This window comes from Bacillus rossius, chromosome 1 (assembly GCF_032445375.1).
Source record: "Bacillus rossius redtenbacheri isolate Brsri chromosome 1, Brsri_v3, whole genome shotgun sequence".
In the NCBI taxonomy this organism is placed as follows: Eukaryota; Metazoa; Arthropoda; class Insecta; order Phasmatodea; family Bacillidae; genus Bacillus; species Bacillus rossius.
In genome coordinates this window covers 286,447,225-286,513,453 of record NC_086330.1, presented here as the reverse complement: position 1 = coordinate 286,513,453, position 66,229 = coordinate 286,447,225, and the positions used below count along the sequence as shown (strand labels likewise).

General features: G+C 40.8%; 1 protein-coding gene across 1 annotated transcript; it reads left to right on the top strand.

Annotated features, from left to right (window-relative positions):
* The first annotated feature begins 6,257 nt into the window (after positions 1 to 6,257).
* LOC134527694 (aminomethyltransferase, mitochondrial) lies at positions 6,258 to 45,145 on the top strand. The gene is made up of 6 exons (XM_063360598.1): positions 6,258 to 6,331; positions 26,598 to 27,084; positions 29,327 to 29,655; positions 35,497 to 35,579; positions 38,785 to 38,944; positions 42,662 to 45,145. Exons 2-6 carry the CDS (start codon positions 26,632 to 26,634, stop codon positions 42,876 to 42,878), a joined length of 1,242 nt encoding a protein of 413 aa, XP_063216668.1. The 5' UTR covers positions 6,258 to 6,331; positions 26,598 to 26,631; the 3' UTR covers positions 42,879 to 45,145.
* Positions 45,146 to 66,229: the final 21,084 nt, after the last annotated feature.

The window sequence follows — 66,229 nt, the reverse complement described above, 5'->3', positions numbered from 1 at the left end:
CGATAACTGTCAAATACGTAATGTAAAAATATTTTTAAACAGCGAAAGTTATCCGTACGTTGACATGAACATGGATTTTGAAAGTGGAAGATTTCTTCTAGCATATCAAATGTATGCCAAGTTTCAGCAAGCTTACTACGGGCGGATACAGTCACCGATACTGAGTCCCGACAGTTTTAAGAACAAGGCACCGTTAATGGTGTTTGACGTTTCCAAACAGGATGATCGTATAAATTCAAACATAATCGACTGTAGGATCGAAATAACGAATAGCGGAAATATTCCGCCAAACACCTATGCTTTTTGTCTGATACTTCACGATCGGCTTGCATCGTACAATTGTCGAGACAAACTTGTGAAAATTCTGACATAAATACCGTTTCGTTTTCTATGATAATTTAGTTACGACCGAGCATTGCTAGCGACAAGATGTACTGCAACCTGCAAGGTTTCCAGAGCCAAAACGGATTCGTGCTCAAGGAAATTGACGTCACTCACGACGGCCGGACTCGAACACGCACTTTCCGACCTCCGTATCCGTGGAAACTACTAGACGAAAAAAGTAAACGGTCGAATGAATGGCTATGTAAATATTATCATGGACTAGAGTGGGACGAAGGAAAAATTCCGTACCACCAAGTGAAAAACACTATTGAAGATTTACTACTGCAAAACGAAATAATCTACGTCGTCGGACCTGAACAGAAGAAATGGCTACGAGAACTGTGTGACGTCGGAGCAGCTGAAATTGTGGATATACAGACCGACTACGGTTGTCCTTCCCTGCGCAAGCTTAGTGCAATATACGTCGTGCAGCTACGTGACAAGTTTGAACGTGTCTGTGCCTGTACAAACTCGCAGTTAATGCAGAAATGGCACACACAGTGTTAGTAGGAGCCTGCATATATATATAAATGGCGCACCTACGTACGTGCCTTCAGTTGTCGTTCGACCTGCAAGAAGATGTTTACGTTTCATCCTGCTAACGTGTACGTGAGCGCAAGACCTAGCTTCAGCAGTGTCGAGTACAGCTACTGGGATTCTGGGTATCTACGTACATATACAGAAACCTGTGATGGAGGCGCTCAGCATTGGCGGTTTGCGCACTTTCCTGTGTCCTACGAACCGACCCAGCAGCTGGTAGATTGTTGCGAACCTGGAAACTGTGCCGTCTATCACATGAGACCACACACAATCCTTCCTGCCAGCATCGCTGAGGTAGTCGCCTCGTCTGCACGTGCAACACCAAACATGGCCGTGTTGCAACCTGTTGCGGCCTGCGATGCTTCTACGCAGACGTCCAAACGGTGTGCGTCTCGTCGTCGCAGTTCAGGCAGTGAATCTGTCCCAACTAGCACTGAGCCAAAGCCCAGGCGTAGACGTGGTCACAGACGTCACCGACCATGTCTTGTCGGAGTTGTCGACATCGCAGAAGATGACCAGCTGGAAACCTGTGTTCCTGATCCCGTGGCCTGCGAACCAGTTGGAACCGGAGTCGACGAGTCAGTTCGTGCGGCATTAAAGACTTTGCTTGTGAAAATGCTTGATTCCTTAACCTAATGTGTATTTGTGTATGTTTTATAAATAAATGTGTAAAACTTGAACTCGTGTGTTTTTTATTTCTATAATTTTTAGGTACCTAATAAAAAAATAATTTTAAATACAGACATTATTTTGACTCATGTAGCATACCAGTAGACCGTGGGTATATAAGCCAGGTTCGGACGACTGGACCCGCAGTTCACCTCTGGCCGCGGTGCTGTATGGACGTGCTCTCTCCATTAAGTTTCGTGAGATTTAGTTATGTCGACCGGAATAGAAAGTTTACCGTTAGCAGCGGGGACCTCGATGGCAGCAACGATGATGGAGACGGAGATCCCGATACCATTAGCAGAGGAGACCATGGCAGCGGAGGGCTCAATGGCTGAGGTGACGACAGCTGTGAAGATCCCGATACCTTCTGCAGAGGAGACAACGATACGTGCTGTTCCACCATCAGCTGAAGTTTCACCATCTGCATTCCAGACATCAATTAATGAAGAGCATACATCGCATCAATGCAAATATTGTGGTGCATCATTTACTAGAACTTCAAATGCGCGCAGACATGAAAGAAGCAGCTGTCAGAATAATGCTCAAAGAATACTGTTTCAGTGCAATAAGTGCAAAAAACTAATTTCACGTCTTGATAGCTTACATCTACATTATAAAAAATGCTATCGAGAAAGTTAAGTGTGAGTATAATTCCACGGTGCATTCTACCACGAAAATGAAGCCAAAGGACGTAACGGACAATCGCCTGCTTCAAACAGTGTTTTCCAACACGAAGAAGAAAGATCCACGAAAGCGTAAAGCTAACGTCGGTGACATTGTGCGAATCTCCAAGCAGAAAGGTATCTTCGAGAAAGGTTTCACTGCAAACTGGAGTCCCGAACTTTTCCGTGTGACACATGTTCGTGAATCAGAGCCTAGGACCTACTACCTCGAAGATTTGGACCACAAACCTATCCATGGAGGCTTCTATGCCGAAGAGATTCAGCCTACGTTGTATCCCGATACGTACTTGGTGGAGAAGATTATAAAACGAAGAAATGGACGGTCCTACGTCAAGTGGTGGGGCTTTCCACCTCGCTTTAATTCGTGGGTGGCAGATGCAGACGTCGAGAAATCCACAAAACTTTAGTAATTTGTCTGTGTATTTTTTTGTACTTGTAGTAGTGTAGTATGTAATAAATTTTTTTTAAAAGAACTTGTGGTGTTTTTATTTTCTCAAACCTAACACTTTTTTAGTATTTTTTAAATTAAAGTTATTTTGTATCAACCAGGGATCGAACCAAGGACCTAAGTCGATCTAATCAATCAGTATATGGATTACAAATTTATTTAATGATTTCTGAACTATTTCCCGGATCTCTAGCATTAAAATTACACATTTCCAATATGGTGGTCTTGATGTCTGATAGGATGGTGGTCGTAGAGGATTTAGAGTCTCTTTACGAATGTTGAACATGGTTTATTTAAATTATTTTTTTTACATAAGATTAAACATTATTGCAACGATCGGGTATCGAACCGAGGACGGGAATCGATCGAATCAATATGTAAATTAATGAGTGATTTATTTAATGAATTTTGAAAGTTTTCCCGAATTTCTAGCTAAATAATTACGGATTTTCAAGATGGCGGCCAAATGACAAGATGGCGGGTGTCACAGTAATAAATTATAACTGCACTCTAGCGGATACGAATTAAACTAACATGTCATCGGCGCACTCTAGCCGACGATACAATGATGATGGCTTCCAGCATCGAAGACAAGATGGCGGCCATGACGTCATACTAGATGATGATAAAAAGTGGTGGGAGTCAGTCTGCCAGCACCCACCACGAGGGAAGGATCGGTCGTCATTTTTATTTTTTTGCATTCGTCGGGTTCGAACCGAGGACTCCGAGCTCCGTGTCGAAAAAGTATGCTTTTTAAATATTTTTATTAAATTTTTATTATTTGAATTTTTTTAATAAATTTTAATTTTTTTTATTAAAATCGGATAATAAAAAAGTTAAAGATGGCGACCGTAACGAAAATTGCAACGGTGACGACATAATCCAAGATGGTGGTCATGGTATCCTTATTCCTAGAAATGGCTTAACTGAGGCTTGAGTTAAGGATGCTTAAGCCAGTTTTAGGAATTTTCAGCCGCTGGGATTTTTAAGGACTAAAAACGGGAATTTTTCCCTCGAAACGAGAAATTTTTCCCTCGAAATGAGAAATTTTTAATTTGTGTAATTTTTTGAGATTTTTTGGCGGAACTTTTTTCCACAAAAATGGAAATTTTGGCGATTTTTGAGGAATTTTGGGCAAATTTTGCCCGATTTTGGCGGATTTTGGCGATTTTTGAGGATCAAATTCAAGGTCAAGGTCAAAGGTCAAGGTCACAACCATCCAAGATGGCCGCCGTGACGTCACAATCCAATATGGCGGAGCCGGCTCTCGGCTCCACCGCCTGAGGCCTGATCTCGGAACCCCTATTATATACTACTTTCGATCCTTCTTTGCTTGAGGGTTTATAATTGGTTGAGATTCGCCAAGATGAACATTAAGCCAAGGACTCTAGTTATAAGACACACTTCTAACCTAAAGGCCAATTCTTCTCACACTTTGGTTAACACGTCCGGAGTAATGGAAGCAATAGCCTCTTCATTTTTGTCTCTCAACTCTGGAAAATTATTAGGCAGGCACGCGACATAGACACGATCTTTTATAAAGCCCCAAAAGAAAATAATCGCATGGAGTTATGTCAGGTGAACGTGGAGGTCAGCGAAAAAGAGCTCTGTCGTCTCGACCATTACGACCAACCTAACGGTCAGGGAATTCGACGTTCAACCACTCTCGTGCAAAGAGTTCCCAATGGGAAGGGGTTGCATACTGTTGCCAAATAAAGTTTACAGGTTCGCTCTCTACTAATTGTTGAAATAGCCATTCGTTCGCACTGCAAGCGAGACAACAACAAAACAGTTTTCGCGCATGCGCTTATATAAAACTGTTTGAGTTACTCTTTAATTTTGACCTGGAACCAACAAAACTCTACAACGCTTACAGTTTATACTATTAAATTTTATAACTGTGGCATTCTTTTATGGACATGTGAGGTGAACGGCTCTGTCTAGCGCCGGACTAACACCACTCACTAACACGAGCTCCCCAGCCACAGGGAAATGGATACGCTGTTTCGACGCGACTCAGAGGTGGCTGAGTGAGAGCTGCAGTGGGAGGCTGAGACAATCCCTCTCAGCATCGTTGCCACCCGCTTCACTTAAACCCAGCCAGTAACCTGTGGTTGGCTCAGAGGAAGCTGGCCGAAGCTCGTACAACTTACACTAGCTCACCAGGCCAGCACCGGGGCTGTTTCGTCACTCACTGCGTCCGTACATCAACGGAGCGGGAACTTATCTGGACGTCCGCTAAGCGATCAGACACACCAATTTTTTGAAGTGAACCTTCTATGCTGAGAGTTACGAAAATTCCAATCGCATGAAGGGAATAGTTGGGTACGTGGTGGGGGCATCGGTAGAGGAGGAGAGTGCGTCAGCGGCGACGCCACTCCAACGCATGCGCTAGCGGTCGAATGGGACAACGTCAAAAGGGGGGGGGGGGGGATAGATATGTAGCGTAGCATGCGGCATCTAGAGACCGGAAAAATTCGCGAATTCATTTCGCGATAGGCTAAAATACAAATCGCTATACCCCAGTGCTGCCTCTGCTATTGGTTCACAACTCACCTGGATAACTCTGGGCCAATGAGTAACACCCAACCAAAGCTTTATCGAATCACAGGCTGCTACGCTGGAACGTCTCACAAGACAGCAGCCAATGAGTGGGTGGCATTTGACCGAGTGTAAGTAGAACTATGGAGTTCATCCTACAGGTCATTGAACCCGCGAATTTTTCCGGTCCCTATATGTATGCCAGTTGTAACAGCAGGAAAGAGAGATGGCAAGGGAGAGGTAGAAATGACGCAGCAGTGACGCTACTGAAATTCTCGTAACGCAGTTTTATTTTTATTTTCATATCATACCCGCATTCTTACTATTCTCAATTTGATCTCTTTTACAATAAATATACTAATAATTTACCTGTATCATACCTAATAAGCAGGAAGTTTTACTTCGGTCACGCGTGGACTCCACGCACACACTTTTTTCCCTAACCTAACTCATTCTAAGTTAACTGGATAGGAAGGGGTCCGGGTTAGGGAAGATTCTAAGTCCGTCTCGGACGTAGCATATACGCTCCAATCATGCAGGGTGTTATCCCTGCAGGAGAGGTGCCATGCATCATGCGCTAATAGGGGATTGTCTAGCCATGGCTGCGATTGGCGCCATGACTAGCTCCCCTCACTTCTTAACTCTAGACTAAAAACTATATATGTTGGGCTTAGGAAAGGTATTAGTGTGTGCCTATGCGCATGGCAACTCTGCGCTGTGCTCCCCCCCCCCCCCCCCCCCCCACCATCCTCCTCATCCCACCCGTGTGCCGGGTAGTGCCGAGTGTTCGCGTCCAGCGGTGCTGAATATGAACACACATTGTGCGGCACAAGACACGTCGTGGGGATTAGCCATGAATTATTCCATCAAGAAGCTGCGTGATACGAACACAGCACAGACGCGCGGGCCTCAAGGCAGCAGGATGAGGAGGGGTCAGGAGGGGGACGGAAGCAGGCCGGGCGGGGCGACCTTTGAGTCCGCGGGAGGTCAACTGGCCGGCGACTCGCTCGGCGGGCAGAGAGACAGCCGCAGAGACCCCCGAGACAGTCGGCCAGAGCAACGCCCGGTGAGTGTCTCTGCTGTATCTGGACCTTCTTTTATTTGTAATCGGAACAGAAATATTCATGTAAAATTACAGATGTTAGTAATTTTGTACATTTACATGAAAACAATAGTGTTCGCAGTAATAATGGGTTTGTATTCTTACCCGGACATTTATGCTTCGTGTTGGCCCACCACCTCAGATATTTAGAGTTATTTGAAAAACGTTCGATGATAACGTTTCAGTTTTAACTGCGCACATAAATAAGCATAATAAAACTAAATAAAAATTTATTATTGAATGCTTAATTGTATTTTCCATGGTTAAAAAAACATTACGCATGAATGAAACATCAATTAAAATATGAAATTAAGTGCAACTTTCATTAGGAAAAAAATGTATTTCTTATATGCCAAAGTGTATCCTACAAAGTTACAACAGCTTTCTTGTGGTATTACAAACAATTTCTTGGCAACTGGTTTCCAAAGGAATATTTTTAAAAATACAGAAAAAAAACTACTTCTATGTATGTACCACGTTCAGTACATGTAAAAAATTAAATACTCTTTGTTAATTACACAAATATTTATATAATACACACGCATAACCAAGCTAAATATGGGCATTTAAATCTATCTAAACTAGTAGCTCGTTTCTAAGATAGGTCTATCTTATGCACGTTAGTCCTGAAAGCTTCTTTCCGGAAAGTATGTAGTCCTTTTTTTTAAATTTATTTTCAATGAAGAAAGAACATCAGTTACACGGAGAGTGCGGTTTAGTTCCAGATAAATGGATATTCATAAGAACTAGCCGATTTCTGACTTCCTAGATTTTTGTTCCGATGTAAATATGGTTAATATGCACATGGAAAGAATTTAGGTTTCTGCTGAAGGTTTAAAAAAGTATTTTCTTAAAATGTTATGCTCCTGTATTTTCGTTTTATATTTATGGTATAAAAATTATATCACCATGAATAGTTGTTTATAAGTGGCTTTATGAACTCCATAAGTTTTATATAATGGTTTTGAGGGACTTAGAATACTATTTTTATTCTTAACGTGTAGTAGTAATCAGTTTTTAATTGATTCTTTGCATTAGGCCTTTGTCTTAAAATTATTCATATTTAGGACAGTATTCGTAAATCATAAAAATTTCGTTTTCCAAAACTTTATATCTGAGATTTTCAAGGGTTATGGGAAAACTTTTTATTATATTTATAAGTATTAATTTAGATAAAGTAATTTCAGATAAACGCAACAAAAAACTATTTATTCAAAACTATATAAGACACCATTTCATTCTTTCAACACATGCAAAGATCAAAATATAAATCTGTTTTAAGGTTCGCAAAATCATTCTATTACCCTTTGTAAATCATAAAAATGTTGATAAACTGTAATTTTACTATAGATATATTAATTTTAAATCACTGGGGGGGGGGGGGGGGGAATACAAAATAAAGATGCAAATAAATTAGGAAACTGACCACTTATTAAGTTTTAGAAGGTTATTTTAATATTCCAAGATCAATTCCGATAAATTTATGAAGGTATTCCCTAAGTTTACGATAGTTCAAGGATAAATTTAAATCAGTGTTCTTCGTAATGTTTTGGGGGAAAAATTGTCGGCATGCGTCCACTGTTGGCACATTTTATTGAATAACGCCTGTGATTCACCGGAAAATAACCACGTCACATTTAGGCATATTTCTTAAAACCATAATAGTGGGGAGAGGTTATGTTGTTCTGCAGACTTCAGCGACGCCAACACTTTCTATTTCAAGGCGCTCATTAGACAGTGATTGACAGCCATCGACAAGAGAAGCCATTCCCGTGTTTAGCCTGGTCGTTCAGGACGCGTTTGCTTCCTCAAAGACTTGATGTTACTCGTGTGGGACGTGTACTAGAGAGAATAACCATATTCCGGTGCTTTTTAACACACAATTAGCATTGAAATATTTTTTTTTTTTTTTGGAAAATACGTGTTCCTAATAAATATCTAATTATTTTCTTTCTGTAGTTTCGTTTAATTGATTATAATATGAACTTAATTAATGTTATTTATAACTACATTTATAGATGTTATTTCAACAATTTTAAGCTTGACTTAAATTTTAGCTGTAGCATGATATTAGATCATGACACCGTGTGTTTTACCTTACAATTTTCAATCAGTTGTTCGAAGACAGCAATTGTAAAACTTTCTTCCTCCCATTAAGTTATCATACCTTAATCTCTAAAAAAAAATATGATATTTGCAAGATTCTGGACCTTAATATTTTATTTTGTGACTGAGACAGGGTGTCTAAGAGCCAGTAAACATGCAAAGCCATCAGGAGGAAAATACGAAGAAAAAAAAGCGGGAAGCATCACAGAGGTTATCATGTTTACGTAAATATGCTTGGCAAAAAAAACTTAGTTCTACATCACTGTGAGCAACTGCTTCTTGGCTTTTAGCTTGTGACCGCGTCTGGGAAAATGGTGGTGTGCCCAAAGTTTCGGTATGCTGTGTGATAAACAATAGAAGGTCTGGTGTTCTAGCACAATAGTATAAATATTTATTTATTCATTTTAATTTACTATTCAGCTGAGGATGTCCCTTCATAAATACTGTGCCAGAACACCAGTTGTCCTTCGCCCTTGAAGATGGCTGCAACACGGTTTGTTGAAACTTTAGGCACATTATTTCGACGGACTTGGCCTCAGCCAAAACAACAAAAATAAAAGTGCACTGTTAAAATATTTTACCTTCAATTCATGAAGAACGCTGGTTACCAGTTATCCATGTATCTGCGTAAATGTATTGCTATCTACGCAAATTTACGGACACTGATTTCACTAACTTTTAACATGATTTCAAAAGATTATTTATTGGTATATAAATAAAACATCAAAAAACTTGTTACGTCTAAATGAAGAACATCTGTTTTGTACACGTGTGTGTTTTCCTTTGTTTAGAGCGAAACATACAACGGGGAAGTCAAAATAGGGCGCAGTTTTTTACGAAGATTCAGTTATCTGTAGTCATGAATATTTGTTCGTTCATTTGAGTTAAATTGTTGGTTGAAAAGTCCGTAAATGTACTCTAATTTCTGACAGTGTCGGTGGAGTCTCTGACCACGGAAGACCACGGGCTGATACCGTGATCAACCGACATGTTTGGCAGGGAAGCACGAGTAATTCGGTCAGTATCAACGCGTTCCCGTTCCCGCATAACGCGCACTGCGTAGCTTGGAAGCTGTTCCGTAACCTCGGCAAGGCGCACCAGTCCGCGCGGTGCGGCCAAGGCTGCTGCGCCGCCACTCCCGGAAGTGAACGGCACAATGTCTGCGGGGGAAATGGTTCCGCTGACGCCACTGTGATATGCAGGGCCGTCATTTCACGAGGGAAAAGAGGGGGGGGGAGGGGGGACAAATTCCCTGAGCACCGAGGAGGAATTCCGAAATAATTTTTCATTTTTTAGTGTCTACCCTTACACATTTTTTTTGGTTGTAAATTGAACAGAAATATTCATTTAACTTACAGATATTTGTAAATTTGTACATTAACATTAAAACAACTGTATCACTACAAAATAGTGTTCGCAGAAATACTGCGTACAGATTCTTACCCAGGCATCTGTGCTTGGTGTTGTCCCAGTTATTTGTAATGCGTTCCCTGAATAGCTTTCCAGTATGATCTGAGCACCTACTAAGCACAGTTAAAACAAATAAAGTCAAGTTGTTGAATTTTAGATTATATTTTCCATGGTTTAAACAAATTATTCTTGAATGAATTATTAATTAAAATATAAAATTATTCGCTAATTTTCGTAAAACAAATTCTCAAAAAAAATATTTTTCTCGAAAAACGTATTTCATACATGCAAAAATAACCATAGTAATTTGTTGTACAAAGATCAATAAATGTTTTAAAGTATTATAAACTCTTTCTTGGCATCTGATTTTCCAAAGGAACCTCTTGCAAAAGTACAGAATTTTTTTCCCGTGTATTATAGTAGGACCGAGGTTACCATTCTATTGTTAATAAAATTCATTGGAACTTTTCCAATTATGCCATTTTTTCCACATCACGTTAACAGTTATGACCACGGTAAACGTTAGTATTGAATTTTTTTGTAATTTTAACTGTGGAGTTTAAGAACTTGTACATTATGTAATAAGAAGCAGGTTCGACAGCATTATTTGTCACCGGGTCCTTAGTTACTATTGACGACTGACGATATGACATTGTTGGAAGGACAGTGAAATCTTGGTAGGTTTGCAGCTGATACACAGGCCGATTCGTGAGGGTCTGCTACCATTCACAGGGCTTGTTACTTGTATCATTTGGAGACAAGGCGTCCTTTGATTATATACTGTAGCGTCATACGTGACACGTGTTTATGCAGTTTTTTTGTAAACAATGCCCTTCATGTACTTAATCATGCTGTTCATTGTAAGGCATTTCCTTCTCAGCCAAACACCATCTTACACAATTATATGTGTTTTTTTTACTTAATCCATTTAAACTATGGGAATGATATTAAAAGATTGGATTATATTGAAACAAAAGAGTTTATTGAAAGGCAATTCACCCGCTTTAAGTACTTGAACTAATAACGTTATAATATTGTGTTTAATAAAACATTAATATTCTTTAAGGTGTTTGTTCATTTATGCTTTATTTTTATTTTCCGAGAATAAAACTTCATTAAAGCTGTTTTGGCCCATTAAAAACAAATCATTATTTAAATTTAAATATGTATGGCTGCTTTTTACATATATTTTACCAAATATGTGTTAAAATCATGTTTCAACATAAACTAAATCGTTTCCAGGACGCAGCCAATTGCTACGAAATCACTTTGCCATAAAATAACTAAGACTTTTAAAAAATCCAAGAAAATTTATAAAATATTAGAATTGAAGATATTTCAAGTTCTAGGAGTATTTATTTCGTTGAACAACAATACGACTGCGGTTACGTCATTCAAGGAATGAAATCCCATGAAAATTTGATGAGATTGGAAGCACAGTTGGGTTGTACGAAAGGGCCTTAACTGTGTTACGTTCCAATGAACCTCTGCCTCCATCGATTCCCCGATGAAAGACAAAGAAAGGTTAACAACATCGGCCTGACGAGATCTGTGTTTGAGTCGGCTATCTCCTGTTTTCTATTGACTCCCGAGTTCAGTCAACCCACGTCTTTGAAAACAACACGACATGATTAACTCACGTACTCTCCGTCGATTTCTTAACAGTCCTAGAGAAATAGTAAACTCACTGTCTCACGAAATAAAATAAAAGATTTAAACATTCCCTGCTACAACTACGTTCTCTCGTGTTAGCGGAAACACTTAATATCCGCTCTTTATCCTAAACGTCTTATCTACACTTCTTAGAAAGTCTTAAAGAAATATTTTCAACCGAATTTTTTGAAGTTTTATAATATAATTTACTCTTAATTTGAATAGTAACCAATTAAACAAAACGTAAGTTTAAGAACAAAATTATTTCTGCTTTGGCTGATGTTTATTGACTCCAGAACTACGATAATTACTTAATATATTCATTAAAAATGTTTTATTATAAGCCTAACTCTATCGTTATTACAGAAAGTCGTGTGAAAATTAAAATGTAGCTTGAATGTAATGCTACTTGTTTGAGTATAAATAAACTCCACATTCACGTGCAAAAGTCTCGGTAAGGATAAAAAAGGATCAGACAGGAAGTGGAGGTGTCTACTGTGCCACATTCAGTACAGCGCTAGCCAGAGGAACGCAGCCAAACGCGCTTCCAAAGAATTTGTGGAGGATTACCTTTTAATTTTCTACATTTCAAACAAATTTTTTACGGTTCGTTGAAAATGAGGTATTAATGAATGTTAAACGTTAGTTTACATGTTACAGTTTAGCTGCAGCCAGAGTCGAGATATGTCATAAGAATTTCAATTGCACATCAGGGAACCCCACTAGCTCACTTGGGCGTAACTAGGATGCCTACAAATACCTGACGAACCAATTTAAGGACTTTTTCAGGACCTTTAACTTAAATATATCTACAGGTACTTTTGTATCAAAGGGTGATATTTAACGTGTTGCAGGTTGTTTCAGTGGTCAGATCGCTTGCCTCCCGGCAGAATATTTCACGAGTGGTAAACGGGGCGGACGTCGCCGTGTGCCAATGGGTTTACCAGGGTTACTCCAGTTTCTCTCTCCCACCTTTCCCCCAAATTCTTTTCATCAGTGCTCCATTCACTTTGTTTTCATCTTTCTTTGCCTCTTATGACCTCGATGTCAACCGTACGGTCACGCTCGGTTCTCACAAGCTCAATAGGTGATTTCATTTTCTTTTCATAACTGTTATTTGAGGTGATATCCCCTTAAAGTTTATCATAACATGTCGCTTGCAATAATTGTTGATTCACGAATTAATAATAAATTACAGGCACTTGTGTGCATTTCTACCACTATTATATGATACTCATGTTAGTAGATTATGCCCTCAGCAAAATTGCTATGAAACACGAGGTGCAGGTGATCAGCTGATTACGGGTTGCTTTTTGAATGTTTCTATATTAATTTTATTTATGTGTTTTTGAGGTTTCGCTGTGAATTACAGTGTAAACTAGTAAATTACGTACGTTTATTAAAATGTTTTATATCAATCGTACCCATCGCAGTAATAATTAAAAGTAAATAAAGTGATCTAGTGTGATAAATTATAAAGAGGAAGGCTACCGGATAGTAAATAAGGAAAAGATGAAATAACACACACAGTATTTTTGTTTAAATGGAACAGATATATTCTAGTAAAATAACAAATATTTGAAAATTTGTACATTTACATGAAAACAACTTTATAACTACAAAATGGTGTTTTCAGTTAGTACAGACTTCAGACTCTTACCCGGGTATTAATACTTTGTGTTGTCCCAGTACCTCAAATAGTTAAAGTTATTTGTGAACCCTTCCCTGAATAACTTTCCAGTACTAACTGCACACGTTAGTAAGCATAATAAAACAGAACAAAGCTTAATAATTGACTTTTCTATTATACTTTACACAGTATAAAAATTATGCTTGAATGAAACACCAGTTAAAAAATAAAATTGTGCGCCAATTATTTAAACAAATAAATATTTTTTTTTTACTCAAATTACATCTTTGCCTCGTCCAGGGATAGAACCAAGGATAGAAATCGGTTTATTGAAGCAGTACATTATTAGGTGATTTTTGTATGCATTTTGAATTTTTCCCCGAAATTAAAGCCAAATAATTACAGAATAACAAGATGGCGGTTAATATGTAATCATCAGCATATTGGAGGTTGATATATAAAGAATCTAAACCGCTTTTAGGATTGTTCACCATATTTTATTAAATGGGTATCTTTTACCTAAAATTATGTATAATGCTTCGACCAGGGATTGAAATAAAAGGACTGAAATCAATCGAATTAATCAGCAAATAATTCGGTGATTTTTTTAATGATTTTGGAATTTTTCCGAATTTGCAGCTAAATAATTATTGATTTTTATTATGGTGGTCAATGCGTAATCAACCCTTTACTGGATGCCGGTAGATAAGGAATTTGAGCCTCTTTTGAGAATTTTTCATCACATTTCATTAAATGTTTTTTTCTCGTTAAAAAATATTTTTTTTTTCATCGAGCAGGGATTTAATATAATAGAAAACTCTAGACTCAATCATTATTTTAACAAAAGTATTTTTTAATGATTTTTCGAAAATTTGCCGATTTTCTAGATTAATAATTACACATTTTAAGGATGATGGACAAGATGGCCGACGTTTTTTACCAAAAAAATTATATATGAGTAACATTTTATGAATTATAAATTCATCCCAATTTTATAACTTAATAAATATTGATTTTCAAGATGTTGAAAAAAAACAAAATGGTGGTCATGTCATCATCCCTATCATAGGCAACGAGCTACGGACACTCCCGAACATGACGGAATCCTTACGACTGGTAGGCCACAACTGAGCAAGCCACCAAGCCATGGTCCTATAAGAAATAGTGTGCCACCAATTTGTATTTTTGGCACAATTCTAAATTCAATTTTTTGAAAAATAATTTTGGAAGTCATTTTTGCTGCTAACACTTAAACTTTTCCGCCTCCTGTACACTCCCATTTAATCTTTGTCAGGCTAGTTCCCCAATCCTTTCTCAGCGCTGTATTTGGTTTTTGCCAACCATTTAATGACCCAGCAGGCGCTCTCGTCTTATTCTCGCTTTGGCGCACGCCCGTCGCCTGTAATTCTCCTCCGAGCCGTGATCAAGATGGCTTATCTCGTTGTTCTCCCAGGGCACAGTTTTTCTTGGAGCTCTCCTGGCGCAAGCAGCCCAGAGACGCACCCACGAGTCGTTTTGCTCAAGCTACCAGCATGTCTCGGGCTTAATTTCCCACATAGCGCAGTTTCCACCCCACCCCCTCTTTCAAGCCTTTCCAGGGAACCAGGCCCAGTTCAATGGCCGGCCATCAACCCTGGCTGAATCCAAGGACGCCCATCGGTCTTCGAACATACTGCCTCTGTCCTCTCGTGGCAGAGTTGCGAGTTATTTCCCCTGGGTGTTTGAACGCTCGCTAAACGCCTGTCCCCTGGCACATCACGCGACAAGCAGTGCCCCATAATTCATTTCCAAGCCACCAGAGCGCTGCACTAGTCCCCTCCATAAGCTCCATGCTTTAGCATTCTTCTCGTGCGAGTCGATCTTTTCTTGTTTCGGACACCCCTCAGTAGGTCGCGCTGCCATCGGCCAGTACCACCAACTTCGAGTTATAGAAGTCAGTATTTCTCAACCACCCCCTCGGAAATATTCGGAAACTTTTGGTCCGGAAGTCGAAGTCTCCCTCCCCCCTTTTTCTTTTAATTGACTTCGCCTTTTTAATTACGAGTCGCTGCCACCCCAAAAACACTCCACGCCGCGACAGCAGACTGACAACTCCGAATCATCGGCGAGCAGCATATTGCAAGACTTCACTCCGGTAGTCGTGCAAATATGTAGTCAACTAGGCAGGGGATGTTCTCCCTATAACTCATTTTTAATCATGAATTAGTCAGTATGCCTGCCTGGTAGAGGTAGTTAAACTTTGCTCAATTTAATAATGATTTTAAATTCTGAAAACGTCCGCGTCAACCGCGGGTGTTCGCGAGCTTGGCACCCTGGCGGACCACTTGGTTGGCGCTGGAAGCCATCTCCCTGTCTGTTGAGTTGTCAACCTTTATTCCCCAACCATCACCGTTTTAGTGAGCATTTTCTGCCTATTTTACTAACTGGCTGTGAACCAGTTCTGATCATGTTCATTTCGGGCTTGTTCGCAAACAGGGCCCGAGAGCCGGATGTGGACTTGAACACACCCCCCTCGACTCCTTCGTCCGGGAAGCTGGACGACTAAGGTACCTCGGTATCATGTAACACGTAACCTTCGGCCAGTTAACGTCAAATCTCCAGTCCTCCAGAATTTTGTGATGTCTTCAGCGTGTCCAGCAGATAACTCCGTTAAAGAAACTGGAACATCCAAAAATATTTATTGCGTAACATTTGTAACTCTAAATACTAGGGATTGTTTATGTTAACTGATTGTTTTTGATTCCGTTCTAATCATGCCAAATGTAAACTTATTGGTAATCTTCTAATTCGAGCCCATACATTAAATGTTGTAATTTTAATATTTTTAAATATAATTTAATACGTTTAATATATTTGTCAACGAACTTGTAACGCCCCTCGTGCTCAAGTTTTATATTATTTTAAATTAATCAAAAAGTCCTTGGAAACTGCTGGGCAAAATATTAAGAAAATTTAAAGTTAATTACCAGAGGGGGCACGAGACGGTGAACAAGACAAAATTTACACTCCCTGCACACTAGTAACTTGGGAGTTCGTGGATCGTTACAATGAAGAAGGTAATTGATAAATAAATACACAACATCGGTAGCTTGGTCTACAGGTTTTCCTAGTTTATTATTAAGGAATTTTGTGTTCGCATTATTAAAACCTGACAATAAAAATCTTAGTAATTAACAAAGTTAAAGGGGGCGCCCCAGGATTATTTAAAACAATACATATTACACCTTAACAAAAAATTATTACATAATCAAAAATTTAAAAATTGCACCAAATTTGAATGTCCCAACAATTACATATATATATGAGTTTCCTCGATTTTACAGATTCTTGAGGATGACGTCCTTCAAGCACTGCTCGCTGGTATCTTTGTTTTATGAATTTAGTTCCTTCTATGCAAGTGAAAAAAAAAATATATCTCATATCACCCGGGTCTTTCCAGGATGACATCGGACTGCGGAAACATCTCTTCTAATGTGACCTGCAGTGGAGGTGCAGGACCACGAGCTGGGAGTAATTTGTCTCTCCAGCACTTCGACCCTGTCTGAAACCCTAATCAAATTCAAAACGAATTAGACTTGCTTCCAGACAGTCCTACACCGTCGGCGCAAAAGGCCAACAAACGGGAAGTGGGGGAAAAGGCTGCATTACTCACCAAACAGGGTGTAGAGTTCGGAGCTCACTAGGTGTCTCGCGCCGACATCAGGATGCCGCGGACCGAGAAGTCGCGGATGCGCGAACGAAACCAGAATTTTTTAGAATTAAATATGAATAGATAAAAATTTAACTATGCATGACTTTTCTAAAAACTACCTCTGCCTGGCTACTGTACAAACGGGATCACATCCCTTAAGCAAGCTGACTACATTCTCGTGCACACGAAAATCGCCGTTCCCGCGAAAAGCCTCTTAGCGCAGAGGACGCAGAGAAGACGTGGTCAGTAGCCGAGGTCAGAGGACTGAGTCCACGAGGGCAGACTAGGCTTCTAATTAAAACAGGCGCTAAAGCCCTGGGGAGGAGGGGGGGAGGTTCGGTTCTAAGCCGAAAATTTCCGAAGGAGTCCGAGGCGGGCGTGACAAGAACACGACATGCGCACTCTCTACCGGACCGAAACGAAGGCAACGAACAATCGACTTCTACAGGTCGCGGGAAGAAAGCATAGTGCCTTATGGCACCGCGACGCTGCTTTCTAGCGGCGTAAGGGGGAACTACTTGAGGCGGTGAGCTGACTTGCCACCAGGTGTCATGAGGGTGAGCTCTGCACGCTGGTGACCAGGCCCGCGGTTACTTTTTCCTCCGCTAGATGTTGGGGATGTGTCTGTCGGACCAGGAGAAGGTTTTTGAACTACGCCATCGTCCCGTCCGGTCACTGCTCCTAGCTTGATTTCTCAGAACTAAAGTGATGTGGAGAGATAGGGGGGGGGGGGGTACAGAAAACGCCACTCCGCTGGGAACACAGCTCCACTGGATCCCCATGCGTGACGAGACATGCTATTCTCAGCAGGTCTCTACAAGGTAGCAGCTTGCAGCCCAGGAGATGCTGTATGCAGTTTTGGTCATGAAGGGAATTAAAATTACAAACTCGGGACGTGACTGCAGGCGAGAGAAATTTCAACCGGGCTGACCATGTCCACATTAGACAGCAAAATATCAGATTGGCCCCCTGGGAAGGGGCTTCGGTCCACTGGCACAAAGTTTAAATCCGTGGCGTACACCGGCCTAACAAAAAGTAAATCACCCCCATTAACAACCAGATAAATTTAAAAAAAAAATAAGAAACCCCAAAAAATTTTAAAATTATAGAAAAAATTACAAAATGTGACGAAATGCCTAATTTCCGGCACATACTCCCCCGCTTGAATGCGGAGCATATAGGGAAAAAAAATAAAAAAACAACACTTACACTGCTCAGTAAAACTAGTACCAGGTTCGCCTGTATCCTACTACTTATATTATAACACCTTTGAGACGCGTCCGCCTCTCAGGCACAACATACCGATAACCCTTAAACAAACTTATTAACTAAGAGCTTATTAACTAAGTGGCCACTTAAAACTTATACAACGTAAAGCTAGCATTCTTATTTCTAGTACCATTGATTTTTAAGACCTCGAGGATTTCTGGCATGCCTAATATTAGAGAGTCCCCTATGTTAGGGGAAAGAAATTAAACACATCTACTTTAAGTCAGCCTGTGTTTTCTTTAGATGGGAGATGTGCGCTCTGGTCACGAATTCTCCTGAACTGGGGTCAGCTAGGCTAACCGTAACTGGCGTTAAAAATCGCTGTATTTGAAAGGGACCTCTCCAGCGGTACGCCAGCTTGGCGGAAAACTTATCCACTGCCTTGCTGAGTGGGTGTGCCTTACAAAGCACAAAATCGCCTACCCTGTAAGGGTTAGGAAATCGGTTTTCGTTGTATTTCTTTTTTCTGCTCTCATGAGCCAGATTGAGATTTTTACGAGCTCTTCTCCAAATCTCCCTGATGTCTCTCGGATCATCGGGCAATAGGTCATTCAAAGACCAAAGATTTGAAAGAGGGGTATTAGGTCGGTAAGTGAACATGAGTTCGAAAGGAGTACTTTTGTGTCCTTCATGATGTGCATAATTAAAGGCCATTCGCAGCCACACCAAATTCGAATCCCATTTACCCTGCTCCTGCGCATGGTAAGCTATTAGAGCAGACCGGAGATTGCGGTTGAATCTCTCAGCATGCGAGGGCTGTGGATAATAAGGCGAGGTTGTGACGTGCAGAATGCCATGTGAGAAGCACATGTTCTTAAAAATCCTAGCCGTGAACTGGGTTGCATTGTCTGAAACTACTATAGACGGGACTCCCGACGTCTTGAAGATCTGATTACGTAGCGCAGATACAGTGTTTTCTGCGGTGGCTTTTCGCATGGGAATGAGCCAGACAAATTTTGTGAAGGCGTCGATACACACCAGCAGCATAGTGTTTCCTGTCTTTGAGCGCGGGAAAGGCTCGACAAAGTCGATAAACATCTTTTGCATGGGGCGCTCGGCCACATCTGAAGTTAAATAACCGAAACGAGTGTTCTGCCCTGGCTTACTCAGCGCACAGATTTTGCATAGTTTCACCTGCTCGGTGATGTCCTTGTGCATGCCGTCCCACACAAAATGACGTCGGATAGCCTGAATGGTCTTATATATACCGAGGTGTGCGCCCACCGGCGAGGTGTGATAATAATGGAAAATCATATTATGCAGATTTTGTGGGAGCACAATTTTGTATGTTTTTGATTGGGGGGTGCGTTTTTGTAACAGCCCCTTAGATATCCTAAAGTATTTTGGCGCAGTTCCTGAACTAAAAAGGTTAATAATACTGGAAATGTGGAGATCAGCTTCCTGCTGGCTCTGTAAATCCTGAAATGCCAACGGAAACTCTGTCAATAGGGCTTGACATAAGAATGGTGTTCCTTCGGGCGGAGTCTGAGTTGGGTTTTCGAACATGCGAGACAGTGTGTCCGCTACTATATTCTGTGTGCCACGAATGTGTTGGATTTTGAACTTCAAAGAGGAAATTTTTGCAATCCATCGCCCGAGTTTCCCTAATTGTTTCGGGTGTGCCAAAAGCCAAGCTAATGCCTGATTATCTGTCTCCAACAGGAATTCCCTGTGTTCTATAAATTGTCGGAATTTGTCGATGCCAAATACCACGGCGAGGCATTCTAATTCGTAGATCGAGGAGGCTTTCCTCTCGGCGTGGGTAAGTGTCCGCGATGCAAACGCAATAGGCTGTCTGCAGCCTTCAACTTCCTGTAACAGTACTGCGCCAAAAGCCACACTGGACGCATCAGTCTGTAAAATGAAAGGTTTGGTGAAGTCTGCCATGCGGAGTACAGGCGGGGAAGAAATCGCCTGTTTCAGGAAATTAAAAGCTTTTTCTTGTTCCGGACCCCATGTAAAAGGTGTGTTTTTCTTACGCAACGTATTTAGTGGTGCTGCGTACTCAGCGAAATTAGGAATATATTTTGAGTAAAAATTTTCCATACCAATAAAACGTGAAATACCCTTAGGGTTTGTGGGAGGCGGAAAATCACGAATAGCTTGTGTACGTGAAGGATCAATGGTGACTCCCTTGCTAGAAACCAGGTGTCCTAGAAAAGACAGTTCTTGGACTGCAAACTTAACCTTTTTTGTGTTGACAGTTAACCCTGCTGTACGAAATCTACTTAGGACTTCCTCTAAATGTTTGATGTGTTCTTCAAATGTTTCTGAATATACGACGACATCGTCTAGATAGTTGTACACTGTTTTGAATTTTAGATCTCCTAGTATCTGATCCAGGAGTCGAGTTAGTACTTGGGCTCCCGTGGCATGTCCGAAAGGTACTACTGTGTATTGGTACAAGTTCCAAGGGACACAGAAGGCTGTGATGGGTTTTGAATCCGCAGTAAGGGGAATTTGGTGGTAAGCAGAATTTAGATCAAACACACTAAAATATTTGGCCTTACTGAACCAATGAAAAGCAGTGTTTAGGTCTGGCAAAGGTATGTTTTGTATGACTATTTTCTCATTAACTTTTCTGTAATCAATTACACATCGTTGTTGATCCTTGCCCTTAGGCCCCAGAAAAGCTGGGGAACTGTAGGCGGAGGTCGAGGGTTCGATTACCCCTTTGTCCAAAAGCTCCTGAACATGATTGCGCATCGTCTGCATCTTAGAGCCTAAAAATTGATAAGGGTGAGATCTCACTGGTATTTTATCCGCTAACTCAATTTGGTACTCGACTAAATTTGTGCGACCTAGTTTGCTAGTCAAGACATCTGGAAAACTACTGCATAATTTATCAATGGCGGCCCGCTGCTGTGTATTAAGGTGCTCGTGTGAAGTGGTGTTACCCTGATCCAAGATGGCTGCCGTTGGCTCGGTCGGAACCTAAACTATTTGCTCAGGGGTCCCACAAGGAATAGGATTACCCATGTTGAATTTGAAAACAAAATTCTTCGCCTGAAGATTAATGATTAGACCTGTCTTGGCAATGAAATCAGACCCGTAGATTAGGTCTGTGGCAAGTTGATCAGACACCAAAAATGGGAAATTGCATGAATATAAATAAATCTTCACCTTGATCACAACTGCTAACGTAATATTTAATGGCTGCTCTGAAGCTGTGAAACATTGTAACTTAGTGGTCTCAGTCCTTAGAATTAATTTGCTCTGTTTTAACTTGTTAAACAACTGCCCCGAAATTAGGCTGCGCGCTGATCCCGTATCAATTAGTCCCGGTACAGTGTGTTCGCCAATCGTTGTTACTGCATACGGAATTACTGTAGGAATATTGCCAAAAATTTGGTGGCACTTTCTCTTGCCCTTATTTGTAGGATCAACACACGTTTTACATGAGTACGTGTGCGTTGAATTACCATTTCCCTTATTTTTGTTATTTCTCCTGCTATTGTGCTTTCTTTGTTTATGTTTGTGACCTCGCTTTTTACTTTTATTCCTGAGCTCCTTGTTCTTATGATTATTGTTTTTATGTAATGATGTTTCTTGTGTACTGTCATTATTTTGCGCAGTTTGAACTTCCCACTTATAAGAAAAAATTTTAACACTTGAATTTTTCTGTGGCCCTGAATAAGGTTGTTCGGGCCACCGCGTTATGCGTTTTTTGGGGTGTCGCCATTTTGTTTGTCGTTTTTGTGGTAACACTGGGACAGGGAATGTCCGTTTCTTTTGCAGAAATTACAATGTGCATTTTGTTGATGTCTCCCTTGTGGCCTTGAAGAGAAAAATGTATTGCCCTGATGTTTCTGTGCTGCATTCTTATGTTGCGAATTACTGTGCTCCGTTCCCGCGCTGCTACCTTGTTGACTAGCGAATGTGGCTTGTTTATTTCGCTGAAAATCAGAGTATTCTATGTTTGTGGCGTGTACGCAAAGTTTATCTAGCTCAGCATAATTTTGGGGGCGTGCCTGGAACACTGAGCGCGAGCGCTCCGCTGGGTTCAAACCGTCTAGGATCGTACTCACGACCTCTCTCTCTGAAACCTTTAGCCTAAGTACCTGGTTGGCTTCCCGTATGTCAGCAACATAATTCGGCAAGGCTTCATTACGCTGCTGCAAGCAGTTAAACCACTCCAATCGGATGTTTGTGAGTAGCCTACTCGGTATACAAAAATTTAACACGTCTTCATGAAACTCGTCGAAAGTGAGGTCATTTTCAATTGCAGGCAAGATCCGCTCACTTTAGGGAGCTTGGGTGTTGGGTAAACAATTTCAAAAATTTGTTTGTCGGGAATCCCTCCCTTTTTCCGTAGCTTTAACAAGACTCGAAGGAAATCAATCAGTTTATGTGCGTCCCGACCCGACGCCTCTGGCAATTCCTTGAGTAGCCTTTCTACAGGATGGGTGATTTTTCCATAGAAACTGTAGCCAGTTTCTGGGGCTGTCGTGCTCCTCAATACTGAGTCGTGGGGCTGAGCCGCGGCTCCTGCCGGCTGAGGTGAAGGCTGGTGTGACACCGGGTGCGACTGAGTCTGTTCCCGAGTCGCACCCGAGGGGCTGATTTGTGGTGGAGTGAGCTGGGGCGTTGTGAGTGGCGGCTGCAGAATACCAGCACTCGGAAGTGGGGTGGTTTGCCATGAAGGAAACTGTGGCTGAAATTTAGCATAAGGGTTAAAATAGCCCTGAGCGGTCGGGTACGGGACAAACATGTTTGGTGGGTATGGTTGCGTCATGTGGTGTGCCAAGGTTGGTAATCCCTGTGAAAATGTCACGCTAGTGATGGGGTGGGTTGTCACGTGACCCGTTGTAATGTTTGTCGCCGCTGTCGTCAACTGCACAAGCGGCTCAGAATGAGTGGTAGATACGGGTATCGGTTGGTTTGGAAGCGACGTTAGTGGCTGTGAGTCAGGGGCTGCGTCTGGCGATCGGCTTGTTTCCCTCTCCTGTCTGTTTACCGTCGCCCGTACTCCTGATGGTCGCGTGTCGGGTTGCTTACCCCCAGGGACAAGTTAGTAGAGTCCCCTTCCGGGAAGGCGGGACAATCGATGCCTAAAGCCTGTGCCTCAGCCACATAATGCTGACTGCGTCGTGTGTCTTCCAAAAAGGCTGCTCTCGTCGCCAATTTTATGTGGAAACCTGCCGTCTGTTGCAAACATCGTTCTATCTCTTTTATATAAATTCCATGGAGAAGGTCTGCCGAAAGCTGTTTCAGGTTTTGCAAACGTCGGGTAACATGTTTTAGCCTGACTATATGTCGCTCGACATTGGGTAAATTTCCCTCCACATCTAGATAGCTTACGAAAGCCGATATATCATAAAACTTGGTGCAAGCAAGGTTGAATTCTTCAGTTACATCTAAATCCAAATTCGATACACTAGTGGGCACGCCATCATGAAGGGCGGCCCTGAGCCTCTTCCTGAGGACTTGGACATTGCCACTGGAGGGCAAATTGCGTAGCTGTAACTCATAGGTCAGCTCATCTGACAGCAATAACTCCGGCTTAAACATACTGCTCGGACGTAAATTACTGCTAATTAAAACAAAAATTTAACACACATGTACGATTCAAACGTACACCATAAATAATCCTCTCTTAACAACTATCTTAATTTTAAATACTTCATAAGGCTTCCTATATTAATATCAAATACCAACTAGCCCCAATGCGCGGGGAGTAAGTCACACTTTCAAGGTGGGGGGGTATGTGCCCAAACTTATTTGCGTATAAAGTTGCCGTACTACTCTGACAACTGCGCGAACTTCCCCTGTCAGTTTGGCTTGCCAACCTGTATACCTCAACAGGGGGACTGACCTGCCGCTCGCAAGGTCGTCTGCCACGACGGACAAGGGAGAGGGGTGGCGGTGGAGGAACAGGGCTGTGTCGTCGCCCTCAGATTACGGTCGTGTTGCTGGCTTGAACGGGGAGCTGGGGGGGGGGACACCAGCTGAGGCGAGAGATAAGACACGTCTCGCTGCCAGCACGCTAGCGGACCCGACGCCGCGACTTCTTGCGCCGCGCGCAGACTAAGTCCGCACGGCACTTTAAAACTCAATCATAACTTTAAAATAGAAAAGCAATATAACTACTGGGTGTACCAGATTGGCGATCAGTTTACAATGTTAAAAATACAAAATTGGTTTCACAAAAAATTAATTAATTTTTTTTTAATTAAATTTCTTTTATATTTTAGTTTAGGTATGCCTACTTTATTTAGGTATGCCTATAGACAAAACCACGCTCTGCTACCAATTGTAACGCCCCTCGTGCTCAAGTTTTATATTATTTTAAATTAATCAAAAAGTCCTTGGAAACTGCTGGGCAAAATATTAAGAAAATTTAAAGTTAATTACCAGAGGGGGCACGAGACGGTGAACAAGACAAAATTTACACTCCCTGCACACTAGTGACTTGGGAGTTCGTGGATCGTTACAATGAAGAAGGTAATTGATAAATAAATACACAACATCGGTAGCTTGGTCTAAAGGTTTTCCTAGTTTATTATTAAGGAATTTTGTGTTCACATTATTAAAACCTGACAATAAAAAGCTTAGTAATTAAAGGGGGCGCCCCAGGATTATTTAAAACAATACATATTACACCTTAACAAAAAATTATTACATAATCAAAAATTTAAAAATTGCACCAAATTTGAATGTCCCAACAATTACATATATATATGAGTTTCCTCGATTTTACAGATTCTTGAGGATGACGTCCTTCAAGCACTGCTCGCTGGTATCTTTGTAATATGAATTTAGTTCCTTCTATGCAAGTGAAAAAAAAATATATCTCATATCACCCGGGTCTTTCCAGGATGACATCGGACTGCGGAAACATCTCTTCTAACGTGACCCGCAGTGGAGGTGCAGGACCACGACCTGGGAGCAATTTGTCTCTCCAGCACTTCGACCCTGTCTGAAACCCTAATCAAATTCAAAACGAATTAGACTTGCTTCCAGACAGTCCTACACCGTCGGCGCAAAAGGCCAACAAACGGGAAGTGGGGGAAAAGGCCGCATTACTCACCAAACAGGGTGTAGAGTTCGGAGCTCACTAGGTGTCTCGCGCCGACATCAGGATGCCGCGGACCGAGAAGTCGCGGATGCGCGAACGAAACCAAAATTTTTTAGAATTAAATATGAATAGATAAAAATTTAACTACGCATGACTTTTCTAAAAACTACCTCTGCCTGGCTACTGTACAAACGGGATCACATCCCTTAAGCAAGCTGACTACATTCTCGTGCACACGAAAATCGCCGTTCCCGCGAAAAGCCTCTTAGCGCAGAGGACGCAGAGAAGACGTGGTCAGTAGCCTAAGTCAGAGGATTGAGTCCACGAGGGCGGACGAGGCTTCTAATTAAAACAGGCGCTAAAGCCCTCGGGAGGAGGGGGGGAGGTTCGGTTCTAAGCCGAAAATTTCCGAAGGAGTCCGAGGCGGGCGTGACAAGAACACGACATGCGCGCTCTCTACCGGACCGAAACGAAGGCAACGAACAATTGACTTCTACAGGTCGCGGGAAGAAAGCATAGTGCCTTATGGCACCGCGACGCTGCTTTCTAGCGGCGTAAGGGGGAACTACTTGAGGCGGTGAGCTGACTTGCCACCAGGTGTCATGAGGGTGAGCTCTGCACGCTGGTGACCAGGCCCGCGGTTACTTTTTCCTCCGCTAGATGTTGGGGATGTCTGTCGGACCAGGGAGAAGGTTTTTGAACTAGGCCATCGTCCCGTCCGGTCACTGCTCCAGCTTGATTTCTCAGAACTAAAGTGATGTGGAGAGATAGGGGGGGGGGGGGTACAGAAAACGCCACTCCGCTGGGAACACAGCTCCACTGGATCCCCATGCGTGACGAGACATGCTATTCTCAGCAGGTCTCTACAAGGTAGCAGCTTGCAGCCCAGGAGATGCTCTATGCAGTTTTGGTCATGCAGGGAATTAAAATTACAAAGTCGGGACGTGACTGCAGGCGAGAGAAATTTCAACCGGGCTGACCATGTCCACATTAGACAGCAAAATATCAGATTGGCCCCCTGGGAAGGGGCTTCGGTCCACTGGCACAAAGTTTAAATTCGTGGCGTACACCGGCCTAACAAAAAGTAAATCACCCCCATTAACAACCAGATAAATTAAAAAAAAAATAAGAAACCCCAAAAAAATTTAAAATTATAGAAAAAATTACAAAAGGTGACGAAATGCCTAATTTCCGGCACAAACTCATTGAATTTTATAATTTAATATACTTTGTCAATATGTATACGTAAATTAAGTTACTTTTTCAACCTGTTTGTGAAATGCATGTTTTCTTTATTGATATTAAAGTAATTAATGGTTTTATAAATGTTGAGGCAATTATGTTCAGACGAAATAACGCTTATTTAATTTACCTTTTCAAACTAAAATATCCACCAGTCTCCCAAAGTCATTTCAAGGGGACATGTGAAGCAAGACAGGGTGCACTGTTCCAGCTGGCCCTGGCGCGGAAGAGCGACTGACCCCGCGATGCTGCGCTGGCTGCGGCGAGCGAGCTCCCAGGCGGGCCCCGCGGCGAGCCGCCACGAGGAGCCGCGCCGGTCCTGCCTGCACGAATTCCACGTGGCGCGCGGCGGCCGCATGGTGCCCTTCGCCGGCTTCCTGCTGCCGCTGAGCTACGGCGCCGAGGGCGTGGCCGCCTCGCACCGCCACACGCGCGCGCACTGCTCCCTCTTCGACGTGTCGCACATGCTGCAGACCGAGGTGCGCGGCCGCCACCGCCTCGAGTTCCTGGAGAGCCTCTGCCCGGCCGACCTGCGCGCGCTGCCCGACAACCGCGCGGCGCTCAGCGTGTTCACGCACCCCATCACGGGCGGCATCCTGGACGACCTGGTGGTCACGCGCACCTCGCTGGGCTTCCTGCACGTCGTCACCAACGCCGGGCGGCGCGCGGCGGACCGCGAGCTGCTGGAGCGCCGGCAGGTGCGTGCCGCAACCGCCCCCGACACTGCCTTTGCATTCCATTCCAGTGTTACTGTGTTCGGATACACACCCGGGCTTTCGTGCTTCGTGTTGTCCCAGCACCAATAGCTAACATTATTTGTAAACTGTTCCCTGAAAAGCTAACCCATCATTAGCAGTACATAATATATATTTGCAGAATAAAACAAAATATACTCTTTTCCATGGTTTTAAGAAAATTAATTTGTATACAAAATATTGTGTTGTACAATTTTTGAAATTTCGTTCTTGTATTACAAACTATTTCCTGGCAACTGGTTTCCAAAAAGAATCTTTTGTAAAAGCACATACACACATACGCACACACACATATATATATATATTCTTTTTGGTGCTTAACCACATCTAATAAGATTTATTATTTTCACAGTCACTTACATGAGATGCAGTCATTTAAAACTTTTATCAACCAGTTCACTTTAACCAATGTTTTGGATGTTCACCAACATGGCGCAGACTAGCAGCTGGAAAAACAGTGACTGCTTTCGACAGGTCAACCTGTTCATCCTGACAGCACATTTATTCATACCCAGCAGAATGCAATGATTTTCTTTGAGCGGAATTATTTTTGTAGGGGCGCACGTATTCTATATCACCGAGTTTGTGCTTTAGGCGCCGATGTCTATGATTATTATGAAGCCTTATATTTGAGTCCAAAGACAAGTAATTCAGGTAGCAAATCAGAGGGTGCGACTGAATTGTTGCCCATTGGAAGGGCAGCCCTTCAGGATTTTTCTGAGAGTGGTTTATTTGTACAGAGAATGGAAGGGCAGCCCATCCAATTTCTGAAAACACGCTCCTTTAAGAGTTTAAATAATCCTGAAAACTTGCCCCTTGGATGGGCAGCCCATCAGGATTTTTCTAACATTAGTGTTTTTGAAAGGTTGTCTGAATTGTTGCCCCTTGGAAGGGCAGCCCATCAGGATTTTTCTGACAGTTGTGTTTTTGAAAGGTTGTCTGAATTGTTGCCCCTTGAAAGGGCAGCCCATCAGGATTTTTCTGACAGTGGTGTTTTTGAAAGCTTGTCTGAATTGTTGCCCCTTGGATGGGCAGCCCTTCAGGATTTTTCTGACAGTGGTTAGTTTGTAAAGTGACCTAACCTAACCTAACCTAAACTAACCTAAACTAACCTAAACTAACCTAACCTAACCTAACCACTGTCAGAAAAATCCTGAAGGGCTGCCCATCCAAGGGGCTACAATTCAGACAACCTTTCAAAAACACCAATGTCAGAAAAATCCTGATGGGCTGCCCATCCAAGGGGCAACAATTCAGAAAACCTTTCAAAAACACCACTGTCAGAAAAATCCTGATGGGCTGCCCATCCAAGGGGCAACAATTCAGACAACCTTTCAAAAACACTACTGTAAGAAAAATCCTGATGGGCTGCCCTTCCAAGGGGCAAGTTTTCATGATTATTTAAACACTTAAAGAAACATGTTTTCAGAAATTGGATGGGCTGCCCATCCAACGGGCAACAATTCAGCTCCCCCATTCAGAGGTGTAAGTTGCAGCTGATGTTAAGGTGATGATGGCAATGAGGGTTTATCATGTGTTTGTCATTACAATCTGCGCTACATCCAGTCCTGAACACGGAAAGGAAAGTTTTTTTAAAGGAAATAGTTATAGAACTAGACTTTGGCTCATCAGCCATGAAAACAGGCCACTAGACATAACTATCATTCTTCCTCCAGAGGGAGATTTAGGAAGACGTAATCTTGGTTTCTAAATTTTGTAGGTTATATCTTAGGTTTATCATATAGTATTGAAAATATACGTTGATGACTTAAGAGGCCACTCCAGTGTTTCAGGGGCACTACGCAACCCGCGTTCACCTCATAAGATTCAATGTTATTTTCATTTTGCTTATAACTAATTAACTAATATAGATTTCGAAATGATGCTTGCTTGATATGTAAGACAACGATGCTCTTATAAAAGCCCCTCTCTTCAAAAACGTGCATAAATTATGGTTTTATACTAATCTTTACTAATATGCATAAGTGTATTGTCTAGGTTTGAACCATAATTTATGCACGTTTTTGAAGAGAGGGGCTTTGATAAGAGCATCGTTGTCTTACATATCAAGCAAGCATCATTTCGAAATCTATATTAGTTAATAAGTTATAAGCAAAATGAAAATAGCATTGAATCTTATGAGGTTAACCCGGGTTGCTGTATGATGGAGAGACGGTGTGCGCAGGCGGAGTTCCGCGCCGGCGGCAAGGACGTGGAGCTGGTGTTCCTGGAGCCGGAGGAGCGCGCGCTGCTGGCCGTGCAGGGCCCCGACACGGAGCGCGCGCTGCGCCACCTGGTGGACGTGGACCTGCGCCAGCTGCGCTTCATGGGCAGCACGCTGGCGCGCCTGGGCGAGGGCCCGCGCTGCCGCCTCACGCGCTGCGGCTACACGGGCGAGGACGGCGTGGAGGTGTCCCTGGGCGCGGGGCGGGCCGCACACGTGCTGGAGGCGCTGCTCGAGTCCGACCCGGGGCGCGTGCGGCTGGCGGGCCTGGGCGCGCGCGACTCGCTCAGGTGCGGCCCTCTCACAGCACGCCACTTGCAACCTCAGCAATTACATGGGCGGTGTGGTGCCGAGTTGTTTTCAGGCCATATACGATACACTTGCACGAAGTAAAGGAAGGTTAATACGTCATACATTACAGAATAATGTAAACAAACCATGAGAAGTTTCAATTAAAATAATACTGAGGCCATTGCTTTAGTCCAGTGTAGGTTGGGGAAAATAGCTTAGAAATTACATATATTCTTCCAGAATGATTGTTTATGATTTTGAAGGTATTTTTTAAAACAATTGTTTTATTCTTCTAACTTATTTTTTTTAATTAGTACACTAAAAATTATTTTTCATCCATAGGTGTAGCCATTATAAAATTATATGTTATATTCACTAAAAAAAAATGTGCATTTGGCACTGTATAAAATTATGTGGAATTTTCCTTCGATCAAATACTATTATTTTAGATGTAATTTGTATGTACTAAATGGTAAAAAATATTTAATCTTTATTGGAATTTTATTTTGCAATTTCATAAAAATTGGTATTTCATTTGGTTATAATATGATTAATACATACCACGTTATTGCAATGTGACCAAATTATAGTCCCTCTTTGTTTTTATTATTGAGTTTTGACTGTGTACCGATTTAATGAAATACTGTCAAATTATTAACTTTTTTTAGCCAGAGGGTAAAGTAGCAGGATGCTAGCAATGAAAGTAGCCTAGTCCACGCGTAAAGGCCATGTAACATTTGATGAACCCGCCAACTTTCCTCCTAGTGCGTTAGCTCTCTTAAACTTCTAGCTCACGATATTTTTGGTGTTCCATTTTAATGGCATAATGACAGGTTAGCTTTAAAAATTGTATTGCAAGAAAATAAATGCATTATATCTTTGCTTTTTTCTGCAAAATTAACAGTAATTTTATTTACTATGGCATTGCAGACAGTGAATTTACTGTAACCATTCCTTCAGTTATTTATTTGTCAGAAACTATTCCCCTTCGTTCAATTAAGTTTATAATTTAAAATTCATAAATTTTAAATGTTCAATTTTCGGTAAAAGGTTACTTGTATTTACTAATTTATCGTGAAGATTTTATCTTCTTCAGTATAAATTTCAGCATTTCCATCATAGGTGATTATAAATTAAGTACATGAATAAATCCTGCTTATGAGTGGGGGTATATCTTCCCAGTAATGATAAGAAACCATGTAAGGTTGCGAGAAAACATCAAGCAAATTTATTTACACTAGCGCTTATTTGTGTACCTACGTAAATTTCACAGTTCCTGGTATCCAAATTGGGAGGTTCCTAATAGTCATTTTAAAATTAGAGACAATTTCTAAAAGAATAGAAAAGTTATGATCTACTTATACCAGTGTACATAACTTTAATCCACAACTATCTGGTCGTAATAAAAAAGTTTCTATCATCCTTAACATACAAGAGTTGGAAGTCAGAGCTGTAACGTTCTGCGACTAACTGCTATTCCAATTCCCCGGTCTGCCCTCGACGGCTACATAACATTTAACCTTAACATTCACTGAACACCGCCTGACCATTTACCGCGGCTCCGACCGCAACAAGGTATGGCCCCAACAAAATAAACAAGCAAGCACATTACTGGTAAATAAGTCGGAAGAGACAAAACGTTTAGGATGCGTGATGTAGTGAACATACTTTAAGGTCACTGGTAAAGTTGCTAAGCATTTAGTAGCAAAAATAAAATATAGATAAATGTGGTACAACAAGGCAATTATATTTATTTATTTGTACATTTATTAAGCGCGCCGACCAATAGACGTAGTCCGAAATAGGCCGGCGCTGTACAAATATAAAACAAATACAAACAACATAAATATGGATAAAAAGGAAAAACAAAGAAACAGAAAGAAAAAAAATTAAATACGCAGTGTAACGCGAATTTCAAAACAATAATACATAACAGTTTGAAAATACTACTAATAAAAAAATATATATACACAAAGGAATTCACTCTCAAATTCCCATTCAAGATACATGTACTCATAAAGTATAATCTATGGAAATTAATGATTTATATTACTACAAGTTTATTTGAATATTTTTAACATGCTATATTATTAAGTAATTAATACTCATTTTATGAGGATTCATAAAAGGATGAAACTATTTACTACAGTTATTATTACTAGTCACACAATGCATAAGCAATTTATATGGCCGTGGTGAGGTAAATATCGCATTATTTCTGTGACTGCAGGCTGGAACTTTCAGGGACTTAATTATGCTCTTTTATCTCTTTACAGTCATATCTTAAAAAAACTCTATGATAAATTTCACATCGAGGTCAGAACGTCTAGCTTTAAGAGAGTAAGTATTATATTTCTGTAACATACATTGATAATTAAACGGTGCATCTTTAGAACTATATCTTTCGAAGATTATTTTTAAAACTTTAATTGAATTTTTTCTAAACGTTTAGAGTCTGTTTCCATGGTAGAGTTCCAAACTACAGAACCATATTCTAATTTTGATCTTATGTGGGCATAATAAAGACACAATAGGGAATCACTGACGTGAGAATATTTAGTTATGGACATAATCTAGCCAGAGAACGGGATATTTAATAATTAGATTGTCTATAGTGATGAAAATGTGGTTTTGAATCCAAAAACATTCCAAGGTCACATATTTTGGTTATACGCTTTACGTCAATATCATTCAGTGAATAAGTATACAAAAATTTATTAGTTTTTTTTTGTAAATGTGATACAATTGGTTTTTTCATTGTTTAGCGACATGGCGTTAGTTTCACACCAGTTTTTTTTATAGAGTTGATGTCAATTTGCAGTTCTAAATGATTGCCATAATTTGAAATAGTTTTATATCGTTTAATATCATCAGCATACAATAAAACCTGGGATTAAGAATAAGCATCTACAATATCATTTATAAATACATTAAAAAGAAGATTTGACTAAGTTCCACCTTGAGGAACTTCAAAAACAAAACGATATTTGTTAGATAAGCAATAGCTTATTCTTACCATTAAAAATCTATCAGATAAATAATTTGAAAACCAGGCAATGAATATAGGATCTAGACCAAAAGATGTGAGTTTTTGATTAATTGATGAATGCTGACAAGTGTCAAATGCTTTGGAGAAATCAAAATATATTACATCAGATTGTTTTCTATTCATAAAATTGAACAGGTTCGTGGTAGTATTTCTACTAGTTAAGAAATTATGTGGTAGTGGTGTTAAAAGTTTTTTATATGAAACAAAGTATATTCACAAATATTTTTTTAACATTTTCGAAAAGGAGCATAAGATTGAGCTTGTTATATTTGCCTCCTTTTTTATGAATTGAAATTGCTGTATCAGTTTCAAATATATCAGGGAATATTCCGGTAAATAGGCTTATATTAACTAGAGGGTCATTACTCTTAACCACATGTTAAATATATATTCATAAGTAAACACAAGGTTAATAAAACTTGTGTGAGATGTAGTAAAATAGAACTGATGTAAGTTTAAAAACTTGGTGGATGCTAACGGGTATTGAGCTTTTATTTTGGTTTATTAATAGACAATGTCGTGAGCATGTCTATTAATAAAGTTAATTCACCCGAACATTGAAGTCTCCAAGTGTTATTTTATTCAAATGTTAAGATAATTTTTATTCCTGAAGAGGAAAATAGTTTTTAAAGATCATTGCGTTTATTTTAATGGGTAAATAAATATTGCCAATCAAAATTTTGTTTTCAATCGATAAAAAAATATCAACCCATATTGATTCGATTATATCAGTAATTAAATCATATCTCAGTGACGTTTCGGAAAGATTTTATTATTAATTGCGGTAAGGACTCCGCCACTTTTAGTTAAACCCGTGGCTCTTAAGTTGCTATCATTGCGATAAACTGTATAATTGTGAGTAAAACAATGTGAATTTAAGTAATGTTCATTTAACCAGGTTTCAGTAAGGCATATATTGGGATAGCTGTTTGCACATAAGTTGATTTAAAAAGTTAATGATTTAGTTCTCATACCACGAACATGCTGTTAGTAAGTTTTAAAATATATATATATTGCTTACACAGTAGATCTTATAAAATATGCGTGCGCGATAACTAAAACCATGATACATTCAATAGTGTTATTTGTTTATCTTTCAAAAATAAGCACACTAGAAAAGTATACTAACTATAATAAAATTACATTAGATTAAAATGTACAAATTATTTTATGAATTAAATATAGACTATATTTAAAAATTAACTATAGTTTATAAAATGTTTAATCACGTCCGTAGGTAGAGCGTAAATATATTAACTTTCGAAAACATTAAACATGTATAAAAAAGATGAGTTCTTTTAAAAAGGTTTGTAAGCGTTATTCATTTAAACAGTCCATCGCGACGCGGCAGGACGTCTTAAAAACTTCAAAGTTCAATGAACTTCGAAAAATTTAAAACGGACCACGCCCGTGCATTTATCGTGAAAACACACTAGCGGTTTCGGTCGATTTCCGGTGGCTTCCAACTCGCGTGACAGGAGAGCGAGCTCACATTTTCTTGTCAGTGTCGCGAAGTCCTGTTCGAAACAGCATTTGCGTGAGCAAAAGGCAAGTTGTATTAGGTGAAAATGACGCAAAAACCGCCCTTAAACACTTCAAGTAGTTTTCACTGTTTGCTTCCCTACAGCAGCCGGACATGGTGGTTCTGCGATCCCGCTGGCACATACTCGCGCCACATCACGGTCGCGGAAATCTTGCTCGCGTTAAAATTCTTGAAGCACTGTACTGTCACTTCAGCACGCATTGCCGCTTTCGGAGTCCGTCGCATGCCTCGCACGCATGATCGTAGTCGCGGTCGTATTACAGTTCAGTTCTAGTCTTCGCACCGAGTATGCGTCCAGCTCTGGCGCAGTGCAGTTCCCGGACATGCCTTTAACTGCTACCTGGCAGCCTGCCACCTCTCACTTCCCCTCTCACTGCACGCGCTGGGGTCATACGTCACTTTCGCTCTGCACAGTTTGCATGCACTAGCTACAGTACCCGGCACAGGGCGAAGGGAACTTTCATCGAAATAAGCTGTAGAGAGTACCTAATTGTATTCTTAGTTTGAACGTCAAATATCCTGAGAGATTTGTTGAATGGTACAGAAGTAGCTGCGCTGCAGCACCATCTAGTGGCAGGGTTGTAGCAAAATTAATATCGCGAAAATATTCTCCGTGTTCAAATACCTACGCATACCAATTTTCATGGCGATAGGTTGAACGGTGTATAATCTGATGCGCTGCAGCGCCATCTAGCGGTGATTTGCCAAAAAAAAACTTATCCATGAAAAAACACTGCTAAGTGCCAACTTTCATGGCGAACGGTCAAACGGTGTAGCAGTTTATCAACGTCATACATACCTACATCCTATTTTATACATGTAGATGAATAAGAATAAATATTAAAAATTTCTACGCTCACCCGAAAATTATATAAATATAACAAATTATCATTCAAAGTTACATAAAAAATTTAACTATAGAATTAAAGTATAATAAACGTCTCTTTCTCCGAACTTCCAGTTTATTCCAGAATTTTTTCAAAGTCATTGCCTACATGGTATATTAAGAGCCAAATTTAAAATAAGTTAATTAAATTAAATTACTAACTTATGTGAATAAACAAAATTAAAAATCTAATTAAATAAAACTTGCATAATTAAAATAATCAGAACATAAGTACGAATATTAGAATATTAATAAATAAATTACAGTGGCAGACCCATGCCACAGAGTGAAATGGCTGAAAAAAGTTCCTGTTTTCAAATGTAAGCTTATACTACAATAAAGTATTTTGTTTTATTTTTCAGGCTGGAAGCTGGGTTTTGTTTGTATGGCAGCGACATCGACCACACCACCACGCCCGTTGAGGCTGGATTATCCTGGCTCATCGGTAAGATCCACTGATCAACAACTATTAATTTTCTGTCAAAGATGTCCTATTCTTGTTACCACCTTGAATCATCCTATGAAATATAAAGTCTACCACATCAAGTTATATTTTACCACCAGACTATCCTTTAATCATCAATGCATTTCTTCTTCCTGTGTGGTTGGACAGTAAGAGACAAATTTAGATCCTTTTGTTTCAAAGAATAAGAAGGTGTTTTAAAAATTACGACAAACAAACAACAGTTTTTCCTATAGGCCTACATTAACATAATTAGGACAGTTGAGTGTGACCTGGTTGACTGTATGACTTCGATATGACCTGAACGACGATTAAATCACAAATTACCTAGAAATACAGAATAATTTTCAGTACAACATGGAGGTATAACATACGGTAAAATTGTAGAGCTTTACTTTATTAGTAGGTACCGGTTTATGTATCATATGTATATTATATAGGTTAGATAGGCAACATGATATTAAGAAAATGGTAGAGTCTCCAATGCCCTAAGGGTATCCCATGGTGGTAAGAAATTAGAGAGTGAATGTGTGCAACCTCTTGTAGCCCCGGGCCTATAGCTCAAGCACCGGGGGTCTACAAAAAACCTTCCACACTCCACTGTTACAGGAAAGCCAAAAAGTCAACGTCGCCCTTCCCTGTGGCGTGGGTGTAGGATCCAGTTACCATCAACAAGTAATAAGGTGGCATGGGAGACTATGGGACTCGACATCTAACAAAAACTCGTGTTTAATAAAAAATAACATTTACTTTTAAAAAAACATTACTTGCATACCTAATTTACGTAAATACTTTGAGCACCTTTTTCGTTACGAGCTCTATCAATGAACAAGCATATTACCATCCTCATACTTCTAGGTAATACTATACATGCAACTAGTAATAATATTATAATACATTTAAAAAATATATATATTAAGAAACTAACAGTCCACTAATGAGTCCATCTGACCAACGTAACATTACCGCAGCGCGCTACTGGATTATACTTACGGTACCATTAATTATCTCTCATCTGTCCCACGAAAAAGTTATTATTATTATCTTGAAGTTAATAAAAAGTAAATGAAAGTTAACCAAAGACGACAGTTTCTTCGCCGTGACTGAGTGCACACGAGTATCGTAGTACTAGGTCCGATTCAACTCTCAATATGTCTTGTAGCCGGGGAAACTCTCATGGTGGAGAATAATGCAGTTGTTGCCTTACTTTGCGCTGCGTCGTGCTGTCATGACGCTACCTCGGCGCTCGCCCGGGCCCGGGAACTCGCCGACGCTGCTCGCGTCGCGTGATGCCTCTCGCCATACCCTGGGGCTTCCACTAGCCCCGAAGACGATACGTGCTCGGCCGCTAATCTGCAAGGCCTCGCCGCCACTTCCCGATGTGCCCACTTCTGCGTCCAGACCAGCACTGTCCTCAGTCGCGCAAGCCGCACACTCACTCGTCGGCTCCTCACTCGGCAATCCTCGACTCCACCGAAAAACCCCGAAAGTGTCAGTCACACTGGTACCAACTTCACAAACTGTCCGTACGTCCAGACCGCACAAACACGGGAAAGTTCGAAAAAAAAAAAATAGATGTCACCTGCTACTAGAAATAAATAAATCTAAATTAATTAATCATAACAAATAAATACCGTTAACAAAACATAGGTTACCGGGTGACGCCGTTACCACCCCAGTGTTAACACTCTGCAATGTTAATAATTCACATCAAATAAAGAATTACCTCCTTCGCCCCTGCTAAATGGATAGAATCAGAATTTTGGTTAAAATAAACTTAAATGCTTATGGCTTTCTAATGTATTGTTAACAGGTATAATCCATGATAGTTTTTTTTTATTTCTTTTTAGCACGTTTTTTTCTAGCTTTTGAAAGTATATTTAACATTTATGCAGCTACCGTTTGTTTTCTACCCAATTGCTAGCCAAAGTAACTAGTACTTTGGAGCAGTATAACTGCACGGGGTCTCCAGCAGTATGACTGCACGGGGTCTCCAGCAATATGACTGCACGGGGTCCCCAGCAGTGTGAGTGCACGGGGTCTCCAGCAATATGACTGCACGGGGTCCCCAGCAGTATGACTGCACGGGGTCCCCAGCAGTGTGACTGCACGGGGTCCCCAGCAGTGTGACTGCACGGGGTCTCCAGCAATATGACTGCACGGGGTCCCCAGCAGTATGACTGCACGGGGTCCCCAGCAGTATAACTGCACGGGGTCCCCAGCAGTGTGACTGCACGGGGCCCCAGCAGTGTGACTGTACGGGATCCCCAGCAGTACAACTGCACGGGGTCCCAAGCAGTGTGACTGCACGGGGTCCCCAGCAGTGTGACTGCTAGGGGTCCCCCCAGCAGTATGACTGCACGGGGTCCCCAGCAGTATGACTGCACGGGGTCCCCAGCAGTGTGACTGTACGGGATCCCCAGCAGTACAACAGCACGGGGTCCCAAGCAGTGTGACTGCACGGGGTCCCCGGCAGTGTGACTGCACGGGGTCCCCCCAGCAGTATGACTGCACGGGGTCCCCAGCAGTATGACTGCACGGGGTCCCCAGCAGTGTGACTGTACGGGATCCCCAGCAGTACAACAGCACGGGGTCCCAAGCAGTGTGACTGCACGGGGTCCCCGGCAGTGTGACTGCACGGGGTCCCCCCAGCAGTATGACTGCACGGGGTCCCCAGCAGTATGACTGCACGGGGTCCCCAGCAGTATGACTGCACGGGGTCCCCAGCAGTGTGACTGCACGGGGTCTCCAGCAGTATGACTGCACGGGGTCCCCAGCAGTGTGACTGTACGGGATCCCCAGCAGTACAACAGCACGGGGTCCCAAGCAGTGTGACTGCACGGGGTCCCCGGCAGTGTGACTGCACGGGGTCCCCCCAGCAGTATGACTGCACGGGGTCCCCAGCAGTATGACTGCACGGGGTCCCCAGCAGTATGACTGCACGGGGTCCCCCCAGCAGTATGACTGCACGGGGTCCCCAGCAGTACAACTGCACGGGGTCCCCAGCAGTATGACTGCACGGGGTCCCCAGCAGTATGACTGCACGGGGTCCCCAGCAGTGTGACTGTACGGGATCCCCAGCAGTACAACTGCACGGGGTCCCAAGCAGTGTGACTGCACGGGGTCCCCAGCAGTACGACTGCACGGGGTCCCCAGCAGTACGACTGCACGGGGTGTGCGTGTGCAGCGAAGCGGCGGCGCGAGGCGGCCGACTTCCCCGGGGCCCAGGTGATCCTCAGGCAGCTGAAGGAAGGGCCCAGCCGCCGCAGAGTCGGCCTGAGGGCCTCCATGGGCCCGCCAGTCAGGGCCGGTGCCCGCATTCTCAACGAGGGCGACGAGGTCGTCGGGTACGTACACCACGCAACATCGGAGCTACACCTCCAGGCGAGCCACTTGTGGCTCAATTTCACATCCCACTTTGCATTTTTTTTTTAGGATTGTCTGCTAGTTCCACATACTGGAGAGAAAATATTTCATAATTGGCGCAATCGGAGTGAAATTTAATGCATAATTCAACCGTGCGTACACGTAAAGTGAACTTAGAGTGAGTAAACATTATGCAACTAGTGAAAATTTTAAAAGAATAAATATTCGCCTTATTTTTACAAATATCATATAAAGTATTGAATATCTGATCAATTTCTCATTATTTTATAATGCTTATAATAGTGAAACAAACATAGTAATTGTAAAAACACTCTTACATTAAAGATGTGCAAGTTCAAAAACCCAAGTTAAACGGCTTTCATCAATTTCGGAAATAGATATGTGTGGTGATTGTTTGTGAAACTGTCTAAACACTAACAACTTGTTGGCTTCTGGGCTGGGGCTTTGTCTGTAGAAATGATGCTGTGCCCGACGTTTCGTAAAGCCTTGTTTTTTTTCAATGGGATTAACAACGGAAGGCCTCGATCTCTGGCACAGCATATCTATATAGCCGTTCGTTCATATAAATAATTTTATATAACACCAAGTCTTTAGTTATTAATCGCCTTTGAATATGACTCTGATGAAGCATATCAAAAAGTCGTGCACACCATTATTTCCACAGCCTTAGCCTTGACCTAAGGGCCTAGTGTTATACATTAAACGGTTACTTACGTAAGTCTACTTGACACATCCACAGGACCATTTGATCGAAACTATTCTTCAAAACCTAATGATAGAGGTTTAACAATGTTTTAGATGATAAAACTTACATTGCTAAAGGACTTTTTCAGACAGGTCATTCAGCAGTTTTGTTTTGTTGTGTGGTGGCAATGCTTTGGCATCAGTTTTATGCCACTGCTCAAGGGATCATTCAGAAAAAGGTCTTCGATTTTTTGTGTAGTAGTTGGCTTTACTTCTTTACCTATTTACATTATTGATGTTTATATTGTTCACATTTAAGACATGGAAACTATATTGTTTTTCTTTGAAGCTTGTTTGTATATCTTTATCATCAGCACATTAAAATTGTTAACACATCCATATGCAATGCTTCATCATGCAATCACCTAGATAACTGGTTTTCCCCCCTCTCCCTCGCCAAAAGACTTCAGCAGTAGTACATTATACTAATAGGGACTTATAAATGTATTTATATCAAGCAAGGAAAATTTAAATGAAATATTTAATTTTCTACATTTTACTTTTCAAATTAAATAGTTAAGAACACTTGTTTTAATTTTTTGATACTCATTTGCATAGGATTTTTATCAAATAGCAAATATGGCTCAAATCTTAAAAAGGGAAGGGGTGTTTGTTGTTGATATTATCAATACCACAAAGGATACAAATATATCTGATAGATTAAGGAACATTTTTAACTGGCCCCTTTTTTATTTTTAGGGTCCCTGAAATAGATGTTTACCATTGAATGAAATGCATGGGAGTGCCAAATGTTCTGCTAGTTTTGGTTTTCGGGTCAATAAATGTGTAATGAAGCTCTCATCGTTGGGCTATTTTTGAAGCTAAACTTATTTAGGCGCGATGAGAGAAAAATTTGAAGGCCGAATTTTAACGCAATGTTTTCGTGAAACATCGTTGTGAAACATTTCTGACGCATTTTTAGTTTCCTCAGATTTTATCGTTACGGTCTGTTTACATTCAAGTGCAGTGTTTCCTATGCCTCAACGTGAAGGGCCCAAGGCCGATGGAATGGAGTCTAGCGCGCCATTGGCAGGGCCAGGGGGCACCCGGGCCTAAGTTGGCTGTAAGCCCCCTGAGCTACGGCATGGGGCGCCCGGAGGAGAGACCGAGATAACCTCGAGGTCCTCCAACGTGTGCATAGGGATGGCACTAACGACACCGCCTAAATTGGTAGTAGTGCGGGATGATCCTTGAATGTATCTCCACTGTGGTTTCCTTGTCGGCCCAGGATCAGCTTGGGTAGGTTTCGCATTTGGTAGTGGTGCTATTATAGCTTGGAGCAAGCTCGGTGTAAAGGTTCCCTAGCCCTGTGAAGAGCCGAGGCAGTGAGCGGCGATACAGCTCCGGTTACTAGCCTGGACAGCTAGGAGAGGTTGGATGGTCACCCACCGGTCCACGGGTTCTCTGGGTGGATGAGGTGTCCCAGTGTGATGTGGAAGATTGTAGTAGGCGTCAACAGCGCTGATAAGGTCTAAGGGCTAAGGGAACAGTCAACTGTCCGGTCAGCTGAATGAGCTAGAGGGGCCTAGGTGGTGGTGATTCTGGGATGAGTAGCCTCAGCCTCTCGTCATAGCCGGAGCTCTAATGGCTTTCCCGTTTAATGTATACGGCATATTCCGTATCCACGCCTGTGGGGACCCCGGGACAGCAAGGCCTTAAGGCTCAGAGAGCCGGGTTACCAAAGAAAAAAAAATTGGAAAGAAACTCCGGTATGAAATGATGAATGTATGTGGTCTAGGGGGTTAAATTTCTCAAGAAAAGTTTTGAAGAAGAGATCTTCAGCATGGATACACCAGTCTTGAGCAAACGAGTCTTAGTCTTACTGGTCCTGGCTCTATGCCGACGAGTATCCTTTTTAAATGTATTCTTGGCCTTCATCACCTTCGATACGACCGTTGCCACATGCTAGCCGTTTGGCTAGTTTCGTTTCTGAACCATAGAATATATCGGCATGCCGACAATAGAAATTCTGGTTTAAGAGGCATGATCAGTGGTAACTCAGTTCTCAGTCATGTTGAAATGCAATAGTGTCATTGAAGTATAGCAGGTGTATATATGTTTCAGGTATACTTTACTCCGGAATAAATTCCTGAAATGGAAACATACTCGTTATATTTTTTTTTATTTTGCAGAGCTCCGATGAAGCTTTATTTTTGGCTGGGATATCAGTGAGGGTATTGCCACCATCATCATTACCATTTTTAACATACTTGAAAACTTTTCCATGTTTTACATAATCCTTATTTAAGCTATTATAATAATCTATTGTAGTACGCTAGCCTTCAGGTTACTGAACCTATAATTTCATAGAAAGGAAAGTTGTGAACATGAACACAGTGTGTGAAGAGGAACGAGCAAATACATTTTTTCAATGAAATACAACCATATCTGTAGATTAAAACACGTGAAGAACAGTAAATGATAAATCGTAAAAATTGGAGCTAACGAATCACCAGCAACATACAGAAACCATGGAGGTAATAGTCTCTAGTGTGGGTGTTTGTTCTATAACTAAAGTCCCTCTGATTAGTAATTTGTTATCAAACCAACCTGTTTATGTTTAAAAGCTTATGCTAGAAGTTTGTAAAACAACTTGAAGAAACTCACTATAAATAATCATAAAATGTCATCATAAAATAAGAATTGTCAAAAATTAACTTTAAAAATACATCAGCAAGGATTGAATTTCATCATAACCTAGAAACAAAATTTTGCTATCCAGCTATCTCATTTTGCTATCTCATTTTGACTTCAATTGTTATGTGTAAAAGATTGTTTGCACCCACTCCATAATGTCTAACCTCGAGGTTTGAAACATATCTCTATTAACTAGCCAATGAAGATGGAGTACTTCCCAGTGTGTGTAGAACCCGCTGATTCTTCCAGTTGCTGGAGCGCTGCGACTGTGACTGTGATCCCCCGGTGGCCGGCAGGTACGTGACGAGCGGTGGGCCGTCCCCCACGCTGGGAGTGAACATCGCCATGGGCTACGTGCAGAGCGACTGCAGCGCCAAGGGCACTCGCCTCAGGGCCTCCGTGCGGGGAAAGACGGTCGACCTGGAGGTGTGCCGACTGCCCTTCGTGCCCCGAGGTGTCGCCCGGCCCTGCGAGGACTCCGAGGGCCCCACCATCCTCGCCATGGAGTCCTGACCAGAGTCCATCCTCACCATGAAGGCCATCCTTCTTCGTGGACGGTTTATGGAGTGGACTGTTTACAACCAACTAATATAACCAAACACTTTTTAATATGGTTTAATCTTCGTGGTACATACGTAGAGTCTGGAGAAATTCGCGGACTCATTTCGTGTTATGCTAAAATGTAAATTTCATCTGGAGTAATCTTGGTCTACTAGAAACTCTCAATCAAAGAAGTGTTTAATCACTAGTTACCCAGTTGAGACCTCACAAGTCCGCAGCCAATGAACGGGCGACGTTCGCCCGAGTATGCAGAGGACCTTGGAGTCCATCCTGGAGGTCATTGAAACCGCATATTTTTCCAGGCACTAATAATGGGTGATAGAATACAACTATGCAATACAAGTCACCACACAATATTGGCTTGGATTATGATTTGTCTTTCCATCAAACGATATAAATGTGCAATCCACACAGCCGTTGTCACTGGATGGATGGTAGGCGAATAAAGAGAAGCCCGACAGGTACCACATGTGCGGGCTTGCGGGCGGCAATGTGAGGGAAGCACAGAGATTGTGCCGAGGTGGTTGTCCAACAAGATGCATGCCCAATGAGAGGACCTTTCAGCGATCAAACCATCTCTTCTATTTGCAGTAGGAATGACAGGCGAGCATTCCGTCTCGTTCTGCCTTGTTTCACTTCAGTTCATAACACAACTATTGTGTTCTGTCGCCCCTAAGGTATATGCCACGAATTTTGAAAATTTCTGCGCATGCGCAACAGTTTTAGGAGTTAATCCGGCCACGTCATTTATTTTTTTCAACAGATCTTTTTCGTCACACGTTAGTCCAAACCAATAGTAAACCATTAGCAACTATTGAACTATATTTAGCCATTTGTGACTAAAATTACTTCTCTTCAGAATAACAGATAATTAAAAAAAAAAATATTAGATCAAAAGAAAACACAACACAATCAAGTCTAGCATGCAGGTATTTGAATCTGAATTAATTAAAAGGATGCACTTACATTGACTGGGACGTTGTAAGCACAAACACAGTGTGTTAAAGTAAAACTAGCAGTTAAGTTTTCCCATCATCTTTCATTACGGTATCTCAAATGTTTTCAAAACTACCACTTCACAAAATAATAGCTCAATAAGATGCTTATTTTACTTAAACCAAGAATTCTGTAAATTGTATGTAAAATCAACTTACGACATTGTAGCGCATGCATTTTTATAAATCTGAACGTGCAGATGCACACTGAAAAGGTATATTTTTAAAGTTACAAAAAATCTAGAGCTTTCAATGTTTTTTTATTTTTATTTTAAAGAAGTTGTTCTTATAAGTTTCGTTAACTGTAAGAACTAAATACTTGATTAAAAATTTAATTTGTATTTTGTAGTTTAAAACATAAATTAGTCAAATAAAATCAGGCTGAATGAAATTAAAAAACAACGAATAATGCTGTTTTTGAGCACCATTATATTAAATATAATGTATACAAATATATATTCACTAGCGTATGTTCAAATGAATGGTGCAATATTCTCTTAAACGATGTATGGCAATTGTAAATAATGTTTTGTATGGATATTTAAAATCCATACCTGTATTGCTTCTGATGTAAATATATAAGTAATAAAGTGTTTACTTTTAAGAATTATTTTGTAATAAATAAACTTCTAAAGCTATCATAATCAGATATGGGATGTTCTATACAGCACTCGTGTTTGTGATAAAAATGCCATTCAGAATAAATCTATTTTTTATATATAATTCAGTTAAATATTGTAAGGGAAGCACAGATTTTATACTGTTTCGTCCTCATTTCACGTCTCAGGAGTCTTCTCTTTTATAGTGAGAGGGAACGAAACTGTTTCCAATGTGCACTCTCGCTTTTAGCTAGCCGTCTTGGTTTCAAAAGCTTAAAATAATTTATTTAGCTAATAACTAGGACCGCTCATTAGACTGCAATAAGGTATGACCACGCCAGCCTATCATCCTTGTTATTGGTGGCATTTATTTGGCAGGGCCCGTAAGGACATATTTGCTTCCACACAAAATTGCTGTGAGTGTGCTGAAAGTGGGCGTTTACATGAAAGTCTCTCGACCAATTACGAATCACAGTCGATGATACATAGTTTTACACACAGCTGGTCTCTAACAAGGGCCTGGAAAAATTCTCAAATTCAGTTAAATCACTTGACATAAATTCTAAATCAGCTACCCATGTTTCAGTTTTTTATTTTATTTTAACTGTTTCCATTGGAAAAGAAGCTCAAATATTGTAATTAATGATTATTCAGAGTGAGTCGGAATTCAACCAACGAATTTCGGTTGCAGGTTCATAAAGACAAAATAAGTTGAAAAAAAAATTTTTTACGAATCATGGTCTAAGGTTTTTCCCAAGGCTAGTATACGTCTATTAAGTTGGAGATGAACCACAATTGTATTGTTTATAATAGATTAAGATGGAACATTGAGCTTCTGGAGTATGTTTAGTTATAAGATGGTTTGCCTACGAACATAGTTTTGATTTTTTTTTTTACCTCCAACCCTGGTTTTTTCCACCCCTTGCAGTTAGGGTTGGTCGAATCAAAAATGTTTTAGGACAAAAGTTATAGTATTACTCCTACAAGTTATAACACTTTCAAACGGATGTGATATTCATCATATTATTGTAGTTATAGCGATCTTTCTGTTTTTCAAACAACCTTCCCCATTTTTACCCCTTTGGTGGAATTTGCCCATTAACGAACTCGACCGAGATTTTTCATTACTTTATTTTTATAGCATTTTGGAAGTGATTTATAAAAAAATATGACAGTTATCGTGTCCACAAAAAAGTGATTATATATATATATATAAACTTTAAAGTTGACGATTGTTTTGTTGTTTTGGGGTCTATGAACCATGAAACGAGACTCTATATAAAAATTTCCCTGTAGTCACACCATGGTAACGGCAACAATAGGTAGTATTTCTTTGAAATCTACTTTAAATAAATGTGAGTGAGTCTTTCAGTACTCGCCAGAGGTGAATAGCATCTAACCCGGTAACGAACAAATTCATGTGTTCCCATGTAACAAATGCACTTACTACACGTAACTCTGGCAAAAAATTGAATGTAGAATTCTTTTAAATTGTCGTGGCCTCGTCTCTGGTGAAGATGTGGAGACGGGGTGGACGTCGCTCGGTCGTTCAGTTGTTGTGTTGTTTGCCCGGCGCCAGCTCTTGGGTAGAGCAGCCTCACACTCTGAGGCGGGAGTGGACCGTTCGGCCCAGTGCAGCTGACCGAGGACGTGCGCACAAGGAGTAGCTATCAGGAAGATTGGGTGTAGAAGAGAGGATGCCCGCGGTCTCACGAAGAGTCGCTAGCGGAAAGGATGGAAGTTGGAGAGAGGGATGCCCGCGGTCTCACGAAGAGTCGCTAGCGGAAAGGATGGAAGTCGGAAAGAGGGATGCCCGCGGTCTCACGAAGAGTCGCTAGCGGATAGGTGCGAGAGAATGAGTGAGAGAAGGAGAAAGAGAAGGAAAGCCCGCGGTCTCACGAAGAGTCGCTAGCTGAGGAAAGGAAGATGAGGAATTCAAGCCAATGATACCACTTTTGCCTGAGGTAATATTTATTCTCCCAGATTGGCTGGGAGAGAGGAAAGCTGTCTAGGCTTGTTAGCCCGCACAATTTATACAAGTTTCTTCTAGAACCATCTGTGTTAAAGTTTTACATATTTCTATCTCTTTTGCCTGATGATGATCTTTTGCATTTTACAATATTATTTCCACATCTACAAAACATACTTCCAGCATACACTTAATAATCTACCTAAATATTTACAATAATAACATATATAAAATAACTATGATACATTGTCTCTTTATATTTACACTGCCATCTGGTGACGAGTGGTAGCACTACCAGGGCCATGGCTGGAATGTTGCGCCGCGGACAGGATTGTGACCCGGGTTTTTTGTTTAATAAAGAGGAGGTACGACGTCAAAATAATGCCGAGCGTGATAAATATACAAAAAATGTGTTTTCCACTACATTTCCTGACGCAAATCACACGTTATTACCGCAACCACAGCTACAATTCGTTGCCGTAGCAGCTACGTCGACAATTGAATTAATCTATTGGTAGAGCGAAAATTTTACTATTTAATGAAACAGCTCCGATAAAAGCAAAAAAGGCGTCAGCTTTGGGCCTGATTTTCGTACACGCAATTTTATTAAAATACTGCACTTCTTGTTAAATTCCACTAAACAGTTAATACTATAAAGTTTCTCTTTGGCTTTGTGAACTTTGGTTCGCGCCATCCACCATATATGTCAGCACCGTGGTTACACATTTCCGTTCCATTTGACTTCCCTTCCATTTATGAAATTACTCCTACCAAATTCCGCGTACCGAAAGCTAAGATGATTACACATCAAAACGTATTGACGAATCACGAACGACCCTGAGAGAAGATGAAATGGTGAAATGATTTAGAGACCGGAAAAAATGTGTGGCTTCATTTCGCGGTTGGCTAGAATTAAAATAGTTTTACATTTGACTTGCTTCTATGATTGTCCTCATAGATTCTGAGCCAATTAGAAACTCTCATCAGGAGAAGTATCGAATCACAGGCAATTCATGCTAGAAATCTCTCCAGCGAGCAACCAATGAACAGGTGAGTTTTTCCCCAAGTGTGCATTGAATCCGCGAATTTTCCCAGTTCCTATAAAGGACGCAGCAGCCAATGAACACGTGACACGGACTTGGTGCCGTGGTGCCAGATCTCCTGTGAGCCACGCCTCCTGCCTTGGGTCGCGGCGCGCAGAGCGAAGAGGGTGTCGGGGGAAACCACCGCTTTCACGCGCCCAAGCACCGAGGGAGAAATCACCCCCAATCTGTGTGAGGGCACGGCCGTTCACGGGCGGGTTCTATCGAGCGAGCGAGGTTTGAGCCCTCCTGCGGTTAGGGAACCGTCGCAAATCACGGCCCAGCTTAGAGGCTGCATCGTGCAACACGGAGATCCAGAGGTGGCGGGGACCAGCCCTGGTTCGGCACACTGTCAAAAACAAAATCGTACCTATTACAAGGAAAATCCTTGGAAACCCAGTTGCCAACGATATAAATTGTAACACCCCAAGGCAGAGCTTTGTAGAATTGTAAATGGTACAAAGCTCTGCCTTGAAATTTTACAAATGATATAGTTGTCAACTGGGTTTCCAAGGACTATCTTTGTAAAATTACAAAAAAAAAATTACAGTGTAGGGAGCGTTGATCACTCTCGGTGCCTGTACTTCGTTGAAACATCTCGCCTCAAAGAAATATTTCTAAAAACATTTTTCAAAGGATGCGAAGTCTTGCCAATGGGTAGAGAGAGAGAGAGAGAGAGAGAGAGAGAGAGAGAGAGAGAGAGACGATGTTTTAGTACGGTAAAATTGGAATGTTTGACTGAGTCAAAGCCCTTTGACCATTTTTCTTCTAATTGGCTGTTACTAAAGAATGAAACTCGTTTTGCATTCAACTCAGCCAATGAGGAAGCAAATTATGCATTACAAACATTCCGTTGTTCTTCCTTAAACAACTACACAATGTATAATATATTTCACCCAAGAATAAAAGTAAAAAGGTTTAGTTTGCTGCTGGCTATTTTGACACTAATCATTGAAACATTAAATTATGGTCTCTAAATAGAGGATTTTTAATACTTACGTTTTCACAGAAAATTTTTCAAAGTATTCTCAATCTGTTTAAGACAAACAAAAATATTCAGAATACGCGGCGTGACTACTTTTAAGACAGTGGGGGTTTGTTAAACACATATTTCAATGTATTTGGCATTTCAAATTGAGCCTTTTCACACCACAGTGTTTCAAAACTTTCTAACTGTATATTCAAGAAAAAAGTTGAGGCAGATGTGTTGAATTCTGTTACACAGTTCCCAATGAAAATATTATAAGTAGGTGCATGTATTTTTCGCAACAAGATTTGAGACCAGAATTGTTCAATTTTTTTTATTGGTCAAGTTTTTTAAGGAGCAGGTCTATTACTATTCGCAGTTTTAAAGACCTGTAGGATGGACTCTACAGTCGTATGCACACTTGGGAAAAACTCACCTGCTCATTGATTGCTCGCTTGAGAGATTTCTAACCTGGGTTGCTTCTGATTCGATGCTTCTGATGAGGGGTTCTAATTGACTCAGAGTCTGTGAGGCCAGTCATAGAAGTATGTAAAATGTAAAACTGTTTTAATTCTAGTTAATCTGAAAAGATAACAAACCAACAGCAACCGAACGGTCCAGTGGCATGCATGTCTTTCAGACTAGAATTTCTTCCATCGAGGACTACTATTCACAGAAAAAAATTATTACCACTTCGTTTGGAACCAGTAACAATTCTTGGGTCTCTCCGTAAATATTCATTTTTTATACACATAGTTTATTTTGTCTATGGATTGTTTCAGCAACTGGGCTAAGGAATGAGCAAGGTTTGATTTTGAATTGAACCACAATTATTTCACTTATTCATTGATTAGCAAAGCAGACGTGAAACATCTATACACATGCTGTATGTCTATGATTGGACTGCAGACAACCCTGAGAAGAAGTGGTTATCCTATCGAGTCCACCCCGCCAAAGTACTTTTGCACATTGGCCGAAAATGAAATCTCAACACCAAGAAGACATTAGTTTTGCGAAGTACAATTTAGGTAAAGAAATTTTCCAGGAAACACATTTAATTGATTAAAGTATCCAGGTCACAGGTTAAAATATGCGCAAGAAGACATGTGGCATGATGGAATATTAATAACGATTTTGAATGCAAGAATGCAAACGTGCATGCATTGTACCATACAGGTGCTGTATTTCATCTTGTGGGATGAAGTTCCTCGCATGTTGCACTTACTCAGTCAAATCACCAACGGCCAATGCTGGGTTTTAGATGACACTGGATTTGTCTTCCCATAATGGCATTCGAAAGGTCTGGAGATCTCGCAGGCTAAGGAACAGGTTGACATACTGTAGAGCACTTTGGGTGACAGCAGAGGTGTGAGGACGAGCGTTATCTTGTTGGACAACACCCCTTTGAATACTGTGAATTAATGGCAGAACAACCGGTTCAATCACCAGTCTGGCGTACGAACCACTGTCAAGGTTTTTGGGATAATAACGACAGTGCTCCTGGTGTCAAAGGAAATCGCTTCTCAGACAATAACTTCTGGTATAGGTCCAGTATGTCAACACCACAGACATCTTGGTCTGGTTAATCTGACTTCCTTCTTACCAAACTACGCCATCGCTGGCACCAAGACAGAAATGGCTTTCACCTGAGAACACAGCAGATCTCCACTTCGCCCTCCAATGAGCTCTAGCCTGACACCACTCATGTCGCCGATTGCAGTGATTCGGAGTTAGTGGCATGAGCGCCTCAGGACGTCTGTCTCGGTGCTGTCTTTCAAGGATACCAGTTGTTACAATTCGCTGTGTCACCCTTGTGCACACTGAAGCTCTAATGGCTCCTGCAGATGCAGTGCGATCCACCACAGCCATGCGGTAAATACGGCGGTCTTCGTTCTCTGTAGTGACCCGTGAGCGGCTGGACTACGGTCTTCTTGAGACAGTGCCTCCCCGTGACCTGTGTGGCCAATACCGATGCACTATGGCTAATCCCTGCCAAGTCTTTCTGCAGTATCGCGGAAATAACATTCACTTTCTCGTGGTCCTATCACACGTTCTAGTTCAAACCCAGTAATCTGCCTTCTACATCTCCTTAAAGGCATGTTTTATTCACACCTACCTCAACATGTCAACACCGGACGAAGTGTATAGGGCGTATTTAAAGCAAACTTGCTTTGCAAGGTCATAATAGCGCTACTAGCCCCATTCTTTGTCGACTGGTGCACAAATTTGAATAGGTGTCATCTTCCGCTTGGGCAAACACACCTCCCGAATTTCGTTTAACTAACACAGCTCCTTCTTGGTGTTGGAACTTAATTTTCCGCCAGTGTATGAAGGCAAGTTAAGTATAGCTTGGAATGAAACGTATCCGCGAAATTTTTGCAGGTCTCTTGATAGCTGGAGAAAGTGATCGCTGGTTTAAAATGGAAATATCGCACGGGCCGAACTGTGATAGCAGAGATTCTGTGTTTACTCGCTTGGGGAGTGATAAAGCGGCGGAGGAGAGTTAGTTAATATCATAAGTTACGCGGCAAGTTTACGAAAGCGCGACCACGCCACCATTATTTTCCCGGCCCGCCGACGTAGAGAGACGCCATGGGAACGAACAAGAAGCCGGCCGGCGTATTAATATTAATATTGCAACTCCCAGGAGGATGGAGGGTAGGAGGCGCCTAGGGACGGGTTAACTGCGGCCCGAGACGCAACGCACTATCTCAGTCTTCGTGTTGACGCGTATATTATGCATGCCTCCTTGGGGCAACGGGAGTAGGGCGAAGAATGAAATGAGCCGAGTTCCGTTACAGTGTTCGCGCGCACCATGCGCGGAGTTAGGCGTTCCGTAATTCAGAGCAAGAGAATGAATAGATTTGTCCCTATTTTCCGCGAAAAATATTATAAACCATGCTGTAAATACTTGTTTGCAAATGGAACATAATTATTGATATAAAATTATAAATATATAAATTTATACATTTACACGAAAACAACTCTAGCACTACAAAATAGTGTTCGCAGTAATACCTGGTTTGTATACGTAACCGGCCATGTATGCTTTGTATTGTGCCAGAAACCTCCAATTGTTAAAGTTTTTTGTAAACCGTTCCCTGACTAGCTTTCCAATATTAACTGTACACACATATATAAGCATTATAACACAAAATAATGTCAAATTATTGAATATACGATTACATTTTTCATGGTTTAAAAAATTGTTTTTAAATGAAACATAAACTTTAATTAAAATCATGCGCTAATTTTTGTAATAAATACTTAGTATTATCTTGAAAAACGAATTTCATGTGTATTAAATAAACCACAGCCATGTGTTATACAAAGTTACAAATATATTTATTGAAGTATTCAGACTATTTCTTGGTAACCGGTTTCCAAATGAATCTTTTGTAAAATTACAGAACTTTTTTTTCTGTTCAGCTGTATTTCAAAACCACGTATCATCGTCTGAAATTAAGATTGGTCGAATTTTAATCAGGTTGACACTCACAGTCGGTAAACGAATTTCAACAGTTTAGTGGAGAAGCAGAAGCGTTCTGAATGGCCCGGTCGAATAAGGCAGTGGCGTTTCGTGCGAGCGGCCGCCATTCACAAGGAAGAAACCGCTGGCGCGGGCCTAGTGAGAGTTCTTTTTTTTTTTTTTTTGCAAACAAATAACTGACGTCTATTCAAATCTGCGCGCTAGTCGACGAAGAATGATGCTAGTAGCGCTATTAATACCTTGCAAAGCAAGTTTGCTTTAATTACGCCCTATACGCATCATGTGGTGTTGACTTTGTGAGGTAGGTGTGAGTCTAACATGCCTTTAAGGAAATGTAGAAGGCGGTATCAGCAGATTACTGGATTTGTACTAGGCCCTGCAATAGGACTACGGGAAGGGGGATGTAATTTCCGCGATACTGCAGAAAGACTTTAATCCAAATTCTTAAATGTCGTGACAAAACTGGTTTTCACAAAAAGCTTGGGAACCATGAACAACGTGATGTGTCTGACATCACTCTCCGATGCACGATAACAGATGGAATTTAGCCTAATGTTAAAAAAATTGTCATACCATTATTACATCAAACAAATACGAAAACCAAACAATATGCACAGCTCAGATAGTGGTTTATCAATGCAGTCGATGAAGGATGGACCTTTATCTAATTATTTAATTTATGTTTCCTAACCTAACATACATTTAGCTGCCTATTGCCTGATTATTCTATAAATTCAAAATATCCGCACAATTCCAGGTTCTCCCTGTTTTTCCTGATTCTACACCCTGGCGGAGGTTTGCGTTCCATAATTCAATGGAAGAGAATGAATAATAAATAATAATCCTTTTACGTTCTTTGATGTGTAATGTACAATAACTCTCAAAATAAATCTGTGAATTTATACGATTTTTGTATCTGAACCATTGTTAGAGACTAAACTTCGACTTATGGTGGAAATATTTAGTGTCCACATAGTATAAAACACAGTGTAAAATCTTCCTACTAGCATAGTTGTAAGAAAAAATTTTTAAGTGAAACTTCTTAACAGCCGGTAGGTGAAGTCAGATGATGTCATAGGAGCGTAACAAAAATTGTAATTCTTTAATGGTAACGAAGAGTGAAACGCAAATTTATGTCTCCAATTATGTGCTGAAAACTCAGATGGCAGCAGTAACTCTCATGGCATGTTAGCTTAATAGAGCACTTACATACTTGTGTATTGGCACACTTGTGTACTTGCGCACTTGTATACTTGCACACTTGCATACTTACAGATCGGCACATTTGTATTCTTGCACGTTTGTGTACTTGCGCACTGGCGTACAAGCTCGCATACTTCTGCACTCGAATACTTGCACAAATTAGTATACACTTGCACACCTACACTTACCTGAACATTTTTTTAGTTTAGAAAAATATATCATTTAAAATAGCTACATTTTTGTTGGATTAAATTTGTTTAATTTTTGTCTTTTTTTTATTTTTTTCATAATATTGATAATATAGTTAAAATACCGTACGTAGCATAACGAGACTAGTACCACTCGCACACAAACTGATGTTTGTGGGTCTTAAGATTTTGGAAAAACTCATTGTGACTGTATAAATTATATTTAAAAAAATTTTTAATACTTGTAAACATGCGTCAAAGATTTGTGTACCCTGCAAATTTCCTATCCCTCGTTCTGCAAAGTTGCACTTTTAACGTGCGTGGCGGCAACACACATTTTTTATCCTTCAAATAGATTTTTTTGTCTTATCACATGCATTCTGTTATTAAGAATGTGTTTCATCACTGATTTAGTTAAATGCAGAACAAGCTTCTTTTACCTATGAGTGCAATAATAAAATTAATGTTGCAAATATGGAAAAAAAAGTATTGGATTCTATTAAAAGGTAAAATTTTCATAAGATTAATATTTTTTTCTAGCTAGGTTAATATTTTGGACTATTGGTTTTAGTGTTGGCGCTGGTTGGTGATAGATAGAGAACTGAAAAATTCGCATATTCATTTCGCAAAAGGCTAGAATCCAAATACGTTTTCCGTTTTGCTGCTTCAATGATTGGACCATAGTTAACAGGTGTTACGAGTCAGTAGTTAATGAGCAGATGTAATTTCCATGACTGCATAGAGATCATGAAGTCTATCTATAGGTCATTTAAATCGCCTATTTTTCCGGTATCGTGAGATCGGTAGAGACGGGGAAAATTCGCAAAATTCATTTCGTGATATGCTAAAATTCAAATAATTATACCTGCATGCATCTTCTGCTGTTGGTTCACTGTTAATCTAGAGGAATCTTGGACAATTGTAAACTCTCAATCAAAGAAGTGCTGAATTAAAGTCACCCAGTTGAGACGTCTCACAAGTACGCAGCCATAACAGGCGTCGTTCGCCCGAGTGTGCGGAGGATCTTGGAGGTCACGGAACCCGCGTCCCTAGTGATAGCCTGGGCCACTGACATTGTGGTTTCTGTATTACTGAGCGTTCACGATTCGCTTTAAATTAGCTGCACAGTGTCGAAACATAATTTCACCAACCATAACTAGAGACCCGACGAATTCGCGGGTTCAATGACCTCCAGGATAGACTCCAATATCCTCTACACACTCGGGCAAATGCCAACTGTTCATTGGCTGCTGACTTGTGAGTCGTCTCGACTGGGTGGCCTGTGATTCGACACTTCTATGAGTGAGGGTCTCTAATTGGCCCTCAGTCCTCCAGATTAACAGTGAACCAATGACAGAAGCAGCACTAAGGTATAATTATTTGAATTTTAGCATAACACGAAATGAACCCGCGAATTTTACGGGTCTCTAACCATAACTTCAAGAAAACTATAGCAGTGCAAACGAATAAATAATGGCAGTCTTTCTTGAGGACAAAAAACTGTGTGCGTGTACTTAAGTACACGCTTTATAAGTTATACTTACTTGGCGTAGTAAAAAACTTATTTTAATTTTGCTTGCAAGTACCTATGTGTAACTAATAGAAATAAAATAGAAAAAGTCATTTGAGTGATAGAATAAATACGTTTGGTAAGTATAAATTCAATCAAATCAAATAAATTTAAACTAATAGGTACTCAGTATTCAGTATTAATATTGTCACGTGTCACTTTGTAAAAGGGGGTTAGATTCTTCAAAAATGTAGCTCAGATAAATTATAAACTCAAAACAGTAACTAGACATAGAGCATCTCACTGAGGATTGAATCTTAGTAGGTGTATTCTTATACAAGAATAGAAAATCAGGATACTGAGAAAAAAATAAGAGAAACCTAAAAACAATAGAACAATCACATTTATTTATAACAATTAAATAGAACTGACAAATGAGGTGGCACCTTCCATGTCCGCTATAAACCTTAACTATTCCGACATAAAAAAACACATTGAAAATGCCATTTTTAGTTAAGTCCCGACACATAGGCTAAATATTAAATGTATAAATATCACCCGTCTACACTCAAAATCTATCCAAGTTAAAAATAGTGAATTCCTATTCATTTCGATGTGATATAAACGAATATGATGTTCAAAATGTTTACTTAGCTCTCATTTTCTTGATAAACAGGAATTCATTTTATTATAGAGGGAAATTGTGCAATTTTTTTTTTGTTTTTACAAATAAAAGTTGTCAACACTGAGGATGACATATTTTGTTTCTTGACAAGCCTTTTTTTCCATAAATCTCCATTGTTGTGCTTATAGAACCTATGTGCTTTTAATTCTCAGTAATTTTCTGTTTTTGAAGTTAAATGTTCACAGGTAAATAAGAAATCAAATGCAAACATTAGTTATTCTTCTTGAGTAAAAAATAGATATTCATAATCTAAATTTTCTTAACCATTTTTTCTGTTTATATTCCAGATTAATTCTACTTTAAGATGCCACGTAAATGTGTTAACAGTGTGAATAACGTTGCTATGTTTGCGGTGAAGTGACATGAATTGACTTCATTAATAAATAAATCATATTACCATTACTTTAACTAAAATATATAAGGGTATACCTTTGGCACCAAATATGTGATGTAATTCATGTGCAGTAAACCTCCGCTGTTGGATAAAGAAAACAGTGAAGTCAATGCCATTCGCAGTTCCCATGACATGGCGAGAACCTACAAATAATGTCACTGGTTGTTATTTCTGTATTTGCCTCCTCTTAAACAAGGAATGTCAAGAAAGAAAAAACGGACCATCACATATCCAACTTCGACATCGGCAACACGATCGGTACTACATGGAGAAGGTCTGCCTGTTCCTATCCCTCCGAAACATTATGTCCTAGCAGCTGATGAAGACATGGAGGGAGAATAAAAACAACAGCCTGAGTCTATACAGCAACACCCAAATTATACGCCAGAATCTATCTCGCCCAGTAGGCCACATAAAATTACTCAAGAAGAACTTAATGATTTAATTCGTGATCTGGAGTTACCAAAAAGCAAGGCCGAACTTCTTGCATCCAGGCTTCAGCAGTGGTATCTCCTGGCGAAATGTGTGAAAATGTGTGTATTTAGACATCCAGAAAAAGACTTTATGCCATTCTTTGAAATGGAAAACTACCTTGTTGCCTGCAATGACGTAAATTGTCTGATGGCATATTTGATAATGTAGCATAATCCCGAACACTGGAGACTTTTCATTGGCTCCTCTAAGTTAAGCTTGAAAGCTGTTTTCCTACACAATGGAAACACACTACCATTTGTTCATGTAGGTCACGCTATACATTATGAAGGAGAGCTATGAAAATGTAAAATTGCTTCTTAAAAAAATAAATTATGAAGTCTATCAATTGGAGACATGTAGCGATCTGAAGGTTATTGTTATCATATTCAAAATGCAGTTAGGATGTACAAAGTATTGCTGCATACTTTGCGAGTGGGACAGTCGTGACAGGAAATTACACTACACACGAAAAAACTGTCCTGAAAGGAAAAAGGAAAATAATGGAACGTGGGGGAAAAAATACAATACACTCCCTAAGTTTTCCGTGATAAAATCTTATTGACACCCATACATATAAAGTTCGGACTTATCAAGAATTTAGTGAAAGCGATGAATTGAGAAGGAGAAGCTATCAAGTATTCAAAGACAAAATTCCCACACCTCAGTGATGCAAATATCAGAGAGGGAATCTTCGTTGGACCACAGATTCAAGAGCTGTTGAAGGATGGAACATTTAATAGGGCCATTGAAAAGAAAGAGCAAGCAGTGTGGGAAGCCTTCAGAATTGTTATTCACAATTTCTTGAGATATCTAAAAACTTAACATTATAAATTATCTGTTAATGAACTTCTGAGGACATACTGTGAGCTAGGTTGTAATATGTCGCTAAAAATACACTTTTGGATTCACATCTTGACTTATTTCCAAGCAATTGCGGCGCATGTGAGTGATGAACACGGGAAGCGCTTCCATCAAGACATTTCAGCAATGGAAAGAATGTTTCAGGGCAAGTAGATCTCATCTATGCTTGCAGACTATTGCTGGAATGTCATGAGAGATGTTCCAGAAGTAGATTACAAATGAAAACAAAAAAAAACAAAACAGAAACGCTCAGAGTGCATAATTTCATAGGTAAGGAACCAAAGGGAGAATTCCATAGTAACATTTACTCTGTGTGTGGGTGTGTGTGTGTATATATATACATATATATATCTTTGAACCAAGAGCTAAAAAAATTTCGGTATCAAATTCTTGCTCTCCGACCTCAAATTGGTCGGAATTGACTATTTTTTGTTCATGATAGAGACAACTTTAAATTTTTTTATACCAGTGTATTTTATATAAAATTAACTAACTTCATGTTATGTATTTATTTAAATTCTTAAGCCAAAACAATAAGTAATAGAAGCCAATATCCAAGGACACTCCCCCTTTAAGCAACTGAGCACAAGTTTCTCACAACTCGCCAAAAGAAATCCTTCGTTCAACACCATCCCCCTCTCCCACAACTTCCTGAATATATCCTGCTTTCCTCAGCTCCCGCGACAGGCTCGTCACCCGACAAATTAATTTCCTTACTTCTCCCCCTTCCGCCCCACTAAGCCGCCTCCTCGCGCCTAACGACGTAATTAGTGATCGCCGCAGAGCGGTCTGCCTCCACTGCGGAGCCAGCCAGGCAGGGCGACGCCGGGCGAGTTCGGCGCGATTATTAACACTTCTCCTTCCTGTTCCATCTTTAATGCTACACCACATAAGTCCCACTTTACCTAGGAACTCCTACACACGTTACGAGTAAAAAAAATTACAAAAAAAACACATAAAGCTATGGAAATTTCGCAGATTAACTTGGTTGCAAGCTAAAATGGAAAATCTTCAAACTCTTTCACTGTGTTCGTGATTGGACGGCAGTAGTTAGGACACGCCCCTCTGTGACCGTGGACCAACAACGCCCAGACAGGAGAGATGTAAGCGATTTGGGTAGTGGCATTCAACAAGAACAAAAAAGTTCCTCGCTGAGAAATCTGCTAAAAGAAAAACTAAAGTTTTAGAACAAATTTAAGCCTGGCACCAAACGAAGTTGCGAAATTTCGGGGTCTCTTATAATTAGGGTATTACACAATTCGCGTTAATTTTGACTACAGTCTATATGTAAATGTGTATGCACTTATATGACGCTTGTCATAAAACTCGGGTTATCAGACACGCCCTAAAAAATTACAAACCGATGACTATCACTAGGGGCATGCATAATTCGCGAAAAAAAAAATAGATTCCGAGTCAATCTGAAAGTTAAAACACTGTAGCGTAGTCTGTGTTTCGTGATTGGGTGAGTTTCTTTGAGGTAAATGTCTATTGTTAGAACACCAATCACAACTATTCAGTGTGGAAGCAAACGCGTCCTGAGTGGTCCCGTTCAAATAAGACAACGACTTCTCTCGCAGACAGCCGCCAATCACAAGGAAGAAAACGCTGGTGCTGGTATACCTTGTTGCAGTCTAATAGGCATTCAGATTTTATCGCGAAAAATGCCTACCCCTAACTATTACCTTAAATAACCCCATCAAAACGAATCATGTGTAAGCCGGAAAGAATATCAAATGCTTCAGCAACTAATGAAAACTTTGCAAACACTTGCTTAAGTGAACCTTTTTGGAGAATATCTAAGTGCAGACATTTTTCGCGAAAAAAAATCTAAACCCCTATTAGACTGCAAAAAGTTATACCCGCACCAGCAGATTCTTCCCTGTATTATGCGGCTTTCTGCGAGAGAAGTCGTTGCCTTATTTGTTTGTGCCACTCAGGACGCATTTGCTTCAGTACCTAATAACTGTAATTGGTGTTGTAACAATCGACAAGGACCTGAAAGTAACTCACCTAATCACGAAACACAGACGATGCTACAGTGATTTAACTTTAAGCTTTTTGCAGAATCTTTTCGCGAAACATGCATGTTCTTAAGAATATACTTTCACAATAAAATAACACCAAATTTTCCAATTTTCTAACCATTTATATATTTATATATATACACTTAAGATTATATTCTCTCCAAGCTGAATAACACGGCCTTTTGTTTAACCATGCTGACTTAACGTGTGTCCATTGCTGGAGACCGGAAAATTTCGTGGTTGGCAAACATTCAAAATTTTATCTTTTACCTACTTCAATAATTAGTTCAAATTTTATGTAAAGGACTCTGAGTCAATTAGTTACCTTATAAAATATAAGTATTGAATCACAGACAACGCAGATTAAAAATCTTTTAACTGAGCGACCAATCAGCAGGGGACTTTTGCCCAAGTGTGCATAGCACTGTGGAGTCTATCCTAGAGGTCATAGAAACGACAATTTTTCCTGTTCCTACACACTGGTCAAAAATTAAATTTTTTATACTACTACGAATCAGAAAAATTTCATTGTGTAACTGTTCAAACCGTTTCATCTTAAATCCATTTGGAGCAGTTTCAACAGTTTTATGGTGCAATTTCGCTAATTTCAGGTAGTTTTAGAAGTTTCTTATTTAGAGTGTGCCAAAGGTAATATGCTTTTCTGCCTTTCGCTTGCTAACCCATTTCACTTTCTCTCCAGGTCGAATAAGATTCGTCAAAATGTTCTAATTTTAGGCGTTGGCATTGGTTTATACTACTTCAGGGCGTGTCAAATAGCCCGTGATTCGACTGTTAATACGCTAATGGTTTAACCAAACCTTAACAAGAGTATATCGAATCATGAGCGACCCAGTTGAAATCGCTCTCAAATGTGCAGCCACTCAGCAGGGGAATATTTTCCCGATGGTAGATGACTATGGAGTCCATCCAAGAGATCTCTTCAGCCGTGAATGTTTCCAGTTCTTAATGAGCTCCCTTTGGCTTGAGGCCAACTGGCGCTTGTCGCAGTAATGATGCTCTATTGTTAGGGACTGGAAGAATTCGCGGGTTCACTGACCTTAAGGATGGACTCAACTATCATCTGCATACTCGAGCGAACGTCGCCTTTTCATTGGCTGCTGACCTGTGGGGTGTCTCGATTGGGTAACTTCAGATTCAATACGTCTTTTAGTAAAGGTCTTTAACTGGCCAAGATTATTCTAGCTTAGAGGTAAATTAATATCAGAAGACGGACAACGGTATAATTATTTTAATTTCAGCATATCACGAAATGAATCCACTAATATTACTGGTCTCTATATATTGTGCTTTCACAAGGGACCTGCAAAATTGGCGTTATCATTTGCTCACACTCCAGATTGCAAATGTGTGTACAGTTGAATGTGCCTCCTCGTTGTATCATCGGTTGTTTGATACACCCTGGATGACTACAAAGCCATGTAAAAAGCCCAAAGAAACATATTACTGATTCATAATCGACTCAGAGAGAAGGTTAAATGTGGCAGCAGCCAAAGAACACTTGATTGATGGACTTGATTATGCCCGCCTGCTACCAGAAAACAGCAGGAACTCGGCATGTCTCCAGCTGTGGGCCATGTGGACCAGCGGTGACCTAGCACACGAGGCAGCCAATGAGCAGGTCGCCGTCCCTCCAGCATGAGCCCAGCCTGTGATACGGTAGGCCCCCTGGTCGCCACTCCTGCCAGGCTCACGCCGAGCCCCGAGAGTTGACGCTGTAATCTATTTAGCGGGTCGCTGGCGCTAACAGGATCCGTGACGTCAGAGACTCGGCGGGCGGGGAAGGAGACAGTGCGTCCGGAAGACAGTGCGCGGCTGGTCACACCCGCTGGTTCGAGTCCCGACTAGGGCAGCTGGTCGTGAGGTGAGTCCTGCTTGTCATCTCCTTGAATACCCTTCCATTAGAGAGCCTATCATAAGTGACACTATCATTAGAGTTCCTATCATTATAGAGCCTATCATTATAGATCATATAATTGGAAACTCTACAAGTTACCTATGTTTTGAGAATATATCATTAGAGTACCTATCATTAGAGATTCTATCATTATAGAGCCTATCATTACAGATCATATAATTCGAGAAACCTACCATATGTTACCTATCACTTGAGAATATATCATTTTATAAACTATCGTTTGACAGCCTATCATTACAGAACTTATCATTATAGATCCTATCATTAGAGAATCTATAATTAGAGAACCTATCACTATAGAGCCTATCATTAGAGAACCTATAATTATAGAACCTTTCATATGAGACTCTATCATAAGTTACCTATCATTTTAGAATATATCATTAAAGAACCTTTCATTATAGAATATATTATTAGGGAGCCTAACAGAAGTCCTATCGTTTAATAAGCTACTATAAGTTACGTATCATTTGAGAAACTATAATTATATATCCTACCATTAAGAAAACTAACATATGTCCTATCATTTAAGACCCTACCATTATGTATTACATTATTTTAAACCCTACTATAAGTTACCTATCATTTGAGAGTATTTCATTAGAGAATCTATCATTAAAGAACCTACCATTATAGATCCTACTATAAGGGAACCTAAAATATTTCCAATCATTTAAGACCCTACCATTATAGATTATATTATTATTGACCCTACCATAAGTTACCTATCATTTGAGAACCTATCATTAGAGAACCTATCATTGTAGATTCTACCATTAAAGAACCTAACATATATATTTTTTTCATTTAAGAACCTGCCATTATTATTTCTATCAGTAGAGAACATAGCATCATGGATACTTAAATTAAAGAATCTACCATTATATATCGTTGCGATCGGATTCGTAAAGGATAGCCCAACTAAAGATTTTATCACTACACAGTTTTTTTTATTGCCAATATTTACATCACTTACAAATATTATTCTAAAATGCCTAATAATTAATTACATTTAAAAACGTTGCTTCCCCAGTCACTCGGTTCTTACACACTGCACACCTCACTGGGCCGCACCTCTGGCGCAACTCTCGCCGCAGCACCCCTCGTGGACCTCCGTCGCGGTACTCAATCGCCGCACTCTGCGGCTACCGCCGCACTACCCTTCGCCGAGGATCCACTCGACGCTTCGCTCGGGACTTCGCTCGGAACTCCGCCGCTCCCGCGACACTATCGCCCAGAACTGAATTCTCCGCCCTGGAACCTTCGTCCAAGGACTTCGCCACTCTGCCGCACCCGCGGTACTATCGCCCCAGAAACTTTCCGCGGGGAAACTCCCAGCTCCCAGCTGAACTCAATGACTCCCCGTCCTGGAACCTTCGTCCAAGGACTTCGCCGCTCTGTCGCACCCATGGCACTATCGCCCCGGGAACTCCGCCGCGGGAAAACTCCCGACTGAACTGACTCAGAGGCCGGCGTCCCAGGCTTATATATCGGCCCAGGCGCCCTTCTAGGATTCACGAGCGTGGCTGGGTCCAGTCGCGTCATTCCGCGCCGACCCGACGCGAGAGATCTCTATAACACGCGTCGGCAGCTGCCAGGTGGCTCGCGGAACTCCCAAGCTGTCAGGTATCAAGTGTCAGGTTATCGGCGCCGCGCGGGGAGCGGAAAGAAGGAGGGGGGAAAGCGGCGACTCTTGTAAGGTACAGACGCGCGCGGATTGTCTCATGTTGCGGCGGCCACATGATGTCAGCCAGCTGTGCACCTGCACGTATCGCGGCCTTGCTCACGTTCGTAACAATATATACTATCGTTTGAGACCCTACCGTAAGTTACGTTATAATTTGAAAACGTATTAATAGAGACCCATAATCTGTGAATCTATATCCAGAGATCCTATAAAAGATAACTTAAAATTAGAAACAACTAGTATAAGAGACTATTATTAGATACATTATTAAAATGCCATTTAATTCCATCTTATAGGGAAGTCTTTTACTTCAGACAGTATAACATGAGACTGTATATTCAGTGACCATATTATTTCGTGGTATAATTTATCACCAAGATGGTATTTAAAAGTGTGTGCTGCTTTTTAATTTCCTTAGTGGATGATCGTTAAAAAGACTTACTGTATGAGTTATTCAGCCAATGGCGAGCTGTTATCTATTACATTACTAACTTGATTTTGGGCAAGGCAGCCAATTAACAGTTTAGTTGAAACAGAGTTTGCACAACATTTTATAACCTAGCCATGTTATTAAATATGCCACGAAATTGTAAAGTCTCTCTCTAGCTATCAATTAAACTGTTAAAATTTCTGCGTTTTTTTTACCCCTGATTATACTCACGGAAATATCACCTGTCCATTGGCTGCTGGCTTGAGAAACGATTCAACTATAGCCTGTATATCCTAATTCTTTTGTTGAGGGTTTCTCATCTGTCTAGAGTCCTCCAGATAATCTGTTGTCCAATAAGAGAAGCACCCAAAAGTATTTAAATTTTAAACTTCAATTTGTCCTTGTAATTGGTGGCCGACTTCCCGAGAAGCCACTTTCTTACTTGGCCGTACCAATTAAGACGTGTTTGCTTCCACAATAAAATTTAAACTTGCTGTGATTGGTGTGCCAACAGTGGGCATGAACCCGAAGGAAACTCGACCAATCACAAAACACATCCTATGCTACAGTGTTTTAATATACAGCTGGTCTCAAACTATTTTCTTGATAAATACATTCGACAGGCATGGCCTAGAGTAAAGACAATCCCAGCATTTTCCTGGGTGGGAACTTAGGATGGCAAAATCCGCATTCGAAGCCGTCTGGAATGCAACCCCAGTGCCTTATCACTGCACCACAGCGCTGCTTGGGCATTTCTGGGTCCAGGGCAGAATCCACTGTCACGTGCGCATTAAAGTCCACGTCTAGTGTTCACTGGCTTCTGCCACATTCCCACTTCTCTGCGGGTCGCTCATGATTCGTCAAGATGTTTCTCAGGTGTTTTTTTATTGGTTTATAGTTATTCAGAGCGTGTATATAACCCATTGTGCAAAAAGGATGGTCGTTAGACTGAACAGCCATTTGTAATCTGAACTGTCTGTTAATGAGAATTTTTTTTTCAGACCGAAACAATAGGTGTATTCTTTTGGCGTCGGCTAAAATCAGATGCCTTATATTCTCTCTTCCAAAGTTTGCTTTTTTATTGTTTGATTTCTTAGTGAGACCCTCTTTGTTTTTGTTAGTTGTCACTACCTGATTCGCATACATCTCCCGTAGCTTTGCATCGATGGCATACGGTCGTAGAGGGGCATATCTAAATAACTGCTGTCCAATCTCAGACACAGTGCAAAAGCATGAAGGTTTGTATGCTGGTATTGTGATTAAATGAATCTGTGAAATTTACGTATATCCAAGCAGCTGTATTAGGCCGTCTTAGGCCATGCAGGGGCCCTTGAAGAAAGTAAAATAAAAAGTGATAGAAACATTAGTATGTGCTTTTATTTAGTGACTTTATTGTTTATTTATACAAATTCATTATCAGTGAAGTGAACACTAAGAACTGGACAAATTCGCGCGTTCAGTGACCTGAGCGAACGTCGCCTGCTCATTGGCTGCGCACTTGTGAGGTGTTCCAAATGGGTATTTTGTGATTCGATACGTCTTTAAGTAAAGGTCTTTAATTGGCCAAAATTCCTCTAGAACAATAGTAAACAAATATCAGAAGACGCACAAAGGTATAATTATTTTAATTTTGGACATATGACGAAATGAATCCACGAATGTTTACGATCTCTGGTGATTATTGTTTTGAGAATGGACTTACATTAATGATAATGGTTTCTGGGTCCCGCCTAGATGGGGGCCATGGGTTAGAGCCCCATGTGTCGTTATGGAAAAAGATGGAACAGCACCAAGTATTTCAAAGTGACCAGGTTATCTGGAATGGGCTGTGTGTTTGGTTTCTGCAACTACGGTTCCTGCCGCCTCACGACGTGCGGCCTCTTCGACACTCCGAGCGCGCGTGTCTGCCGCGGCTCCATTCCAGTCGACCGCCTCCGCGCGTGGATAATCTAATTTGACTCCAGAGTGTTGGGTGAAGGAGAGGGGTGGATGATTCAGTGATGTGGGGGGAGGGGGAGAGGGAACCCGTGTTGCCAGCTCCAACCCTCCGACACGTATTTCCACACAGTCACTTCCCTTTAACACTCCTCGATACTTCAAAGGCCTCTCCCATCCCACCCTATGATCAACAGCGAGGGTGCCGGCTTTCCGGGTGCTTTTGAGCTCCTGTCTTCTATTTGCGACCTTCGCAGCTGGTCACCCCAAGTTTTTTTCTACTTCCGCAACACTTGCCTCCCGCCTCCCAAGCACAGCTCAGTAACTTTGCTCTTGGGCGTCTCTCTAGTACTCTCTGGAACCTGGTCCCCTGCCGAGAGAGTCAGGACTACGCCCGCATTGCCAGCAACCTGGGGTTTTTGCGGATATTTTTGGTGGCAAGCTAGACTGCAAATGTTAATACATTTTGCTGGCTTTTAAATTAACCCGGCGACTATTCGGACACCATCCCTTACGACTGTGGGTAAGTTAACTACCAGCTAGCGTTGAAGTTACCCAAACATGTTGATACACTAAAAACCAAAAAAGACTTTTCTCGGTAAGTAATCAGTAGAGACCGGAATAACTCGCGCATTCATTTCATGATGGGCCAAAATTTAAATAAATCTTCTGTTATTGGTTCAATGTGAATTTGGAGTAATCCCGGCCAATTAGAAATCAAAAAAGTATCGAATCACAAGCTACCCAGTTGAGACGCCCGACAAGTCCGCAGCCAATGAACAGGCGACGTTCACCCGAGTGTACAGAGGATCTTGGAGTACATCCTGAAGGTCATTACACCCGCGAATTTTTTCTGTCCATATTAATCAAT

Bases quoted from the DNA above. Each gene is read 5' to 3' on its own strand.
- LOC134527694 (XM_063360598.1), top strand. From the start codon at position 26,632: ATGCTGCGCTGGCTGCGGCGAGCGAGCTCCCAGGCGGGCCCCGCGGCG. The intron at 29,656-35,496 runs GTGCGGCCCTCT...TTTATTTTTCAG, and splicing joins GGCGCGCGCGACTCGCTCAG to GCTGGAAGCTGGGTTTTGTT. The intron at 38,945-42,661 runs GTACGTACACCA...GGTGGCCGGCAG, and splicing joins GAGGGCGACGAGGTCGTCGG to GTACGTGACGAGCGGTGGGC.